Source organism: Hordeum vulgare, chromosome 3H (assembly GCF_904849725.1).
Source record: "Hordeum vulgare subsp. vulgare chromosome 3H, MorexV3_pseudomolecules_assembly, whole genome shotgun sequence".
Taxonomy (NCBI): Eukaryota; Viridiplantae; Streptophyta; class Magnoliopsida; order Poales; family Poaceae; genus Hordeum; species Hordeum vulgare.
This window is the reverse complement of record NC_058520.1, coordinates 307470480-307542568: the sequence shown is the minus strand read 5'-3', so window position 1 is coordinate 307542568 and position 72089 is coordinate 307470480. Positions and strand designations below refer to the sequence as shown.

General features: G+C 44.2%; 1 long non-coding RNA gene across 1 annotated transcript; it reads left to right on the top strand.

Moving 5' to 3' along the window:
- Positions 1–37582: 37582 nt before the first annotated feature.
- Positions 37583–40629, top strand: LOC123439898. Its single transcript, XR_006630209.1, has 2 exons — positions 37583–37834; positions 40274–40629. It is a non-coding gene; the product is annotated as an uncharacterized LOC123439898 (long non-coding RNA).
- Positions 40630–72089: the final 31460 nt, after the last annotated feature.

Sequence of the window (72089 nt, the reverse complement as noted above, 5' to 3'; positions counted from 1 at the left end):
CATTTGTCGGAAGCACGGGGTTCTTAATTTTGCCTTCCTCTTCCAGAGCTCATTGCTTCCATCGGTTCACCAAGGAAACAACATGCTCCCTGCAGTAGCATGGTATGTACTGCAAAAAAATTAAAATGCTTCAATCAGTAAGAAGGAATTCTTCAATCAGTTAAAATGTAGGGTTTTCCTGACTCCTAAAAAATGATTGACGCAGTAGTCTAGCATTTGGTAAAAGGTGTGCCTTGAAAAACACAATCATTTCGTTGATTATGCAAGTCTAGTTCTTCTGTGAGAATCGTAACATGGTATTAATTTATATGCATGTCGTGCCAAAACTTATCTACTTACAGTACATGTCTCCTAACACAGCGGTAGGTGAAGTGTTATTGTAGTACATCAAAAGCCTGTTTCTATTCCAGCACAATTGATGTTCTTACAGGTTCTGCAACTCATAATTCTACTGCAAAAAATATATAGATGATGTATAAGAAGTTACATATGAACTTTTGTATACACGAAATTATCAACACAAGCATGTTAGAGTAAAGTGATGTTTACATGCGAAGACCTGAAAAATCCATGTGCAACTTGATTATTGTCAGTTCATTTCGTGCAGCAATTATAACAAGAAACTAGTGTTTACTTCATTGCCAATGCAAAAATGTATGCCTATCTACTTATGTAAGTACCATTGCGAAATAGATTTTTTCCTCAAAACTTATCTAAGTAATTATGTATGGTATTAGCGACTTGCATTGTATTACACACAACTGTATCTAATAATACGATAGCCAGTTGCGTCCAGAGGCTTAGATCTCCTTTCTAATTCCGGCACCTTCCCCAACTGATGATCCATAAGTGTCATCCACGCCCACACAACCGCTCTCACCACACCATTGTCAGTAAGGAATACAGTGCAACACCTCATCCACTTTCCCCTTTAACCTCCGCTCACACCGTTTTTAGCTACACAACTACTGAATTTTCTCTAACCTTCACCTTTAACCTCCTACGTGTGAGATGTCGTACCTCACTATCAGTTGTAGAGCTTTCTCCTGCTCGAAGGAGGTCGTTGATGTCGGAAATTAACGGAGTGGAATCCTTCGTCCTGGCATCTAGCGGATCTGTATGAGATCACCACAAAATTTTAATCATAATAGCATAGATCTATCGATTTGCAGCACGGAGAAACAAAAATCTCCAAGATGGAACAACGCATACCAATAAATTTTTGCGGAAATGGAGATATAATGTACGAATCGTAGAATTAGTTTGAGGACCGAAAGAGAAGAGAGAGCGAGAGAGAAAAAGTTAGTGTGGTACAGCTGGTTAGTGATACGTCCATTTTGCATCATGCTTTCATGTTGATATTTATTGCTTTTGGGGCTGTTATATTACTTGTGGTACCATATTTATGCCATTTCTCTCTTATTTTGCAAGGTTTATTTGAAGAGGGAGAATTCAGGCAGCTGGAATTCTGGACTAGAAAAGGAGCAAATCCTAGTCCACTATTCTGCACATCTCCAAATGCCTTGAAAAGTTACGTGGATTTTTGGGAGTATATAAAAAATACTAGGCGAAAGAACTACCACAGGGGGGCCGTGAGGGCGCCACAAGCCCTGATACCACCACCCCCCTAGTGGCGGAGTGGGGGCTTGTGGGCTCCCTGACGGCCCACTAGCCCCCCCTCTTTTTCTATATGAAGCATCTTGGTCTAGAAAAAATCAGACGAGAGCTTTTTCGTGGTTTCGCCGCCGCCACGAGGCGGAACTTGAGCAGATCCAATCTAGAGCTCCGACAGGACAATCCTGTCGGGGAAACTTCCCTCTCAGAGGGGGAAATCGTCGCCGTCGTCATCACCAACACTCCTCTCGTTGGAGGGGAGGCATCTTCATCAACATCTTCATCAGCACCATCTCCTCTCCAATCCCTAGTTCATCTCTTGTAACCAATCTTCGTCTCGCAACTCCGATTGGTACTTGTAAGGTTGCTAGTAGTGTTGGTTACTCTTTGTAGTTAATGCTAGTTGGATTACTTGGTGGAAGAGTTTATGTTCATATCCTTGACGCTATTCATTACACCTCTCATCATGATGATGATTATGTTTTGTGAGTAGTTACTTTTGTTCCTGCGGACATGGGATAAGTCATGTTAATAATAATCATGTGAATTTGATACTCGTTCGGTATTTTGATATGATGTATGTTGTTTTTCCTCTAGTGGTGTTATGTCAACGTCGACTACATAACACTTCACCATATTTGGGCCTAGAGGAAGGCATTGGGAAGTAGTAAGTAGATGATGGGTTGCTGGAGTGACAAAAGCTTAAACCCCAGTCTATGCGTTGCTTCGTGAGGGGCTGATTTGGATCCACTAGTTTAATGCTATGGTTAGACTTTGTCTTAATTCTTCTTTTGTAGTTGCGGATGCTTGCGAGAGAGGTTAATCATAAGTTGGATGCTTGTCCAAGTAAGGACAGTACCCAAGCGCCAGTCCACCCACATATCAAACTATCAAAGTAACAAACGCGAATCATATGAACATGATGAAACTAGCATGACAGAAATTCCTGTGTGTCCTCGGGAGCGTTTTTCCTCCTATAAGACTTTGTTCAAGGTTGTCCCTTGATACAAAAGGGATTGGGCCACTTGATGCACCGCTGCTACTACTTGTTACTTGTTACTTTTTGCTTGCTACGTTTCACCTCGCTACACAATCACTTGTTACCGCTACTTTCAGTGCTTGCAGTTATTACCTTGCTGAAATCCGTTTATCAGAGCCTTCTACTCCTTGTTGGGTTCGACACTCTTACTTATCGAAAGGACTACGATTGATCCCCTATACTTGTGGGTCATCAAGACTCTTTTCTGGCGCCTTTGCCGGGGAGTGAAGCGCCTTTGGTAAGTGGAAATTGGTAAGGAAACATTTATATACTGTGCTGAAATTTATTGTCACTTGTCACTATGGAAATTGTTCCTTTGAGGAGTTTGTTCGGGGTATCTTCACCACGAACGGAAGCAGGAGGAGTTGTTCCTCACCCTGAGTTACCTACTGAAAATATCTTTTATGAAATTCCTTCGGGTATGCTTGAGAAACTGCTGGCTAATCCTTCCATAGGAGATGGATCTTCACATCTAGACTTGCATCTAATCTATGTAGATGAAGTTTGTGGTTTATTTAAGCTTGCAGGTTTGCCCGAGGATGCGGTAAAGAAGACAGTACTTCCTTTATCTTTGAAGGATAAGGTGTTGACATGGTATAGGCTATGTGATGATACTGGGTCATGGGGCTTCAATCGGTTGAAATTGGAATTTCATCAAAAGTTCTATCCTATGCATTTAGTACATCGTGATCGGAACTTTATTTATAACTTTTGTCCTCGTGACAGGGAAAGCATAGATCAAGCTTGGGGGAGGCTTAAATCAATGCTATATTCATGCCCCAATCATGAGCTCTCGAGAGAAATCATCACTCAAAACTTTTATGCTCGACTTTCTCATGAAGATCGTACCATGCTTGACACTTCTTGTACCGGTTCTTTTATGAAGAAGGATATTGATCACAAGTGGAATTTATTGGGGAGAATCAAATGTAACTATGAAGATTGGGAGCCGGAGTAAGGTAAGGAGTCAGGTATGAATTTCTAGTTTGATTGCGTTAAATCTTTTGTTGAGACAAACACTTCTAGAGATTTTAGCGCTAAGTATGGATTTGACTCTGAGATAGTAGCTTCTCTATGTGAATCTTTTGCTACTCATGTTGATCTTCCCAAAGAGAAGTGGTTTAAATATCATCCTCCTATAGAAAGCAACATAGCCAAAACCAATCTAGTTGAGGAAAAAGTCATTGCTTTTAGTGATCCTGTTGTTCCTTGTGCTTATAGTGAGAAACCACCATACCCTGCTAGGATAAAGGATTATTCTAAAGCTCCAACTATGATACGTAGGGGTTACATAAGACCACATGCACCCCCTGAAGATATTAGAGTTGAACCTAGTGTTGCTATTATCAAAGATCTCTTAGCCGAAGACATAGATGGGCATGTTATAAAATTCTGTGAGGACTCCGCTAGAATTGCTAAACCTCATGCGAAAGACAAACACGATCATGTAGTTGGCCTGCCCGTTGTTTCTGTTAAGATAGAAGATCACTGTTACCATAGTTTATGTAATATGGGAGCTAGTGTTAGTGCAATACCCCGTTCTCTATATGATGAAATCAAAGATGAGATTGCACCTGCTGAGTTAGAACCCATTGATGTCACTATTACGCTAGCTTATAGAGACACTATCTACCCTCTGGGAATTGTGAGAGACGTAGAAGTCCTGTGTGGTAAGATGAAGTACCCTACTGATTTCCTCGTCCTTGGTACTGCCCCAGATAGCTTTTGTCCCATCATATTCGGTAGACCCTTTCTCAACACTGTCAATGCTCACATTGATTGCATTAAGCAGACTGTCACAGTAAGTTTCGAGGGTGTGTCTCATGAATTTAACTTCTCCAAGTTTGGAAGACAACCCCATGAAAGAGAGTCGTCTGGTAGAGATGAAATTATTGCTCTTGCCTCTATTTCCGTACCTCCTATGGATCCTTTAGAGAAATATATTCTTGAGCATGAAAATGATATGCATATGGAGGAGAGTGATGAGATAGATAAAATTGTCTTAGAACAATATCCTATTCTCAAGAATAATCTGCCTGTTGAACTGCTTGGGGATCCTCCCCCATCAAAGGGTGATCTTGTGTTCGAGCTTAAACAGTTGCCTGATACTCTTAAGTATGCCTATCATGATGAGAAGGAGATATATCATATCATTATTAGTGCTCTCCTCTCAGAGCACGAAGAGAAGAAGTTATTAAAAACTCTCAGAAAGCACCGCGCTGCTATTGGATATACTCTTGATGATCTTAAGGGTATTAGTCCTACTCTATGTCAGCACAAGATTAAAACCGATCCTGACTTTAAACCAGTTGCTGATCATCAAAGGAGATTAAATCCTAAGAGGAAAGATGTTGTTAGAAAAGAAATATTAAAGCTTCTGGAAGCAGGAACCATTTATCCTGTTGCCCACAGTGATTGGGTAAGTCCAGTACATTGCGTACCTAAGAAGGGAGGTATCACCATAGTTCCTAATGGTAAGGATGAACTAATCCCACAAAGGATTATTACCGGCTATAGAATGTGATAGACTTCCAGAAACTGAACAAGGCAACCAGGAAAGATCATTATCCTTTGCCGTTTATCGACCAAATGCTAGAAAGGCTATCAAAACACACACACTTCTTCTTTCTAGACAGTTATTCAGGTTTCTCGCAAATACCTGTTGCACAATCTGATCAAGAGAAAACCACTTTCACCTTCCCTTTCGGTACCTTTGCCTATAGTTGTATGCCTCTTGGCTTATGTAACGCACCTGCCACCTTTCGAAGATGTATGATGGCTATATTCTCTGACTTTTGTGAAAAGATTGTCGAGGTTTTCATGGATGACTTCTCTGTTTACGGGTCTTCCTTTGATGATTGCCTCAGCAACCTTGATAGAGTCTTATAGAGATGCAAAGAAACCAACCTCGTCTTGAATTTGGAGAAGTGCCACATTATGGTTAATGAAGGTGTCGTCTTAGGACACAAAATCTCTGAAAGAGGCATTGAAGTTGATAAGGCTAAGGTTGATGCAATTGATAAAATGCCTTGCCCCACAGATATCAGAGGTATATGAAGTTTCATAGGTCATGCTGGTTTCTATAGAAGGTTCACTAAAGACTTCTCTAAGATTTCTAGGCCTCTTACCAACCTCTTGCAGAAGGATGTTCCTTTTTTTTATGAGGATTGTGAGGAAGCCATCAAAATACTTAAGAAGGCTTTGATAACCGCACCTATTGTTCAACCACCTGACTGGAACTTGCCCTTTCAGATCATGTGTGACGCTAGTGATTACGTTGTTGGTGCTGTTCTAGGACAAAGAGTTGACAAGAAGTTGAATGTCATTCACTACACTAGTAAAACTCTAGACAGTGCCCAAAGAAACTATGCCACTATGGAAAAGGAGTTTTTAGCAGTCGTGTTTGCATGTGAAAAGTTCAGATCTTACTTAGTTGACTCCAAAGTCACTATTCACTCTGGTCATGCTGCTATTAAGTACCTCATGGAGAAGAAGGACGTTAAGCCTAGGCTAATCAGATGGGTTCTCCTGCTACAGGAATTTGATTTGCATGTTGTTGATCGAAAGGGTGCTGATAACCCTGTAGCAGATAACTTGTCTAGGCTAGAGAATGTCCTTGATGACCCACTACCCATTGATGATAGCTTTCCTGATGAGCAATTAAATGTCATCCACACTTCACATAGTGCACCGTGGTATGCAGATTATGCAAACTATATCGTAGCCAAATACATACCACCCAGTTTCACCTATCAGCAAAAGAAGAAATTATTCTTTGATTTGAGACATTACTTTTGGGATGATCCTCACCTTTATAAGGAAGGAGTAGATGGTGTTATTAGACGTTGTGTGCCTGAACATGAACACGGACAGATCTTGTAGAAGTGTCATTCCAAAGCCTACGGAGGACACCACGCTGGAGATAGAACTTCCCATAAGGTATTGCAATCAGGTTTCTATTGGCCCACTCTCTTCAAGGATGCACGTAAGTTTGTCTTGTCTTGTGACGAATGCCAAAGAATAGGGAACATCAGTAAGCGTCAGGAAATGCCTATGAACTATTTACTCGTCATTGAACCATTTGATGTCTGGGGCTTTGATTATATCGGACCCTTCCCGAGTTCCAATGGGTACACTCACATCTTAGTTGCTGTGGATTATGTTACTAAGTGGGTAGAAGCTATCCCCACTAAAAATGCTGATCACCACACCTCTATTAAGATGCTTAAAGAAGTCATATTCCCAAGATTTGGAGTCCCTAGATCCTTGATGACTGATGGCGGTTCACACTTCATTCATGGTGTTTTTCGCAAGATGCTAGCCAAGTATGATGTCAACCATAGAGTTGCATCTCCTTATCATCCTTAGTCTAGTGGTCAAGTGGAGTTGAGTAATAGCGAGATCAAGTTGATCCTACAAAAGACCGTCAATAGATCTCGAAAGAACTGGTCTAGCAAACTTGACGATGCACTATGGGCTTATAGGACTGCTTATAAGAATCTCATGGGCATGTCGCCGTATAAAATGGTTTACGGTAAAGCCTGTCATTTACCTCTTGAGATGGAACACAAAGCTTATTGCGCAATCAAAGAGCTCAACTTTGATTTCAAACTTGCCGGTGAGAAGCGGTTGTTTGATATCAGCTCGTTAGATGAATGGAGAACCCAGGCATACGAGAATGCCATGTTTTTCAAGGAAAAGGTTAAGAGATGGCACGACAAACGAATACAGAAACGAGAGTTCAATGTAGGTGATCATGTCTTGCTATACAATTCTCGTTTGAGATTCTTTGCAGGCAAGCTTCTCTCTAAATGGGAAGGTCCCTATGTTATCGAGGAAGTATATCGTTCCGGTGCCATCAAAATCAATAACACGGAAGGAAATTTTCCTAGAGTGGTAAATGGGCAAAGAATCAAGCATTACATCTCTGGTACTCCCATAAATGTTGAGACCAATATCATCAATGTCATAACTCCAGAGGAGTAAATAAGGGATGTTTATCAGCCTGTTTCAGACCTTGAAAACGTAGATGTATCTGTTTCGGTAAGGAATTGGTCTTCGATGCTTTTCCAATAGGAAATTTCCTCTGTTTTGGAATTTTTGAAAAATTAGAAAAATAAAAAGTAGTCCGGAGAGTGAACGAGGCGGCTACATGCCCTGCCACCGCCCCCTACACCCCTAGTGGCGGAGGGCAAGCTTGTGGGCACCTTGTGTGCCTCCCGGACTCCGTTTTCTTGTGGAGGACTCCTTCTGGCCTAGAAAAAATCAATATATAATCTGCCACAGGTTTTGATCTCCGTATCGCGTAGTTTTCCTCTGTTTTTGTATCGAGCCTATTTCTGTGACAGATCTAGATCATCATGACTTCCCCAAACGCTCCTAAGGACAAGATCTTCGAGAAGGTCATCAATCCCTACCTCACGGAAGTGCTGAAACACCCTCAATCTATCAAGATGAGCGAGGGGATGTTGCACATCCGTGATGTTGAGGGGCCTAAGAAGACCGGAAGCATGGAGACGAGGCTCGAAGCAATGGAGCAACAAGTCTTCAAGTGCCAAGGGATGGTGGAGCGTGGACTCAACGCCAACCACACGATGATCACGGGGTTCACTAGCAATCACAAGATGGATGCCATTGATATTGGGAAACACCTCTCCAGGCTCTATGACAGGGTTGATCAACTTCAGGGCCAGATTTATGACCTGCAGAACCAAAACTGTGAGTATGAGTACAGATTTAAATCAATAAGGTTGGCTACAGATTTGAGGATTCTGGCGACTCGTTCATCCTGCCATGATGGAGCACCTATGCCTTGGAAGACGGAGGATCAGACTACTCCAACAACTCCACCACTATCACCACCGAAGGAAGGCAACTAAGCATTGGTATGGGCAAACCCCTTGGCTTCTGCCAAGCTCGGGGGAGTTGCCCTGGTATCGTATCACCTTTATATCTTTTGCTTTTACCTTTGTTTATTTCTTTCCTTTTCAGTTTTTATTTCTTCTCTTAGACGAATAAGTCTTTAGTGGTTAGTTTGATTCTTTTGCTTTTGTCTCTCTCCCGATGTATTCGGGCTTACGAGCTATATAATAAAGAGTGTCTTAGTCAAGGACTTTGCTTTGTGCCATGATCAAAAGTATGAAAAGAACGATAGCATGAAAGATCATGAGACGATCTTATGGAAAGTGATGACTTCACGTATGACACTTATGATGATTGAAACTTGTTGAGTATAAATCAACATAGACCTCAGTCATTTTTGCAATTAATAAGAAGTAATAAGTAAAGAGAGGTTCACATATAAATATATCATCTTAGACACTTTTTACAATTGTGAGCACTGACCAAACTATTACATGCTTAGGAGTAGATGTTGGACAAGGAAGACAACATAATGAATTGTGTTTGCTTGGTTCCAAACAATGTTATATGATTAGAGATCCCTTAGCATGTGACGATTGCTTCCACCTCATATTAGCCAAAACTCCCGCACCAAGTAGAGATACTACTTGTGCATCCATAAACCTCCAACCAGTTTTGCCATGAGAGTCCACCATACCTACCTATGGATTGAATAAGATCCTTCAAGTAAGTTGTCATCAGTGCAAGCAATAAAAATTGCTCTCTAATATGCATGATCTATTAGTGTGTGGAAAGTAAACTTTGTACGAACCTGTGATGAGGAAGACATAAAAGCGACAGACTACATAATAAAGTTCTTTATCACAGGAGGCAATATAAAGTGACGTTCCTCCACACTAAGAGGACACACATTCAAACCTCAAAAGTGCATGACAACCTCTGCTTCCCTCTGCGAAGGGCCCATCTTGTACGTTTACTTTTTGCCCTTGTAAGAGTCATGGTGATCATCACCAATTCCCTATTTTTACCTTTGTCTTGGCTACCGTCACATGCTTGGGAAAGATCTATATTCATATATCAACTTGGAGTTGAGTACTTATGCTTTATTGTTGTTGACTTTACCTTTGAGGTAAATGGTTGGGAGGCAAAACTATAAGCCCCTATCTTCCTCTATGTCCAGCTGAAACTTTGACACCATGAGTACCACGTGAGTTGTAACAGTTGTGGAAAACAAAAGAGATGATTGAGTATGTGGGTTTGCCTTACAAAGTCTTATTTGACTCTTTCTGATGTTGTGATAAATTGCAATTGCTTCAATGACTATGGTTTATTGTTGGTTACTTCTTGGTAAGGTTTTTGCTTCATGCATTGCATTTGTGAAGGAATTGTTAATTTCCCATAAGAATCTTTATGATGTATTGATGTCCTATGTGTGATCATGATGCCCTCATGTTCGTATTATGTTTTATCGACACCTTCGTCCCTCAACATGTGGACATGTTTATGGAACTTGGTTTTCGCTTGAGGACAAGCGAGGTCTAAGCTTGGGGGAGTTGATACGTCCATTTTGCATCATGCCTTCATGTTGATATTTATTGCTTTTTGGGCTGTTATATTACTTGTGGTACCATATTTATGCCTTTTCTCTCTTATTTTGCAAGGTTTATTCGAAGAGGGAGAATTCAGGCAGCTGGAATTCTGGACTGGAAAAGGAGGAAATCCTAGTCCACTATTCTACACGTCTCCAAATGCCCTGAAAAGTTACATGGATTTTTTTGGGATTATATAAAAAATATTGGGCGAAAGAACTACCAGAGGGGGGCTGCCAGGGTGCCACAAGCCCTGACACCGCCACCCCCTGTTGGTGGATTGGGGGCTTGTGGGCTCCCTTATGGCCCACTAGCCCCCCTCTTTTGCTATATGAAGCGTCTTGGTCCATAAAAATCAGACGGGAGCTTTTTCGTGGTTTCACCGCCGCCACGAGGCGGAACTTGAGCAGATCCAATCTAGAGCTCCGGCAGGACGATCCTGCCGGGGAAACTTCCCTCTCGGAGGGGGAAATCGTCACCATCGTCATCACTAACACTCCTCTCGTGGGAGGGGAGGCATCTTCATCAACATCTTCATCAGCACTATCTCCTCTCCAATCCCTAGTTCATCTCTTGTAACCAATCTTCGTCTCGCAACTCCGATTGGTACTTGTAAGGTTGCTAGTAGTGTTGATTACTCTTTGTAGTTGATGCTAGTTGGATTACTTGGTGGAAGAGTTTATGTCCAGATCCTTGATGCTATTCATTACACCTCTGTTCATGATTATGATTATGTTTTGTGAGTAGTTACTTTTGTTCCTAAGGACATGGGATAAGTCATGTTAATAATAGTCATGTGAATTTGATATTCGTTCGGTATTTTGATATGTTGTATGTTGTTTTTCCTCTAGTGGTGTTATGTGAACGTCGACTACATAACACTTCACCATACTTGGGCATAGAGGAAGGCATTGGGAAGTAGTAAGTAGATGATGGGTTGCTGGAGTGACAGAAGCTTAAACCCTAGTCTATGCGTTGCTTCGTGAGGGGCTAATTTGGATCCACTAGTTTAATGCTATGGTTAGACTTTGTCTTAATTCTTCTTTTGTAGTTTCGGATGCTTGCGAGCGAGGTTAATCATTAGTGGGATGCTTGTACAAGTAAGGGCAGTACCCAAGCGTCGGTACACTCACATATCAAACTATCAAAGTAACGAACGTGAATCATTTGAACATGATGAAACTAGCATGACAGAAATTCCCGTGTGTCCTCGGGAGCGTTTTTCCTCCTATAAGACTTTGTTCGGGCTTGTCCCTTGCGACAAAAGGGATTGGGCCACTTGCTGCACCGTTGCTACTACTTATTACTTGTTACTTTTTTCTTTTTACGTTTCACCTCGCTACACAATCACTTGTTACCGCTACTTTCAGTGCTTGCAGTTATTATCTTGCTGAAATCCGTTTATCATAGCCTTCTGCTCCTCGTTGGGTTCGACACTCTTACTTATCGAAAGGACTACGATTGATCCCCTATACTTGTGGGTCATCAGTTAGTCGGATATTCTTTTTGCAGCGGAGAGATGGTTGTACTTGGGTGCACCAAAGCAAATGGTGAGGTTTTAGATTCCCACGTTCAAAGCTTCCGTTGCCTGAAGAATCACGATCGTGCCTTTGTGCTTCGAAATATTCTGGTTGGACGTTCACTTAAACATTCACGGTTTTATAATCCAAGGGGGCACGTGAATTGAAAATGTTTTAATTGACCGGTAGAGTATGAGAGGGTCCATTAACGCCCTAGTTAAGGCACGAGCCTACATGATTCACATGCAAGATGTTCCATTTGTTTCCTTAAATTTTTCAAGTGACGACAGATTCAATGAGAGAGCTAGGGGCACGGATCTAACTCTGGGTAAAGCACGTTCGTGCGCGTGGGAATGAGATATTTTGTATAACGACAAGTTCAATGACACGAGGCATGGACTACATAGGCACGGTATTGTGTCTCTGTTCACTCTATCCTTTCACTATATTTTGAGTGTCGTAGGCATAGGCTTGAAGCCATGAGAGACGTGGAAGCACGGACCAACACCATATTCGCCCAAATGCTACAGTGCATCAAAGTTAGATGCTAAATCAGTGATATTTAGCATGCTCAACCCTTCTTTCTTATTTTGTTAAGACATACATGGTTGCACAAACACGTAGTGAACATCACAAGACAAAACACAGTATTGATGTCATAATTATTGTTGCTACTAAACACAACATAGTCTGACAAGTTTACACAAGACCTCTATGCTTTACATAGTAATTAGAAGATGACAACTGCATCTCCCAGGTCTTGATTTCAGCATTCGCAAATGAAGGATTTGACAATTCCAAACACTCGACACATGTGTTTGCTAAATCCAGATGCAGATGCTCGCAACTTGTTGTTAGTTCAAGACTAGAACACCTAGAAGTCCTTTTGTGCATCTGAAGCACCTTTACTTGCTGTTTGTAAAATTTAACCGTGAAATCTTTGTGCAAGCAAAACTTGAGCTTGATAGTTTGTAGTATGCTTGCATTCTCAATAAACAATCTCACAAACTCAATGTTTGCCATTGTGTCTTCATATTCTTCAAGTGTTATTGTCTTCAAATAAATACCATGATTCTTCAAAAAGACATGATGCTTTTGGCACCATTCATTTGTTAAACCTCTCTCATGCCATCCTGTTTCCTAGATATACACGGAGACTGAAAAATGGTTAATGTCTGGAAAGCACCTAAGATACCGCTAAAAATGTTCACTTCCTATTCAAACACAAAATAAAAAATATATATAAAGAGAAACTAAAATTGTTATTGTGTTACGACTATGTATGGGGAAGCCCATGGGATACCATACATGTGAAAGCTATAGAATACTATGTATGGTACTGTGGTACGGGTTGTCATCGTGTGTTAGATGATCACCTCGACAAATGGGTTCTTCAAGCATCTGAAGCATCGCAACAATCCAAGAACCTCATCTAGATTAAAACATGTCTGCGAGATACATAAGGTCTTGATGGAATCCATCACTCCTGGTATGTTGTGTATGCACAGACCCTTCATTTGATCATAGTAGATTACGTTATTAATTTGTGTTCCTAAAAGTCAATGCAGCACAATATAATGTGGAATACCAGTACCTGAATAACTGTAGAACCAAAGACGATCTTCGATTCATCACATAGATCTGAATTTTTCCCAAGGTGTCCAATTTAGGCGCATAAACAATAGTTATTTGCAACCATGTATCTATAGAATTGTGGAGCAATCTTTGAAGTGAATGCACATCCTCAATGTTGAGCTTTCCTCTGTAACAACGAATGGCAATGCTGATAAGATTAGGTGAATTTATTCACAGGCAGCGGAATTCCTTGTTGAAAACAACTAGCAGGTATTGCACGGCAGGGCAATAGGAGTGGATCATGTTGTATAATGAAACATCCGATATGTAAATTTCCACCAACGATAGTCTCTTGATTACTGGGAGGTGAATCATTTCTACTAGATTGTCTATTAGTTTGCAGAGGGTCAATGTGAGCGTGCGGAGGGAGGAGTAGAACCTCGAGATGGACATCGATGCTGAGGGCATATATGAAGGGAATCGTCATGGTTGGTTGATGGCCAGATGCATGAATTTTGGGAACACATGGTAAACCTCAATCACTTGGATGTTGTCAAGTTTTGAGGATTGGAGCAACTCAACGACAACACTGGGTTCGGACTCGAGGTAGCTCATCGGGATGCAGAGGCGGTGAACGGACCCCTCATGGCCCGAAATAATGGCTCTAGCAAGGATAACATCATCAGCGACAGATTCTAATCTGCAGTCGTTACCGAGAGGCTGGAATTGAGTTCTGACCTAAGTGAACTGCGCAACCTCCTTGCTGGTTAGAATGCAGATAATTTCACACCTGAGAGACATGAGAGACCGGGATATCACGACAGTCAAGGTTCATCAGAGCGGGATATCACGACAGTCGAGGTTCATCAGAGCGGTCCACCATAGATTTCGCCACCGAGAGGCCATGGCTTTGGTTCGGATGCCGTCCTTGAGAGGCAGACGGTAATGATCTCGCCAAGGATGGCGTCTCGGAGGTCCTTGATGCAGTCCTTAGAAGATCCACCTTATTGTTAATGAGATCCACCTTCTTGTTGCTGAAATCCACCTTCTTGTTGCTCAGATCCACCTATGTACTCGAACAACATGATCCTAGGGAGCGTACACTCTCCCCTCCTGTTCTTGCACCTAGTGGAAGGACACTCCGCCCTCCTCGTCGGCAGATGTACAACGTTCCTCCATGGTGGCACGAACCTCCTCTTCTTGCTGCTGGAGGCAGCAGATTCCATCTCCGGTGCAGTGTTCGCGGCGCCTCCGTTGAAGCTCTTGTGTGGTGGATCTATACAAAGTTTTAGGGTTTCATGATATCTCCCTTCTCTTTTCGAAGTATCGTATGTATACATAAAACTATTAAATGAGACTAGTTTCGACGCAATGAATTGACGGCTGGATGAGACATGGTTGCAAAGAAGCAGAGTGTGTTGATAACCCCCACCTCGGGGCCCATAAAGGCTTCACTGTGGTGCCCGTATGGGCTTCACACCCGTGCGGATGTAAGTTCACAACCATGCCAACATAAGTTCACACCCATGCCTGTAGGAGCTTGTAACCCGTGTGTATACAGGCTTCCCCACCATTCATGTATAGGCTTCAATACTGTGGGCGTAGAGGCTTCACTCTCATGTCTATAGTGCCTTAACTCCCATGCCTATACAGGCTTTAAAACTCTCTAACAGGGGGTTCGGACGCATGCCACTGCTACCGCACGTTTGTATATGCACAACGTGTTGATACCAGTGCATCAAGAACCCCACGTGCGTGCATGTAGAGGCTTCACCCACGTCACTTCAGAGGATTTACACCCATGCATGTATGGGTTCAATACAATGGCTAGGGAGTATTCATACCCGTGTCTCTAAAAGCTTCACCCCCGTGGCTGTGGAGGTTTTCCTCCCGTGACCGTGCCTGTAGGAGCCTTAATGTCGTGGTTGTGATGGCTTCAAACCCGTGACTGTAGAGGCTACAATGCCATGGACGTGTAGGTTGTGGTCCCGTGGCTGTGGAGCCTGTCATCCCGTGCATGTAGGGGCTTCAGTACTATAGCGTGGAAAGTTCACTGTTTTGCCTGTAGAGGTTTCACTCCTGTGGCTATAGGGGTGGTACACCCATGCTGGTAGGGGCCTCACTCCCGTGTCTCTAGAGGCTTCAATTCTGTGCCTGTGGTGGCTTCCCAGTTGTTCGTATGAAGGCTTCACTCCGTGCCTACGAAGTCTTCCCACGTGTGCTTGTACGGGCTACAATACCTTCGCTATAGAGGCTTCACTTTCGTATCTCGTGCCTGTAGAGGCCTCAAACCTATAGTTGTGGAGGCTGTCCTATCGTGCATGTAAGTGCTTCCCTCCCGTGTCTATAGAACCTTCAATCCCGTGGTTGTACGGTCTCAATACCGTGGCACTTGAGGCTTCCAACAAGTGCCTCTAGGAACTTCAATCCCGTGGCTTCGGAGTCTTTCCTCCTGTGCCTGTAGGGGCTACAATACTGTGGCTATGGACGCTTGATTGTCGTGTCTCATGCCTGTAGAGGCCTCACACCCGTGGCTGTGGAGGCTTTCATCCCGTGCTTGTAGGTGCTTCCCTCACGTGTCTATAGAGCCTTCAAACCTGTGGATGTACAGTCTCAATACCGTGGCTCTATAGGCTTCCAGCCAGTGCCTCTAGTGGCATCACTCCCGTGGCTATATAGGTTGTCCTCTCGTGCCTGTAGGGGCTCCAGTACCATGGTTTTGGAGGCTTTACTCTCGTGTCTCCTGCCTGTAGAGGCATCACTCCTGTGGCTATGGAGGCTTTCCTCCCGTGCCTCTAGGTGCTTCCCCCCTGTCTATACAACCTTAAATCCCGTGGTGGTACAGTCTCAATACCGTGGCTCTAGAGGCTTCCAGCCAGTGCCTCTAGCGGCTTCACTCTCGTGGCTATAGAGGTTGTCCTCCCGTGCCTGTAGTGTCTTCAATACCGTGGCTCTGGAAGCTTCACTCTCCTCCGCCGTGCCTATAGGGGCTCCAATACCGTGGCTCTAGAGGCTTTCATTCCATGTCTCCTACCTGTAGAGGCATCACTCCCGTGGCTGTGGAGGCTTTCCTCTCGTGCCTCTAGGTGCCCCCCATGTCTATACAACCTTAAATGCCGTGGCTGTATGGTCTCAATACCGTGGCTCTGGAGGCTTCCATCCAGTGCCTCTAGTGGCTTCACTCCCGTGGCTATAGAGGTTGTCCTCCCGTGCCTATAGGGTCTTCAATACCGTGGCTCTAGAGGCTTCACTCTCCTCCGTCGTGCCTGTAGGGGCTCCAATACCGTGGCTCTGGAGGCTCTCATCCCGTGCGTGTAGGTGCTTACCTCCAGTGTCTATACAGCCTTCACTCCCGTGGTTGTATGTTCTCAATACCGTGGGTCTGAAGGCTTCGATCCCGTGCTTCTAATGGCTTCACTCACGAGGCTCTAGAGGTTGTCCTCCCGTGCCCGTAGGGACTTCAATACCGTGTCTCTAGAGGCTTTACTCTCGTGTCTCGTGCCTGTAGAGGCTTCACTCCCGTGGTTGTGCAGGCTTTCATCATGTTCCTATAGGTGCTTCCCTCCCATGGCAATAGAGCCTTCAATCCCATGGTTGTACGTTCTCAATACCGTGCACCATTAGGCTTCCAATCAATGCCTCTATGGGCTTTACTCGCGTGCTTATACAGTCTATCCTCCCGTGCCCGTAGGGCATCCAATACCGTGGCGAGTTTGGAGGCTTTACTCTCGTGTCTCGTGCTTGTAGAGATTTCAATCTCGTGGCTGTGGAGGCTTTCATCCCGTGCCTGTAGGCGCTTCCCTCCCATGGCTATAGAGCCTTCAATCCCGTGGTTGTACGGTCTCAATACCGTGCCTGTGTAGGCTTCCAATCCGTGCTTCTATGGGCTTTACTCCCGTGGCTATACAGGCTATCCTCCCGTGCGTGTAGGGCCTCCAATACTGTGGCTCTGGAGGCTTTACTCTTGTGTCTCCTGCCTGTAGAGGCTTCACTCTCGTGGCTGTGAAGGCTTTCCTCCCATGCCTGTGCTTCCCTCCCGTGGCTATAGAGCCTTTAATCCTGTGGTTGTACGGTCTAAATACCGTGCATCTAATGTCTTTACTGTCGTGGCTATATAGGTGTCCTCCTGTGCGTGTAGGGCCTTCAATACCGTGGCTCTGGAGGCTTTACTCTCGTGTATCGTGCCTTTGAACATTGTGAATGCTTTATTGTCGTGCCTATAGGGGCTTCACTCCCGTGTCTGTACTGGCTTCAGTCGAGTGCCAGTTAGGGGCTTCACTCCCGTGTGTGTTCACTCAAATACCTGCTAAAGGTAGAAACGGAGATGCCGCCTTCGACCAGTGGCTTTAGTCCGCTGATACCTGTTAGGAGCTTCAGTCACGTGGTTAGAGGCTGCACTCCCGTGGCTATAGTGATTTAAAAAATATTTAACTTGGTATTCGGAAGCATGCCACTTTTCTGTATGCAGAGTGTGTGGATACTAGTGCCTTGGGAAACCTCACTACCGCGTGTCTGTAGGGCCTTAAATCACGTGGCTATAGGGGCTTCATAACCGTGCCCGTAGAAGCTTCAATCTCGTGTGTGTAGGGGTTGCACAACTGTGGCTGTAGGGGCCTCACTCCCGTGTCTATAGAGGCATCCACCCCGTGCCTTTAGGAGCTGCACAACCGGACCTACAGACTCTAAAACTCTCTAACTAAGTATTCCGACGCATGCCGCTACTACCACACTTTTGTGTATGCACAGGGCGTTGATACAACTGCCTAGACAACCCCACATGCGTGACTGTAGAGGCCTCACTACGTGCCTGTAGAGGAATGAGTCGTGTGCCTAAAGAGGATTAACACTCGTGGCTGTAGAGGTTGTACTGTCATGTGTGACACTAGTGGCAGTAGAGTGAGGCCTCCACACAACAGCATACACTACACTGTCATGCCTATATAGGCTTCGCTGTTTAAACCATGGGTGTGTTGGTCGTGCAGCGTGCAACCTCCTAGACATACAGCCTATGAGTGGACAAAGACATGTGTATGAATTTTCTAGACACATGGTTCATGAGTCTCTGGAGGCATGTGTGTGAATCTTTTAGAGGAAGATTCTTGTAGAGAGTAGTAGGATCAAACCATCAACAGAGCCAAGTGTGTGAATTTTCTAGACTAAGGATTCACGAGTCTTCGTATACATATACAGATGGACATGGACTTTGTACACATGCTTTCAAATACACGTTTACAAGTTTAGATTGGGGAAAACAACTAATTAAGGTGACAGTTTCACCGTGCATTTTTACAAGTATTGCTCTTCATCCTTATGTAAAAGCTTTAGAATCTCTTGACCCATTGCATCAGGTTTGACTTCATTTACTTCACTGAGAAGTAGCATGTATAGTGTTTCCACCTTCCAGATTTCCAGATCATCCTACGAAAATTCACCAAGAATAATTAAATAATATGTATCTTGGCACTAGTGCGTAAGTAAAAGAATTTCCAGTTTTTTATATAATCCTAGCACTGTGAGGGAAAACTTACATCAAAATGATCTATGTCTTCGACGAATTTAATGCCATTGTACACCACTACAAGCTTCAAAGCAACATATGTTGATTCACCCTTGTCAACCATTGGCATCTCTTCCACAAAATTTACTTGTCAATTACCCTTCTGCTTGGTTCCCATATCTCTGTGATGTACCACGTCGAGAACTAATTTAAATCTAGGTACCTGCAAGAAGAGTTTTTTTTTGGGGGGGGGGGGGGTTGTAGAAAACAACAAGTGGAAATTTTAGAATTGGATATTTTTGTATTTAGGATACTTACAACTTTCAATTTGTGTTTGTGCTAGGCATCAGAGTCTCTATTCCTTTTACTCTTTCTTGCATAAAAAACGTCAAGCAGCTTACCTGCTTCATGATCGGTCAATCTGCTAAAGTCTAGATTTTTTCTTCCTCTATTTCTTTGCGAGGTACTTTAATAGGATCTATGACATGGAATTTATTCGTGTATTTGTCAAGCATATATACGGTGTAATGGCTATGCTTCTCCATTATTAATAATATCTGCGAACACATAAGTTTTTTTGCTATTTAATGCTATATGAATGAATTTGATGAAACAACATATTTTGCTTGCGTATTGGAGAGAAGGCTTTTACCATATTTGTTGTTAAGAGCTTATTCAGTTTTTGTTCGCTTAGGTACAGGGGAATCAATTGTTTCTTCTCTTTATCCAATTCCCCTTTAAACTTAGCAACGCCTAGATTGTGATTATTTATTTTTAGTAGATGCTGCACCAAAAAGAAATAAATTGTTATCGATAGGAAACTTGCAAATTTACAATGATGTGCATGCTTTTTTAAATTTTACCTCTGAAAAATACGGGCCTAATATTATTCTGTCTTCATCACTATCTTGTGAAGGTTGTCTGCTATCCCAGATATGTGCTATTTGGTTGAGCACCCTCTTTTCAAGGCGAGGTCTAAGGAGTTCTAGTGTTGGTCCAAATGCCGCCTTCAGTTGCGCTCCAGTTAAAATTGTTTCTCACTGTCCATGCCTCTGCTTATATAGATTATTGCTGTGAGAAGGGAAAAAAAGAATTATTGATGTGGGGCGGACTATGAAAAGTATCTTGAGGTATTTTTATGCATGCATGAGTAAACAAGTCACTTATTGAATTCGTTTTGCCATCTGTAGCTCATGATTAGTTGCAGGAGCTTGACTGCATCATCCGTGTGCTCAAAGCATGGTGGTTCATGCTTTGGATACGTCACGTTGTTTCGTTCTTTTCCCTTCTTTTTTCTCCTTGTCTTTATCAAAGCATCTAAAAATTAATGGTCATTGTTTCTATGCTAGAAAATATATGTCAAACTGTATGGTCATAGCTTGTAAGCGTGCGCTACTCCAGTAAAGTCATCTCACCTTCCTAGCTAGAAAAAAGATTTGAATTCATTGGATTGAATTCTTTAATTGATGTAGGCAGCTGGTCCCACTTTATTTGATTACTTTTACCGAATATCACTGTGTATAGGAACTCTGGTTTCCATTCGTCATTCACCTTACTATGTTGCAGTCATGATATCCAAATACTTACTACTTTCATGGAAACATTGATGCTGAAAATAATTTAAAAAATCTAATGTTAACTTACATGCAGTTCGTCATCTTACTTCGCTAGTGATTGGTCGTTCTAGTATATTGCAAATTGGACCATGAATTGTCCGCATTGTGTATCCCTTTGTTTCGGTGTGCAAACTCTTTTCGGCCTCGTTGCCAATTGTCCCCAATTTGGCTCGCCGTGGGCTTTTAGTGTTGCTTCTCCGTAATGCCTCCTCAGCAGTACATACATCCTTTCAACCTGTAAAAGACAACCTGGAAATTCTTCATTAATTTCACAGACGATTTTTTGAATACCGACGTCTTCGTGCCCTGCTTAATTATGAGTTAGCAGATAAGGTTTGTGACATAATATTTACTGTAAACAGTAAGACATAATATTTACTATAAACAGTATGACATTATACATGAGATATACAATGCCTTTGGTAGACAATAAGGTACTATGCGAGCATTTTGAAAGCATTGTCATTTTAATGCAGCATGTCATTGGAATTAGGGTACACCAGAAAAGAGATGTTACTTAGAATCACGGTAACAGTTACCTTGTTTCACTGTTGGATCAACAACATTACCTATTTTCTCTTGGTCATTTTCTACGAAGTCCTTCGCACCATCCATTTCTACATGTAAAACAAACGTGTTGTGAGGTACCTACTTGGATTTGACAGCAAATTAGGTGCACATGATGTGGAAAAAAATAATATAATTTGTATAGGCATGGTTTGTTTGATGCTTGAAGTACGAAATTTTTACACATGGAGCACGGATTTTGACAATCAGGTGACGTAATTTCAAATCTTTAAGATGCAGGTATGTAAACAATCGTGGCTAATTATTCTCCCACGCTACTTGTACTTGTCAGTTAAGTTTAGACAAAGTATTCTAAAACAGATTTAGTGCGGTTGCTAGGGTTTTCTATTTGGCGGAAATAGACACTACAAGCGAATTCGTGCAACATGGGCTGAAATGCAGAAATGTTTACCTTGGATTTCGCGTGTGGGACTCCTCAAATCCATCCGCTTGGTCTGTCCCTGCTCTTCCTTGTTATCTTCGCCGCTGTTTTTTTTACCGTAGTTCTTCCTGAGCGGTCGCCGCCAGCGGGGCGGGATCTTGTGGCGGGCACCTTTCAAGTGCTTCGTGTCACAGTGGAGGGCGGTTACCCACGAGGTTATGGCCAGTTTTTGAACTCGCCGTGCTTGACATGGAGACGAGAGAGCGTGCGAGAGGGGAAGTGTTTGAGATTTTCAATTCGGGGAAGGAGAAGCAAGGCAGTAGTAGGGAGAGCGAGGGAACCGATGGAACGGTCCTGAAAATTGCATCAAGATTGGTAAGGAATCGGTTTATTTTTTGTTTAGTATTAACCGTCAAGGAGCGTGACGCTATAATCACGGGCGTGTCACACCACACTACATGCATGGATTCCAAAATAGACATTTAGGTAGCCACTATGTGAAAAACGGATGTGTGGACACAAGAGTCACATGAGAGTCAAAAGAGAGTGATGGATTGGTAGGCACAAGAGTCATGGGACAGTCACGTGGTAATAGACATTTAGATACCCGTCCACACGACGAAACACGCGCTCCGACCTATGACCCCCCTTCAAGATGTATATGAATGCTAACCAAGATGAAGGCGAGCTAGTGTCGCGCCGCCGGAGACGCCGTCTGCACGCGGGCACGACAAAACATGCATGCACGAAGAAACACACACTCCAACCTATAACCCCCCTTCAAGATGTACATGAATGCTAACCGAGCCGAAGGCGAGCTAGTGGCGCGCCGCCGGAGGCACCGTGTGCACGCGGGCATGACGAAACATGGCTTTTAATATTGATGAGCAGTGCCTCTAAATATTCATGGAACATGCCTCTAAAGATTCATGATCCGTGCCTCTAAAGATTCATGGTCTGTGCCTCTTCTCATCGCACAACAGGTCCCCATTTTATTATTTCCTTGTATCATAAGTGTGCCTCTAAAGATTTATGAACCGTGCCTCTATTTATTCATGGGGCGTGCCTCTAAAGAGTTTTATTATCTAAAGGTCGGATCAGGGCTGTGAAAGTTGAATGTTTAAAGTTGTACACACGAGTTGAAAGTTGACATTTGATCGTGTTGGAAGCTCCCACCCGTAACTTCCCCTCAAATCTCAATTTCCCGGACATATAATGGGAAAAAAGGGAAACTGGGAAACACGAAACATGGCTGAACTAAAAACAATAAAAGTTCAAGGGGTTAGTTGAAAAAAGTTTGACACCGGGAACCTAAAATAGAAACCGGAAATGGAAACGGAAAACCAGGAATATTCGTGGGTGTGCTCCGCGTGTGACACTTGTCGCGCGCGTGGCACACGCGAAACGTTCCTTCGCTTCGCGCGGAGCGCACGCTCGCCAACTAGTTGATATCCATATTGTTTTGTCGATATCTCCATGCTCTGGAGGAATTTGAAGGTGATTCCAATTGGGATGGAAAGCACATAAAACCTACTTTTCAACCCAAAACGAATCATCCAATTCGGTATCCGGATATAAAAGTTGAAGACGTTTTGGTACAGGTATGTCTGTGCAGTCTCAATCTGAGTCCAGAACGTGAAAGACTTGGTCTCTATCTTCTCTTGTGCTAAAAGAGACGTGAGAGAACTTCTTGAACAGTAACTAATTATTTCCTTTGACATGAGAGGACCTCTTGAATAGCACCCAATCATAACCTATTCCCTTGTCATCAGACATGGTTCATAGAAGTGTTTGGTCATTCTGCATTTAGGCATAAAATAAAAACAGGTGAAGTATTTTTGTTCTGGATAACATAAATAAATTAATGCATGACTTTTATCAGAAATCACCTCAAATAAATACGCATATGCAATGATTGTAATAATATCCAAGGTAGTCATGTCCTCATCAACGGGGGTAGATAAGACTACCCGAGTCGTCCTTCTCCCTCTCAACAAAACCCTAGCACCCCCAGCCTCGATTCCCTTCTCCCTCTTGCCCCCCCCCCCCCCCCCCCCCCGCCGATCTGGAGAGGCGCCCGACGCGGCCGTCGCCACTCGCGGTTGACCCGGCGGCCATCATCGCCCCCACTGGCTAGAAGCTCGTCCTAGATCTCAGCGCACTACTGATTTGTCCTCCCCAACCATAGGTTCGAGTAGGGCGCAACTCAGTCACGAGCATCGACCTCACCTTCGCCCCAGCATCCACATGTCGTTGACGGTCCCTGCTACTCTGGCGATCCCCGACCATGTCGAACCCGTCCATGACCTTCCTGGGTGAGCCTCTGCCCCTTTCCCCCCTTCCCCCTTCTTCCTAACGTCATGGTCGCCACCCCTAACACACCCGGAGCTCAGCTCTGTGCATGCTCGCGAGCCTCTGGCAGGTGTTTGGAAGGGGGATTCAGTAAACTGACCTTGGCCAGCAAGCAGAAAAAGTCCGCTCGCACATAGGCCCCACCCCGCTCGCGCTCCCGCCTCGCCCCATGTTGTTCGCTGCCTTCCGTTGCCGCTGTGTTGTACTGCTGTTGCGTCCTGATGACCGCCGGCACCACCGTAGGTCGTGCCCGCCGCTGCCTGCTCCTGGCCTTGGCCGCCAGTGCCCCTGTGCTCGGGCAAGACCAGCCAGAGAGGCCGCGTGGCTCTCTTCAAGATGGGGTCGGACGTGTTAATTAGTCGGGCTAATCCCCCACTAAGATGATCACCCCCACTTTCGTGTTAAAAAACAAGAACAAAAAACAATGGAAATAAATTTTTATTAATTAATTAGTTAAATAATTATATAATTAACTTAATTAACCCTATCAGATTTGACCCATGCCTATAATAAGGGGGGCCACCCCTATGTTGACCAGTCAATTTTGACTGGTCAACTAGGACCCGATGGACCCATGTGGTAGTCTCCGTGGTACACTGTTGTGTACCTAAACCTGGGCTAACCTAGAAATTAGCCTATTTATAAATATATGTATATATATATATATATATATATTACAGAATAACATTAAAACTTTGAAAATTCATATAAATAATCTGTAATCCGGATGAAAATAATTTATACATGAAAGTTTATCAGAAAAATGAGACGAACCCGGATACGCTATCTGTTCATATGTCACGCGTCTCTATTATAGCGAACGTGGAAGTTTTACATAAGTTTCTCCTGTTCGGTAGTAGCCACACACGTGGAAAATATCATTAGATATTTTCCCGATCCATCTGTAATGTTCACTGCCGCGTTAGTGCATGCCTAGCCCTGCATATTGCCATGTCATGCTTAGTCTTGCATCTGTATTTATATTTACTCTTTCTTGACCCCTCTTCTTACCGGTAGACCCCGATACTGACGCTGCTGTCGGGTACGACTACCCTCCTGACGACCAGCCCTTTGCCGCAGAGCAACAAGGCAAAAAAAACCCTTGATCATAGCCTATTCTTTCTCCCTCATGCTTGCTTTCGAATTTTTGTACTGTTGTACTTAGCTCCAATATCTGATGCATAGCCCGTTTTCGATAAACTGCTACTTTATTCTAGTGCACCTTAAACTGTTAGTATAGGAGGAGGAGTCATACCCTTTGGCCCTTAGTCCAGTTGCCCCTGCTTTTTCCTCAAGTTTCGATCATCTGATCGACGAGCCATGACCCGCCACTTCACTCACACCCCCCTTAGTTGTACGATGCTGCAGAGCTACTATCGAGTACCGATGGTGACACCTCGTTACGTACTCCGATGTTAGCATTGTACTGTAGTTGACCGGCAGTGGTTTTCGTATGGTGATTCCTCCTTCACCACCTCCGATAATGACTCTGTCGTACAACCCATCAAGCATGGTCCACCGAGGGTGATTCCTCCTTGACCACCTTGATGGTTACATCATTCAGAATAGATCGAGGGTGATACCTCAGATCCCTCTAATGTTACAACCACACAGTTACTTGACTGTGCTACTAGGAACATGAATGGTGTGTTGCGGGTGGATTCCCGCATGGATGTGTCATTGAGTTAATTAAAATGCAAAGTATTTGGGTATTTGATCTGGGTTGGTCAAAGACCTTTTCGCACTAACCGTCTACGTGGGAAGAGTTATGGGTTCTCGACGTCGTAGTATCAGTCGAAGCTCTTCAGGTGTCTTCAATGGAGCGTTGTGCGCCTGAGTTGCCCGGATAAGGATCGTTCTTGGGTAACAGGTGCTAGGACTGACATCACCCGCCCTCGCATCGTGCAGGAGTGCAAAGGGTGATGGGCCCATGACCCCTGCGCGCTTAGGATTTAGACCGGCGGGCTGGCCTCTCTCTTAACCCTAGGTGGGGCTGCGACGTGTTGATGTTCCGAGGCCGGGCATGACCCAGGAAAGTGTGTCTGGATAGAGTTTATGAAGCGTGACGGGAAACTTGGTGCAACCGTGTAGGGAAGAAATTTAACTATTCGAATAGCCGTGTCCAGGATTACAGGACGACTTGGACTTGTGCCCCGATCTGAAACAACTACAACTGTTACTTAACTGGAATCTTTGCTCTGAGATTGCTTCCTCACAAGGGAGTCTAGGAAGAATCTCTGGGCGTGACCTTAATTTAATATTTCTGTAAAAATATGACTATTAATTGTGTTATGTATTGTACTCTCGTCTATTGCTGCAAGACGCTGAAGATGTTAGTCACTACTGGAATCCAGTTCTTTGCCGTCAGCCATGTCTTTGCCGTCTGCTGGCTGATGGCAAAGAATCTCTTTGCCGTCAGTTGACACAAGGCGGACGACAAAGGGCTGACAGATGGCAAAAATACTATTTGCCATGTGTCGGCCCTTTGTCGTCTGCCAGCGTACGGCAAAGGGACCAAGGGCAGACGGCAAAGAGCACGGGTGGGTGCCCGACGGAAGGCTAGTTTTGCCGTGTGTCGGCCTTTGCCGTCTGCCGTTGGGGCCTTTGCCGTCGGGGGGCGGACGGCAAAGGGGCCGACCGTGTAACGGCCGTCTTCTCCCCCTCGCGCTCACTATCTCTCTCTTCCCCCCACAGTACTCTCTCTCTCCCCCTCGCGCTCACTGTCACTCGCCCCCGCCGCCGCACCGCCTCGCTCCCACCGGCGACCCCATCCCCGCGGCGCTCCCCTCCCCGCGGCGACCCCCTCCCGGCGGCCACCCCGGCCCCTTCCCGCGGCCACCCCCTCCCCGCGGCCACGCCCCTCCCCGCGGCAACCCCTCCCTGCGGCCACCCCCTCCCCGCGGACACACCCCTCCCGGCGACCCCTCCCTGCAGCCACCCCCTCCCCGTGGCCACAACCCTCCCGGCGGCCACACCCCTCCCTGCGTCCACCCCCTCCCCGCGGCCACACCCCTCCCGCGGCAACTTCCCTGGTGAGTTCAATTTTTTTTTCTTTCTTTTTTTCATTTCAGTGCATCTGACAATGAAGTTTCCTTGTACCTGACTCTAGATAGCTTTAGACGATGAATCCATGAACCATGGGAGTCCAATTGGATCTGAGGTTGATGTACATTTTCTGATCAGAACAAGAGATGATTCAGTCTCCTAGCTAGGCCTTTTTCTTTCTTCCCACTAACCTTAATTAAATCATATGAAAGCAAAAGTGATTAATCCAAGATGATGTGCTGTCCATTAATTTAGTAATCTGCTGCCACAAGATACATACATGCCACTTGCCGTGTTGATGACAGGTGGGCCCGGCCCCGCCTTGTCATGGATGCAACATTTGGAAAATAGAAAATTCCGGTGGCACATATAAGAAATGAAAGTTATCCCGAGATATATGCATCGGTTGCTTCTTTGTGCTTTTGCAATGGTGGTCTCTTCTTTCAAGGAGGAAAACAAAAATCTAAAAAAACACTAGATTCTAGATAGTTTCCATTTCTAGTAACGGGGGTTAATAGAAAGTTAGAGTTATGGAGGCCGAATGAGGTCACAAGGGATATACAAGAAGAAGAAGAAAAAGAGGAGAGAGGAGAAGAAGAAAGAAAAGGACCCCGACCCCCGACCCCCCGCCCACGACCCCAGACGCCCGACGCCACCAACCCCCGAGGCCCGATGCCACCAACCCCCGACCCTCGACCCCCGACCACCGACCCCACTAACACCCGACTCCCGACCCGTGACACCCGACACCCGACTCTCGACCCCCGACGCCCGACGCCACCAACCCTCGACGCCCAATGCCACCAACCCCCGACCCTCGACCCCCGACCCCTGACGCCACTCACACCCGACTCCCGACCCCCGACCCCCAACGCCCGACACCACTGACCCCCGACCCCCAACTCCCGACGCCCGACACCACTGACCCCCAACCCCCGACCTCCAACCCCCGACTCCCGACCCCGACCCCCGACCCCCGACGCCACTGACCCTCGACCCCCGACCCCCTAACCCCGACCCCCGACGCCACTAACCCCCAACCCCGGGCCCCCGAAACCTCTTTGGCCTCTTGTTGATCGAAAAGACCCCAACCCCCGATGCTAGTGACCCTCGACCCCCGATGACACTGACCCCCGACCATCGATGCATTTAACCCGACTCCCGACCACCGACACCCGACATCACCGACCCTCGATGGCACTGACTCCCGACGCCACTAAGCCCCGACCCCCAACACCTCTTCTGCCTTCTGTTGAGCGAGAAGGTGCTTTTCGGCCTTCTAGAGGCCCACGGGGTCATAATTTTGTAAATTATGAGTTAGGTCAAATATTTTCCGATTATGTTAATTATAAAAACATCGTATTTGTGTTGATCGTGTGAATTTCAATGTGCAGTTGTTCGACGACCTCCGCCCTTGCGTTTGTTGGTGAGCACAAATGACTTCTCCTCCTACCCCCTTAATTTGCTCTGTCCCGGTCTTCGTGCCGATGAAACTTGCTAGCTATAGGTTTCTTCAATCATGAGTATGCGTGACCAGTATGCGTCTCCCGTTTGAAAGGGCGACATCTATAAATATGCATGTCTTTGCATATTTATAACCGCCATCCTTTCGAATTGTCCAACACTATCCATGGACAGGCCGAGTATGTGTAGATTGGGTTTGTTTTCCCGTAAGCTGTGCTCCGAATCTGATGCGGAATTTCGTCAGTGCCTCCCCTGTTGTTCTTCGGGTACACATCCTCTCTGCTTATTGCCCAGACGTGTATCAGGAGAACAGCGGGGAGGTGCTGCCGAAATTCTGCGTCGCATCTGGAGCAGAGCATGGGAAAACGAACCCAGTCTACACATACTCGGGTGGGATTAGGACCTATCTTTACCTATTAGCGTGTAGGTTGCATGGACGTAATAAAACTGACAAACTTGATTAGCGTATGAATATAGATGATGAATTATATATTTATTTCTTGTGCCCCCATAGGTAGCTAGGCAACATGAGTGATCGTGCTTGGATGTACACTGGTCACCCTAGTCAGAAAGACATGACCCATGAATGGTTAACAAAAACCAGGGGGTTTGTGACAGCTGCATTTGCAAATGGCCAGCATAAAACATGGTGCCCCTGTCCCAACTGCGACTACTGGAAAAAGCAGACAGAGTTTGAAATGGGTAAACACGTGCAGAAGTGGGGTTTTACGCCTAATTATACGGTGTGGACTTTTCATGGTGAGTCTGACCAACATGCCAGAGCTGAGGTGATTTGTCATCGCACCGACGAGCATGGTACCGGGATTGAAGACATTGTGCAATACTTTGATGATGCTCGTGATTCGGACAATGAGATGGAGGAATCTGCAAAGGCCTTCTATGAAATGCTGGAGTCTTCAAAACGTCCTCTCCACGAGCAGACTGAGCTTTGTCAGCTGGATGCCATCGCGCAAGTAATGGCTCTGAAGGCTCAATTCAACCTAGGCAGAGAATGCTACGAGGCGATGATGACCATATTTGGACGCTTTCTACCCAAAGGCCATGTACTGCCTGCAAAACTGTACCAATCAGAGAAAATCCTCCGTGTACTTAAGATGCCCTATGAGAAGATACATGCCTGTGAGAATGGATGTGCCTTATTTAGGCTTGAGTATGCGGCCTTGAACTATTGCCCCATTTGCAATTCTTCCAGGTATGTTGTGGTAGACAACGGCATGGGTGAGAAGAATCAGACCAAAATCCCCATTAGTGTTCTTCGATATCTGCCAATCATACCAAGACTTCAACATCTTTTCATGGTCGAAGAGACGGCCAGACAGATGACATGGCACAAATTGGGCAAAAGAACCGAACTAGATGCGGATGGGAACAAGATGCTGGTACACACTTCAGATGGTTTTGCGTGGAGGCACTTCGATGCATTACATAAGGATAAATCGGAAGATCCAAGGCAACCTAGAGTTGCCATCAGCATGGATGGGTTCAATGTGTATGGTAGACGACAGCACAATACAGTTGTTGGCATGTATTTGTCATTCCACTAAATTTGCCACCCGGAGAGATTATGAAAAGAAAGAACATTTTCCTGACGTTGATAATTCCAGGGCCCAACTATCCGGGGAAGAATATGAATGTGTACATGCAGCCGCTTAAGGATGAGTTACAAGAAGCCTGGGATAATGGGATGGAGACCTACGACATGGCTACCAAAACAAAATTCAAAATGCATGTGTGGTACATGTACTCGACGCATGATTATCCGGCGTTTGCGCTATTCGCTGGCTGGTGTGTGCATGGAAGGTTCCCGTGCACCACATCCAAGGCAGCTCTTCAGTTCCGTTGGCTGCAGGCTGGTCGCAAGTATTCTTGCTTCGACATGCATAGACAATTCCTGGATCCTGACCATAAGTTCAGAAAAGACAAGAAGAATTTCATCAAAGGTAGAGTTGTCAAAAACACTACACCAGCTACATTGATAGGCCAACAGACCCTATGGGATACTTCAAAGACCATAAATTTCTCGAGCCTCATCCTTTGCGTCCAGGATACTTCAAAGGGTATAATACGGAACACGCCTGGACTCAGAAGTCATGCTTATGGGATCTCCCTTACTTCAAACACCTCCTTTGCCCACACAACATTGACGTGATGCACACTGAAAAGAATATTGCGGAGGCCATTTTTGGTACATTGTTCGGCATAGAGGGGAAGTCAAAAGATAATCCTAAGGCTAGAATCGACCTGGAGGCTCTAAACTTGCGACAACGGAAAGGAATGCAAAGCATAGAGAAGCCAACGGCATGGTTCAATCTTGTAAGGCCAGCTATGAGGGAAATGCTATTGTGGGTGAAAATGCGGTTGATGTTCCCCGATGGGTATGCTGCGAATCTAAAGAGGGGAGCGAGTCTTGAGAAATTGAAAATATTTGGGCTCAAGAGTCATGATTGGCACATATGGATTGAACGGGTAATGCTAGTGATGTTGCGTGGCTTTATCCCTGAGGATGAATGGCTAGTATTGGCAGAGCTGAGCTATTTCTTCCATTCTCTTTGTGCGAAAGAACTATCGCCTGGCGTGCTAGATGAAATGGAAGAGTTGGCACGGGAGTTGATCTGCAAATTAGAAAAGATCTTTCCACCAGGCTTCTTTAATCCAATGCAACATTTGATTTTGCATCTCCCAACCGAGGCAAGAATGGGGGTCCGTTCAAAATCGATGGTGCTACTCAACTGAGAGGATGCAGAAGACGCTTCGAGCTAAGTGTAAAAATAAACGTAGAATTGAGGCATTCATTACTGAGGAGGCGGCAAACTTCGTGACAACACACTACGAAGCCAAAAATCGTCATTTGCATAACCCGAAGCCTCGGTACAAATATGGCGATCGAGAAAAAGTTCGGTCCAACCTTAGCCTATTCAACGGTAAGCTCGCACCATCCGGTGCTTCGAAAGGGAAATCGTTGGATGTCGAAGAATGGCGGACCATTTCATTGTATATCTTCACCAACCTAACAGAAGTGCGTTCGTACATCGAGTAAGTTCTCTGTAATTTATTGTTTCACAACTTCTAATTGCTTTGAACTACTCTTATTCCCGGATATTTGATATAGTCGATACGTCGCCGAATTCTCGGATGGAGCGGTCATCGAAAAGGATTCCGTCGAAGAGTATGAGCTTCTCGCAAAGCGTGGAGGCGACTATCCTGGTTTCATCTCTTGGTTCAAACAAAGGGTAATTAATTACCATTAAGGGCCCATTTGATTTATTGGTCTAATTTGCAGCTAATGCATCCATTCTTTCGTATTAAACTTGTAGGCTGATGCAGAGTCTATGGACGCCGAGTTGAGACAAGTCGCTAATGGTTTTGACTATAAGGTTCGTTCATTTGACAAATACAACATCAACAGGTATCACTTTTGTACCTTTGGCAAAGAGCTATCTATGCCCGACCTAAAGACTACAAATTGTTCTGTCTCTGCTATCGGCGAAGGAGACACCGAGTATTATGGAAGAGTTGAAGCAATTTATGAACTTCTATTCTATGGTGAAAACCCACCGACCGTCGTAGTCTTCAAATTTCATTGGTTTGAGTCGGGGGAGACTAGAAACACTCATGAACATATAGGACTAGTCGAAATCAACCAAAACACCCACTTAGATGTTCCCGATGTCTATATTACGGCTCAACAGACGACACAAGTTTTCTATCTACTGCGGGCCTGCCAAACTGATCCAAATCTCAAAGGTTGGGATGTCGTTTATGAAGTGCCACCACATTTTAGACCACCTACCCTCAATGAAGAGGATTACGAACCTCACATTAACCCAGACACATATGGAGGACAATTCTTCCAAGAAACACGTATGTCCAAGAAACATTTCAAGAGCCGCTCTACTTCACCCCAGAACATTGAAGTAGACAGCGACAGTGAATCCGTCTTAACCCATGAACCCAAACAGGAAGAGCTGGAATAAGAAGAGGTTACTGCTGCGGATGACCTCTCACTTCTTGACCGATTACATAATGGTGGCCTTCCACATGTTCTTCGTGATAGTGATGATGATGATGCATTTATTGATGATAGTGATGATCATGATGCATTTATTGACCCCGAAGCATATATAGACGAGGACGATTGTTATTAGTTCATGTCAGGTATTCAACTATTATACCATATATAAATTTTGAGTTCATGTTAGGTATTCAATTTTTATTAGTCATGTTGGTATTTATGACGATGATACACTTAAATTATATACATTTTATTACTCCTGTTGGTATCTATGTTGTACTAATTTCATTTACTCTTTGTCATGACAGGTGTTGAAAGATGGTGGCTGCTTCTTCGTCGGCGGGTGATGGGATGGGTACTTCCATTCCTGCCTCGCCTCTTCGGAGAGTGTTGCTCTCTACTATGCAAGGAGCGCCCCCCGTGAGAGGAGGTCGACCCCCCGCGAAGCTGAGAGGCACTAAAGGTACACGTTGTATTCATGTTGGTATTTATGTTGTACTCATGTTGTATGCATATTGGTATTTATATACATTTTATTACTCATGTTGGTATTTATATGCTTTTGCGATTTCCCTTCCTCCGTCAACCCCTATGGATGACTACATACAAATTTCGTTCATATTTTCTTTCAAGTTACTCTTGTTATTACAAGGTACATCAAATTATGTTACCGGGTATTCGTTCTTCCTCAGTTGCTCATGTCTTCTACAAAGTCCTTTGAATTACTATTAGATCTTCCGAAATTATGAGTAGCGTATTGCTATTGACCTTCATCACCTGCTTGCATTATGGTTAATTCCATGTGTATGACGACCATCATTTGAATCCTTTATGATTGTCCTTTGGTCTTATTGATTTTACCTATGTGTGGATGCACACAGATCATCAGTTGACCTCCCAAATTATTTGTCCGGCTCAGACGTCTTTCCAAACTGGAGCTGGTTCTCGACAAATAACTTTGATTAATTGGCCATCCGAGTCCATTCAACTTACTTGTATTTGATCGGAGCATGTGATTCTGATACACGAATCTGGAAATCATAATTCCTTCGGTAGTTAAGTATCGATATTTTTTAGATGTTCTAAAATCCGATGCCATGCGTTCTATCTTCCTCTCGTTGAGTACCAATACTCACATCAGGTTCTTTGTGGAATGCCATACCCATTATTGGGTTATCATCCGACGACATCCTTTACATTCAAAGTTCTTGTGATATTTTCCCCTGATACTTGAGGCCATCGGTAAATTATGTCTTCTCCCTTTGATAGGTTCTATCCTATGCTTTTGTCAGCCATGCTCTGTTGTCAAGCATGTGTTAATTACTCTTGAAGTTTGTGGTATATGTTCCTAGGATGCCCCGATGGGTTGAACCTATGCCTTACCAAATCCGTATGATCCCAAGAGTTTTCAGAGTCTTACTGTTCTGGTGTTTTACCAGATAATCTCTCCAAGCTACAACTTCGTCGAAGGCGAGGAGTAAATGGCACGTGATGCATTGATGAAGTGGGAGTCGACCTTGAACTTTGTGTTCATGCCCATGGAAACGATGTTAATCCTATCATAGAAGTTTCTCATATTAATAATCATTCATTGTATGATTTGATCTTGTATATGTGATTTGGTACTTTGCAACCGTGGTTCCTACCATGATTGATACTCTTCGAATTCCATACGTACGCAAGTTAAGACACTTGTCTTCTTCAGATCAATACATCGGTCGAAGCTTTAATATTGATCTACCTCCGAGTATTATCCCTTGTAGCTCGAGAATATCATGGAGCTATATAACTTCTTGTGAGCTCCCCATCAACTATGATATATTCGTTGATTCCAGTTTCCTCGTGTTTTGAGTTGTTGGACACTCAAGGACACCGATAACTGAATCGAGTATGCATTGCGATTCAACAACTCTTAGTAACCTTCTTTGCCTATGAGTTTGTACTCGATCATGTCTTTTCAAGCTCTTAAGGTACATCATCATCGTCATGCTAATGATTGACCATGCTATCTATGTCCTCCATCCCTGGAACACATTCCCAATAGTATGCTAAGCTTATATCAAGCTTTCAACGTCATGTTGGGTGTCCTGATAGGAAATTTCGATTTTGAGCTAGCACTCTTATTTGTGGTTCCGACAACCTTATGCTTCTTCATTCCTTTGCTTGATGTCATCGCTAAACAATTACATCTTCATGAAACTTCCCGAAAAATGTGTCATGATCATCATCAGCATTCTGGGCTATCCCAGGATATCAATCGAATTCATGATGAGAAATACCATCCTTGTCCCTTGATGATTTCTGTAACCATCGACAAACCTTTTTTCCTTCCCTCCAACACAAACGTGTTCATGTTTTGTGTTGTCCCTTAAGTTCCTTGCTATTCGCCTTATGCTATCTTCAACCTTGGGATATTACCATCTTTTATGTCAAGAATGATGCACCTCTTAAGAATTCTTCATATGATGTTACTTCTCGCCATCACCATTCATTGTTGGTCCTCGTCTTGTTTCTAACCGGATTACAAACAAGTGAACTCTGATGTGCGGTTCCAATACTTCTGGCAACCCTATTGCTATGAAGTTAATGATTGATAGTTTTATTCTTGGTGGGTTGGTTGTTGAGTCACCATTCTAGCTTTGGTCGGGCTACTCTTTCTGTATTTCCGAGTGGAATCTTCAACCAATGTTTAATTGTTGTTGTTCCCTCAAGCATACGTCATTATTTCATTTGAGTTGACAAATGCTATCTCCTTGATCTTATAATTTTAGAAATTCAACCCTATCAAAATCACTAAGGGATTCTTGCTGAGCCCAGCGGCCACACCCTAAACTTCTCCATGTTCCATGATGGAGCTCTTGAAAGCATTATCTTTATGCCTAGCTCATGAAGAATATGTTTGATAGGAGAAATGGTTTCCCAAAGTTTACATGCATTCTTGGTGCCGTGAATATGGAAAAGTTTTATGTCGATTCCTCTCGGGTCATCCCAAATCATTCACGCGTGTGTGAGGTGTTATATGTTTTGAAGATTTGCTATCCTCAATTCATATAACTTTCTTAGCAGGCCAAGCCACTAACTGATTTGATCAAGAAAAAAGGTTCCTTCATAAGAGCTAATCCAGGCTTACACAAGGACCTTGATATCCTCGATGATGGTTCCCAAATTAGAACTCGGTTGCATTTTGTTGTCAGAATTTCATGTGGGCACGAATGTCTTGACATTGTGTTCATGTGTCTTACAATTCAACTCATTATTCAAGACTTGCTTCCATAGTTCATATCCTGAGAATCTTGCATCATCATCTCGTGAATTTTATTGCCCCCTTTTATTCTCACCATCTTGAGCCTGAGGTATCTTGACACCAATCAGATCTGAATCTCGAGCAGATGTGATTGTTGTGACATTTCACAATAATTATAACTTTGGTCTTATGTAACCAGGTACTGTGATGTCTTGTCTAGCACACCTGGCCGGAGGACCTATCGTTATAATATCTTGTTTAGCAAGGTTAGCCATTCTCCCCTAAGGAAATTGTAAGACTGTTTTTATAAGTTGTTCCTGATGGATCCCTTGTGTACCACAAATCCAACCTTTATCTAATGACCATGTTGAGGCTACCTCGAAGCACGAATGTGGTACTTCATTTGTCAACAAGAACATTGGAAGCGCAATGCTAAATTTTTCCCGATCAACTATCCAAACCGTATGGTATGGGTAAACATCATGATTCCCGTTCCCTTTTATCAAAATAGTTATGTAGTAGATGAACTATCATGTATACCATACTCTATTTTTCCTCGGGGATGGTATACTCTAATACTTGTGTGTGTGAACACATTTTCCTTTCGATTGGTCTGTTTAACCTTCGTGTAATCTAACTTATCTGAGCAGTGGTAGTTCCCTGCTTAGGTAAAACCTCGGTGTACAACTCTGTCAGTAAGACCCTTTTACTATTGTGGATAACATTCTGGTAGCCACCAATGGACGAGAATTTTGACTATTGGTCCGCCTCGTTCCAGCGAGCAGCAAAATGGTTCTATTCGTCCCCCGCCCTTGGTGCCGACGTTGTTGCCAACATAACTGACAAGCTATCCTCTGACATGTCTTGCTACGAAGACCGTGCAAGATGTCACCGCTCGGCCTACTCTCAACTCACATGGTAGTCCCATAATGCAAAGTTCCACATGATCGAAACCTGACTCTCCTATACATCTTTGACTTCAGAGTATCCTTTACACTTATCTTTGTATGAAATTTTTGAGCCACCGTCCAATGGGGCGATATATTCTTGTACCAGACGCAATATTTATTTTGTTGCTCTAAACTCCCCTTCCATATCTATTTAGGCATAAAACGATTTCCTAATCGTTTGAAACCTCTGTAGCATCATGTTGTATTCCCAATGAATTTTGTGAGTTACGATTTGAGGAATAATTCGTGTCGTCTTCTTTGAGTTTGTCGTTAGGTGCCCAACTTTGTGAGGCTATGTTCTTTCAAAAATTCCCTAGTATCGCATTCGTAGGGCGATGAAGATCCCGAAGGAAGATAGACAAATTCATCAGGATGACGTAAGTCAGAGAATTGAAGACTTCAACAAAAAGGATAAATTTCTTCGGGAAGAGCAACCAAGACAAGAAGAGTCATTATATCTTCGTAACCAAATGTTTCCCCTTACCTCTACCTCTTAATTCTCGGAACGAGAATTTATTTTAGTGGTGGAGAGTTGTGACACCCCGGTAGTTAAGCTACAATAACCAGACAACAATGGTACCACGTCATCAAGTTTAACAAGTTAATTTTCCACTTGACAAAAATCATAGCCATTTTCAAATTGAATATAAAGTCAAACAAATAATTTCTTCAAACTATAAAAGAAAAATCTTTGTTGGGCTGCAAATATTCTTGAAGTATTTGTCTAATTGAAACCAACATTTTTGCGAGTACCTAAGTGCCTCATAACAATTAAAACCAAGGCCAAAACCATATTTTAAAAGCTTTTTAAATTATATAAATTCCCAAACCACCTGAAATAAAAATCAAACTTTTTGTGGCAGTGTCTAAAAATGTAATGTAATGATGGACCTAATGCCATAATTTTACAACAGTATTTTAGTAACTAAAATACATATATAAAAAAAATAAAACAGAAAGGAAAATAAACATACACCCCTGGCTGTGCCTCAGCCCAAGTGACCAGCACAGCTGCCAGCGTACCGGCCCATCCCAGCTAGCCCTGGTCGTCCCCCACCTCGCTACAGTGGGGTGACCGAGGGGAGCGCGTACGCGCATGTCGCTGTCGGACCACCTCAACGCTATAGGGACACGAGGGTGGATAAGACCACCCCAGCCGTCCCTCTCTCTCTCTCCCCGAAACCATAGCGCCCGCGGCTCGATTCCCTCCCCCCCCCCCCCCCCCCCCGTCAATCTGGAGAGCCGCCCGACGCGGTCGTCGCCGCTCGTGGTTGACCCGGCGGCCACCGTCGCCCCCGCTGGCAAGAAGCTTGTCCAGGAGCTCGGCGCACTGCTGATCCGTCCTCCCCAACCACACGTTCGAGCTGGGCGCATCTACATCATGGGCATCAACCTCACCTTTTCCCCGGCCGCCACACGTAGTTACCGGTCCCTACTATTCCGGCCATCCCCGACCACGTCGGACCCGTCCATGACCTTCCCTCGGTGAGCCTGTGCCCCTTTTCCTAGTTCCGCATTCTTCCTAACGTCGTGGTCGCCTCCCCCCATCGCGTCTGGAGCTCTCCTCCCGTGGATTCTCGCGAGCCTCTGGCTGTGCTCCGCTCGTGCACATGCCCTGCCCCCATGTTGTTCGCTGCCTTCTGTCGCCGTTGCGTTCTGCTGCTGCTGTGACCTGATGGTCGCTCGCACTATCGTAGGCCATGCCCGCTGCTGCCTGCTCCTAGCCTAGGCCGCTGGTGCCCCTGTGGCCGGGCATGCCGAGCCAGAGAGGCTGCTTGGCTCTCTTCGAGATGGGGTCAGCCGTGTTAATTAGTGGGGCTAATCCCCCACTAAGATGATCACCCCGAGTTTCGTGTTAAAAAAACAAGCACAAAAAACGGAAATAAAATTATATTAATTAATTAGTTAAAGGATTAGTTAATTAACTTAATTAACCCTATAAGATTTCACGTGTTCCCATGACAAGGGGGCCCCACCCCTATGTTGACCAGTCAATTTTGAGTGGTCAACTAGGACCCCATGGACCCACGTGTTAGTCTATGTGGTACACTGTTGTGTACCCAGAGATGGGTAAACCTAGCAATTACACTTTATATATATAAAACAATCCGTAATCCGGATGGAAATAATTTATACATGAAAGTTGATCATAAAAAAGAGACAAACCCGGATACGCTATCCGTTCGTCTATCACGCGTCTCTATCATAGAGAACGTGGAACTTCTCCATCCATTTCGCCTATCCGGTAGTAACCAGTGACCCAAGAAATATCGTCACATATTTTCCCGATCCGTCTATAACGTTTAATGCCGCGTTAGTGCATGCCTAGCCCTGCATATTGCCATGTCATGCTTAGTGTTACATCTGTGTTTATATTTACTGTTTCTTTCCCCCTCTTCTTACCGTTAGACCCCGAGATAGACACTACTACCGGGTACGACTACCCTCCTGACGGCCAACCCTTTGCCGCAGAGCAACAAGGCAAGCAAAACCCCTTCGATCATTCCTATTTCCCCTATTCTTTCTCCCTCATGCTTGCATTAGAATTTTGATACTCTTGTAGTTAGCTCCTATATCTGATGTATAGCCTGTTTTTGATAAACTACTATTTTATTCTAGTGCACCTTAAAACTGTTTAGTATAGGAGGATCAGTCACCGCCTATATCCCTATGTCCAGTTGCCCCTGGTTTTTCCTCAAGTCTTGATCATCTGATAGACGAGCCATGAGCCGTCACAACACTCACACCCTCCTTAGTTGTAAGGCGCTGCAGAGCTACTATCGAGTACCGAGGGTGACACCTCGTTACGTACTCTGATGTTAGCGTTGTAGTGTAGTTGATCGGCGGTGGTTCTCGGTGGGTGATTCCTCCTTCACCACCTCCAATAACGACGCTGCCATACAACCCATCAAGTGTGGTCCATCGAGGGTGATTCCTCCCTGAACACCTTAATGGTTACATTGTTCGGAATCCATCAAGGGTGATACCTCGGATCCCTCTAATGTGACAACCACACAGTTACTTCACTGTGCTACTGGGAACATGAATGGTGTGTTGCGGGTGGATTCCCACGTGGATGTGTCGATGAGTTAATTAAAATGCAAAGGATTTGGGAATTTGATCTGGGTTGGTCGGAGACCTTTTTGCACTAACCGTCTACATGGGAGGAGTTATGGGTTCTCGACATCGTATTATCAGCGAAAGTTCTTCAGTCTTCAGCAATGGAGCAGCGCGCGAGCGAGTTGCCCGGATAAGCATCATTCTTGTATAAGAGGTGCTAGGATTGACATCGGCCGGACTCGCATAGTGCAAGACCGCAAAGGGTGATGGGCCCATGACCCGTGCGCACTTAGAATTATACTGGCGGGGTGGCCTCTCTGTTGACCCTAGGTGGGGCTGCGACGTGTTGATGTTCCGTGGCCGGGAATGACCCAGGAAAATGTGTCCAGCCAGAGTTTATCAAGCGTGACGGGGAACTTGGTGCACCCCTGTAGGTAAGAAATTTAACTAACGAATAGTCGTGTTCATGGTTATAGGACGACTTGGAGTTGTGCCCCGATCTTATACAACTACAACTATTACTTAAGTAGAATGTTTGCTCCGGGATTTCTTCCTCACAAGGAGTTGAGGAAGAATCTCTGGGCGTGACCTTAATTTAATATTGCCGCAAGAACATGACTATAAATTGTGTTACTTGCTCTACTCTCGTCTATTGCTGCAAGACGCTGAACATGCTAGTCTTCGATAGGACTAGGCCTTCTCTCTCTATTCTCACATCACTACAGTCAGTCCACATATGACCCCTTCCTTTGATACTGATGCATAACTTAGCATAGTTCCGATGTCAGTCTTGTGAGTACTTTGGATGACTACTCACCATTGCTTTATTCCCCCTTTTCCCCTTGATTTGATTACTGCGACAAGACGATGCAACCCAGGAGGTGGCATATCCCGTCGTCGACGACTTCTACCCCGACGGTGCCTACTACTATGTGGAGGCCGCTGAAGACCAGGAGTAGTTTAGGAGGTTCCCATGCTGGAGTCCTCGCCTTGTTCGATCCCTGTATATTTTGTGCCAACCTTCTCTAAGGCATTATCATGTTTCATGTGTTTACTTTATATTTGTTGCTTCCGCTGACTCGTGTGTTTATCGGGCTTCTGTATTCTAGCCCTCGAGGCCCTTGGCTTTTAATATGAAGCGTGTATGTTTTTATTTGTGTTTAGAGTTGTGCTGTGATATCTTCCAGTGAATTATTGAGCTTGGTCGTACACATTTGCAAGTATGATTAGCGTATGATCAAATCGAGGGCGTCATAGAGATCTCTTGTTAGTATTGGAGAGTTGTAACAACCCGAGGCCGACGCTCCAGAAGACTCCCCTTTTATTCTATTGTCGTCGCGTTATTATTTTGTTTGTCGCATTCATCATTGCATCATGCGCATCATCTACATTGCATCGTCACTCCGTTGTCGACAGTTTTCAAAACCTGCATCCATTATTAGTTGCCAGTTCTCTATGTTTTTTTCCTTGACCGTTTTCGAGACCAACCACACACGAATGCGCCGGGGCATCATTTTTAAATATTATTTTAAAGGTGTGTATAGAATATTCCCGGATTGGGTTGAAACTTGGTGTGCGGCCGCGGCCTGCCATTTCCGTAGAAGGCCCTCCTGGGCTCAAAGGGTGCCGCCGCCAGCCTGCGCAACCACCTCCCGCGCTGTCCGAGCTCCCCTGTGGAGAGCTCCGCTCCGGCTGGTTCCCTCCCAGCATCCCCACGCCATCCCTACTGGTCGCCGGAGTCGGCGAGCAGCCCGCCGGACCTCCTCCTCCCTCATTCCTTTCCTATGATGTTGCATCACGTCACCACGCCCACTCTCTCCTTCGTAGATCCCAAGCCACCAAGGTCGCCGACCCCCGATTTGCGTTGTCCGTCTCCTCTAGCCGCAGTCGGAGAGTCGGCGCTGCCGGAATTGGTCGCCATCGTCGGCGAGCCACCGGATCTCGCCGCCCCAGCAAGCCCCCGCACCACTGCCGGATCTGAGCCGCCGGCGCCCTGCCTCCTGATCCAGTCGGGATAGGGGATGAGCAAAAGCGTCACCGCTCCTGGGACGCCACCTCCCGTTGGGCGCGCCAGGCCCAGTCGCTCCGGCGGCCCAGCGTCAGCCGAGGCCAGCATTCGGCTTAGCCTTCCTCTCTAGCTGGCCCAAGAATCCGAGGTGAGAACCCCGACCACCCCCTCTATTTTTTGCCCGAGCACGTGTTTTCTATACAGCGCCACCAGTTCGACCCGTGTTTGTTTTTATTTCAACCCACGATTTTAATTATTTATGTATTAGTGCATATATTAAAACGTCTATACCTTTTAAACCGTGTGACGGATCAGAACAAGTTATATATGAAAAATGTGTAGAATTTCTTTAGATTAATATTTTCCAACTTGCATGCATATTTTAAACTCTTTGACCTGCTGTCTACATAGAATTGTGTGCTATTATATTAAGACGTATTATTCCATAGCTATTTAAGCATGCATCTGAATTGATCAAGCTTAGTATGTAAAATGTTCATGTTGTTTGCAATGCATTTGCATGCATGGTAAAATTAGTCATCTCACTGTTTGATGTAGTTTTATTTCTATGTCGGGTTTATGTCGGGTTTATGTCATATTCTCGCATATATGTGGTGGCACTAGTTTTATTTCAAAACCTGCATATTATATATGTTTTTAGGGTAGAAAAATCCATATAATTTAATTGTGCATTTAGTTTTATCTTTTGAGCAAGTTAGAATCCTTGATATTTTGCCATGTTGCCCTTTTGTTTATTTTCTGTGATTTAATCCGTGCATGATATGAATTACTAGTGAACATGAGTTATGCCCTTGGACATGCATGTTAGCCCCTGGTAATTTTAGTTGCTATAGAAATCCATGTTTAGGTGTTGTTTTCTTGTTGCCAACATGCTAGAAAATAGTGCTGATTTGAGATGCTGAAATATTTCTTAGTTTGGAATCCCTAAAATTTTGTTGCTCTCCTGCGATGAGATTTGCTAGTGATCTACAACCCCTTTGTGGTTTGTGCAATGGAGTTATTTGTAGTGATTAAGATTCTCTAGCATGCTGAAATTTTCATGTCATTCTATGCCCTATAGCATATAGTTTTACTGCTGCCAATATGCCTTCTGGTTGAAAACTGCATTGTCAAAACTATTATTTTCACTATGTCTGAAACTATGTGCAACATGCCATTTTGTGAGTTCTTTCCCTTGTGATCCATGCTTCCATGCTAGTTGTATTTAGTAGGGTGATGTTGTTCAACTTGCCCACTACTGCCACATGTCTTGTTTGAGCATTTTAGAATTATGTAGCTTGTTGTTTTGGGGTGTAGAAAATGCCATGTTGGTGTTTTTCGCAGATTGTAGCTATTTCTTGTTTTGGTTGTAATTGTTGAACCGTTGCTCCGTTTGGAAGGTGTCATATATGAAACTTGCTTAGAATCTCATGTACTGCCATTATATCTTGTTACCTTCATTGTTTGAAATGCTTGTGGCTGTCATTTGCATACATATGGCATTCATGGTATCATATCTTGCGGTGACCATATATTTTGAATCGTAGCTCCGTTTACAGTGATCTCTATATGCAAAACGACTAGAATTACGTGTAGAGTCACGTGAACCTATTTATTCTGCTGTTTAACAAACATTAAAACATGTTAGTTCAGATATGGACAGATTTCTTAATTAACATATGGGTTCATTTCGAAGATGCTACAAGTTGTTTCCGACCTCATTTAAAATGCCAAGATAGGTAGTTTATTTGTGCTTCACCTCGTGCCATGTTTAAACAACATTTAATATTGCCGTGTACCTAAACAGGAGTGAACTAAATAATTCATATGTGGAGTTTCGTCAATATGCAACTCGTTGCATATTGAGCCTCACTTAATGTGTAGTGTTTGATTGTGTGAATTGTCATGCCATGCCTTGCATAATTGAAATGGACATGCATCATATTTGGTCGTGCAACATATCGTGCATGTACCGTGGTGAATATCGTGTGCTGATTCTTGATTCCAGTTTTCTTCGTCTCAATAGAGTTACGCAAGTGTGAAGGAATGTGAGGATCCGTTCGACTATGTCGGTTCGTCTGCTTCACGGATTCGTTCTTCTTCCAAGCGGCATCTCAGGCAAGATGACCATTTCCCTAGATACCATTACTATTGATGCCATGCTAGTTGTCTCGTTTATTTCATTCTGTGTCGTTGCCTACCACCTATTAAATGTCAGCCTCTCAACATTGCCAAGAAAACCCTCAACCTTACTACAACCTAGCAAACCACTGATTGGCAATGTTACCGCTTTCTTAACCATTGGATAGCGTTGGTAGTTGCAGGAGCAGTTGCTTCGATGTGATAACATGGGTTCTTGTTATATCACCATATTAATGCTATTTAAAGTAATGCACCTATACACTTGGTAAAAGGTGGAAGGCTCAGCCTTTCTAGCCTGGTGTTTTGTTCCACCTTTGCCGACTTAGTTTCGGCTACAGGTGTTATATTCCATAACTGAGCGCTCCTAATACAACCGGGGTTGTTATGGGGACACCCTTCATAATTCTTTTTATATTAAGAATGGTCTCGCAAGGCCCATCTTTGGTACTACATTTGCATAATAACCTTATAAAATTGCATAGGGACTTTCTAAACCTCGTGGGTAATTAATCAACCCCCGGGGCAGTGCTCCGCATGAGTGTTGGTCCAAACCGGGCGATGTCTGGGTCCCCCTGGTCATCCGGGGTTTCAGCCAACCCGACGTCTTACCCATCCGTTCGTGCCCTCATAACGAGATATGCGGCTCCTATAGGGTATGTCGGCACGCCGGGCGGCCTTGCTGGATTGGTTTTACGTTTTACGAAATATCTTGTGCATTGGGATTCCGGTGATGCTTTGGGCTATCTCAGAGTTGAGGCTTTCCATAAAGGAATCCAAGGAGATCATGAGTTTCGTGATTGAGGCTTTCTATCCAGCTTGTGTTGTTTTGCGATGGACTAGTTGGAGCACCCGAGCAGGGTTAAATCTTTTGGAAAGCCTTGCCTGCGTTTATGTGGCAACGTGGAGACTTGGTTTAACATCCGGTGCTAGACGACCTGAAGTAAACTTAATTAAAACATGCCAACTATGTGCGTAACCGTGAATGTCTCTTCTCATGAGTTCTGTATCCGGAAGAGGATATGGCGGGGTTATGTTTGCCTTAAGTAGGTGTTCAGGATCATTCATTTGATCGTTAGTAGTTAACGTCCTCTATGTGTAGATCATCCCTGTATTGTTCTTGTACTCGTAAGTTAGCCACCTCAAATAAATGCTTAGTCGCTTGCTGCAACCTATCCAATTGACCATACGCCACCCATTAAGTAGGTACTCATGAGGATGTTCCTTTCATTGATTGTGTAAAAGCCTTTGAAACACTTAAGAAAGCCTCAACTTCTGCACCAGTTGTTCAAAAACCTGATTGGAACTTGCATCTTGAAATTTTCTGGGATGCTAGTGATTATGTTGTTGGTTCTATTCTAGGACAAAGAGTTGATAAGAAATTAAATGTTCTCCATTATGCTAGTAAAAATCTAGACATTTCCCAGAGAAATTATGCTACGAGTGAAAAAGAATTCTTAGTAGTTGTATTTGCTTGTGATAAATTCAGATCTTATATTTTTGACTCTCCAGTAATTGTTCACACTGATCATGCTGCTATTAAATATCTTATGGAAAATAAAGATTGTTAGCCTAGACTTATTAAGTGGTTCTTTTTCTACAAGAATTTGATTTGCACACCATTGATAGGAAAGGAGTAGAGAACCCCTTAGTTGATAACTTGTCTAGTTTAGAAAATGTTCTTGATGACCCACTACCTATTGATGATAACTTTCTTGATGAACAAATAGCTGTGGTCCATGTTTCTCATAACACATCGTGGTCTGCTAATTATGGTAATTATATTGTTGCTAATTCATACCACCTAGTTTCAACTATCAACAAAAGTAAAAATATTCTTCCTTGATTAAAGACATTTCTTTTGGTATGACCCACATCTTTATAAATAGGGAGTAGATGGTATTATTAGATGTTGTATACTAAGAATGGATAGTAACGAATCCTTTGTAAGTTTCACTCCGAGGCTAATGGAGGGCGCCATGCATGAGATAGAACTGCACACAAGGTACTAGTGTCTGGATTTTATTGGCTTACTCTTTTCAAAGATGCTCGTATGTTTGTCCTTTCTTGTGATGAATGTAAAAGAATTTGTAAAATTAGTAAATGTTGGGAAATTACTATGAATTATTGCCTTGGTATTGAACCATTTAATGTTTGGGGATTTAATTACATGGGACCTTTTCCTTCCTCTAATGGGCATACACATATTTTGGTTGCTATTAATTTTGTCACTAAATGGGTAGAAGCTATTCCAACCATAGTGCTGATCATAACACCTCTATTAAAATGCTTAAGGAAGTTATTTTCTGACCTTTTGGAGTCCCTGGATACTTAATGACTGATGGTGGTTCAAACTTTATTCATGGTGCTTTTCATAATTTGCTTGCTAGATATGATGTTAACCATAGAATTGCATCTTCCTATCATCCTCAGTCTAGTGGTCAAGTAGAATTAACCAATAGAGAAATGAAATCAATATTGCAAAAGACTATCAATAGGTCCCTAAAGAATTGGTCTAAGAAATTAGATGATGCATCGTGGGCCTACAAAGCAGCTTATGAAAATCCGGTGGGCATGTCTCCTTACAAAATGGTTTATCGGAAAGAAGGTCTTTTACCTCTTTTGTTATAACATGGAGCTTGTTCGGCAATTAAATAACTCAACTATGATTCCAAACTTGCTGGTGAAAGGAGGTTATATGTTATTACTTCATTAGATGAATGGAGAACCCAAACCTATGGAAATGCCGAACTATTCAAAGGAAAAGTTAAAAGATGGCATGACAAGAGAGTCCAAAACCGAGAATTCAAAGTTGGTGAATATGATCTATTGTACAATTCTAGTCTTAGAGTTTTTGCAGGAGAACTTCTCTCCAAATGGGAAGGACCATATATCTTCCAAGAAGTTTATTAGTTTGGATCTGTTAAGATCAATAATCCCGAAGGCACCCGAAGTGGTCAATGGACAAAGAATAAAGCACTATATTTCAGGTACACCAATTAATGTTTAAACAAATATTATCCGAACCATGACACGGGAGGAGAACATTAGGGTGACCTTCCAGAATACTCGAGAACCGTTAAAAGGAAGAGGTATGTGATACGGTAAGTAAATGGACTCAGAAAAATCTGAAAAAATATTTTCCGCCAGTTTTGGAATATTAGGAAAATTAGGAAATTGAGAAACACATGGGAAAGCAACCCAGGTGTCCACTAGACATGAGGGTACACCAGGCCCCCCTGGCATGGCCTGATGTCTAGTGGGCCCCTCAAACACCTTCCGCACTCTGTTTTCTTGTGGGACACGTATTTCCTTGTATAAAAATTCTCTCTATATATTTTTCCGATGATTTGACCCCTGTACCACGGAGAAATCCTCTATTCTTGTTTTGTGTTGTTTTTCTAACAGATCAAGATTACCATGGCCTCATCAAGCTCCTCAGAGGACAAGTTTGAAGCTACCTCTTCATCTACCCCACCACCTTGATCTTCACCACCAAAAAAGGAGACTTGAATACATGGATATGTGCACTCCCCTTGGCTTGTGCCAAGCTTGGGGGAGGTGCCCCGGTATCGTATCACCATCACTCTTACTTATCTCATCCATCTTAGTTTGGTCTTTAGCTATTTCATGATTTAGTCAAATAAAAGTTTAGTTCAATCTTTTTCTTCTAAGTGCTAGTTTTGTGATCTATCTATCTATCTATGTAATCGAGTGAGAGTTATATAATAAATTTCATTTGAGTTTTGCTTATTTACTTTCTTCTTGCAATCAAAATTAAGGAAAATAATGAAAAGATTATATGCCAATCTTATACTCCCTCCGTCCCAAAATAAGTGTCTCAACTTTATACTAGCTCTAGTACAAAGTTATACTAAGCTTGAGATAGTTATTTTGGGACGGAGGAAATAGTAAGTACTGACATCACATAAGGAAAAGTATAAGTGGTAAAATTTGTTGAAGGTTGACAAACATGGCATTGGTCGGTGATTCAACACATGAAAAGATTAATAAGGGAAGATAAGATTTACACGCAAATACACTATCCTTGGTATCTTCTATGATTTTGAGCCCCCATTATTTATAATATGCCAAAATTGTTGATATTGGACAAGCAAGACAATGGAATGACTTATACTTGTTCACGTTTACATAGAAGTTATATTGTTATAGATCCTCTAACATGTGGTACTTTCCTAATACCTTTGCTAGCCAAAACTCTGCACTAAGTAGAGATATTACTTGTGCATGACTAACCTTAAACCCAAATCCATGTTTCAAGAGTCCACCATACCTACATACGGATTGAGTAAGATCCTTCAAGTAAGTTGTCATCGGTGCACAAAGCAATAAAAATTGCTTCTAAACATGTTTGATGATTTAGTGTAAGGGAAATTAATTATTTTACAAACTTGTGATGGCGATAATAAAAGCGACGGACTGCAAAATAATGGTTGACATCACAGGGGGCAATATAACGTTACGTTCCTTTGCACTAAGAGATTTAGCATACAACCAGAAAGCGCATGACAACCTCTGCTTCCCTCTGCGAAGGGCCTATCTTTTACCTTTATGTATTTACTTTTGTGCAAGAGTCAATGTATTTTCCGCTACTTCCTTTATATTCTCTTTGGCAAGCATCATGTGGTGGGGAAAGATCTAAACATATATATCGAGATGAATGTGAGTGGTCATGATTTATTATTGTCGACATCACCCTTGAGGTGAATATGTTGGGGGGCAACACTATAAGCCCCTATCTGGCTATGTGTCTGGTTGAAACCTTTTTTCTCATATTTATGCAGTGAGTGTTAGTAATAATAGAAGGCTAAATGATGGTTTAGTGTGTAGACTTGCTTAAAAGCTCTGATATGTGACCCTTCCTGAAAGTATGATGAATTGTGTTGCAAAGTTTACTGAAAACATAGTTTGTTAGTTTTCAATAGAGTTTATGCTTCTTACTTCAATGTTGTGATGAATTGCTACTTGTTTATAAGAAGCCTTTATCATAAAAGTTATATGATGAAAATGTTGTGATAAAGTATTTTATAAAGTTTTATTTTCCGTTATAATATTGAGCATGATGTTGCCATGTCCGTATTTTGTTTTTATCGACACCTCTCTATCAATCCATGTGGTCATGATTTTCATTATCAGCTTTCGCTTGAGGTCAAGCCTAGTCTAAGCTTGGGGAAGTGGATACGTCCATTTTGCATCATGTTTTGTTATAGTTTTATGCACTTTGCCACTTGGTGGAGCAATTCTAATGACTTCTCTCATAATATGCAAGGTTTGCGTCAAGTGGGGGAATGCTGGAAGATGGAATTCTGGACCTGAAAAAGCTACGTCACACATACCTATTCTACACATCTCCAATGGGGCTGAAAATTTACGTAGAATTATTACAGCGGAGAAGTATCGCAGCGGGGCTACCATACACCCACTAGACACCCGGGTGCACGAGCCCCCCCTGGCGCGGCCTGATGTCTAGTGGGCCACATGGCCCACCTCTGGCAATCATCTTGTGGTATAAAATCCCTTTTACCCTGAAAAAAATGAAGAGAAGGACTTTCGGGACGAAGCACCACCGTCTCGAGGCGGAAGCTGGGCAGGAGCACTTTTGCCCTTTGTCGTGGGAACGAGCCTGACAATAGAGGCGAGGGGTACGTAAGGAGAGGGCAAAGTCCTAGCTACGACAAGTTTGTACACACGATGTATGAGTTCAGGCCCCTCTTATGGAGGTAACAACCCTACGTCTCAGTGCTCTGGAGCTCTTGTCGTGTGGAATTGTTGTGTTACGCGGGGTGCGAACCCTTGTGCCAGAGGGGAGGGGTGGCTTATATAGAGTGAGCTACCCCTCATCAAGGCCACACAACCAAGGGTTCGATTAATAGAGATAAAGGAGTATGCTAGTGGTAACATACGTAATAAATGTTACTTATGACGACCAGTCGAATGCCCGCTCGTTGGCCTACTTGGAGTGGTTTCTGAACTTCTGCGGTTGACTCGCTTCTAGTTCTTCCGAGTGAAAGTCTTCTGTCGAGTGGAGGGAGAAAGTCTCCGAGTGGATATTCTACCGAGTGACGCATGTACCATCGCGAGTCAGTTGGAGCCTTCCTTGAAATCTTTAAGTTCTTAATGTTGTGTCCTTGGCTAGGACATGTAGGTCAGGTCTATGACCCTGCCCTAGGTATGTATCCCCATCATGAGCCCCCGAATGGATCGGGGTCCGAGTGGGAAAGGGGTAGATGCAAATTCCAATAATTCATGCAAAATCCGAATGCACATCAAGGCTTGGCTGAAGTGTGCGTCGATTGAAGTCTTTGTCGTTCACCCTGATCGATTCTATCTTGAAATGCATGCCAGTGAATTTGAAAGTGAAAACTGCTCCGAGTGATCAACATGATGTTTTGATGTGATGGTCACTTCGTATGGTCCGGATTTTACGAAATTCAAAAATTTGGTAAGCACGCGTCGCGCTATGATGACGCAATTGTTGGGTAACGTAGCATAAATTCAAAATTTTCCTACGCATATTCAGATCTTCCTATGGAGAGACAAGCAACGAGAGAAGGGTAAGAGCATCTTCATACCTTTGAAGATCGCTAAGCGGAAGCGTTGCTAGAACGCGGTTGATGGAGTCGTACTCGCAGCGATTCCGATCTAGTGCCGAACTACGGCACCTCTGCGTTCAACACACGTGCAGCCCGGTGATGTCTCCCGCACCTTGATCCAGCAAGGAGGAGGGAGAGGTTGGGGAAGAACTCCAGCAACACGACGGCATGGTGTCGATGGAGAGACGAGGTCTCCCGGCAGGGCTTCGCCAAGCACCGGCAGAGAGGAGGAGGGAGAGGAGTAGGGTTGCGCCGAGCGAGAGGAAAAACCGTGCGTCTCAATTGCCAAAATTGCCCGATATATATAGGGAAGGGGAGAGGGGGTGCGGCAGCCCCCCCAGATGGGAGGTGCGGCGGCCAGAGGGGGAGGAGGGGGGTGGCGCACCAACTGATGGGCCTTAGGCCCACCTGGCTTAGGGTTTGCCCCCCCTTTTCTCTCCCCTGCGCATTGGGCTGAGTGGGGAGGCGCACCAGCCCATCTAGGGCTGGTTCCCACCTCTACTTGGCCCACCTTATCTCCCGGGGTCGGTGCCCCCCTTCGATGGTCCCCGAAGCCACCTCCGGTGGTCCCGGTGGTCCCGGTACGTTACCGGTGACGCCCGAAACACTTCCGGTGTCCGAAACCATCCGTCCTATATATCAATCTTTACCTCCGGACCATTCCGTAGCTCCTTGTGACGTCCGGGATCTCATCCGGGACTCCGAACAACTTTTGGTAACCTCGTATAACAATTCCCTATAACCCTAGCGTCATCGAACCTTAAGTGTGTAGACCCTACGGGTTCGGGAGACAGGCAGACATGACCGAGACACCTCTCTAGCCAATAACCATCAGCGGGGTCTGGATACCCATGGTGGCTCCCACTTGCTCCACGATGATCTCATCGGATGAACCATGATGTCAAGGATTCAATCAATCCCGTATACGATTCCCTTTGTCTGTCGGTATAGAACTTGCCCGAGATTCGATCGTCGGTATACCTATACCTTGTTCAATCTCGTTACTGGTAAGTCTCTTTACTCGTTCCGTAGCACGTCATCGTGTGACTAACTCCTTAGTCACATTGAGCTCATGATGATGTTCTACCGAGTGGGCCCAGAGATACCTCTCCGTCACACGGAGTGACAAATCCCGATCTCGATTCGTACCAACCCAACATACACTTTCGGAGGTACCCGTAGTGCACCTTTATAGTCACCCAGTTACGTTGTGACGTTTGATACACCCAAAGCACTCCTATGGTATCCGGGAGTTGCACAATCTCACGGTCGAAGGAAAAGATACTTGACATTGTCAAAGCTTTAGCATACGAACAATACGATCTAGTGCTAGGCTTAGGATTGGGTCTTGTCCATCACATCATTCTCCCAATGTTGTGATCCCGTTATCAATGACATCCAATGTCCATGATCAGGAAACCATGATCATCTATTGAGTAACGAGCTAGCCAACTAGAGGCTTGCTAGGGACACATTGTGATCTATTTATCCAGACATGTATTACTGTTTCCTGTTAATACAATTATAGCATGAACAATAGACGATTATCATGAACACGGAAATATGATAATAACCATTTTATTATTGCCTCTAGGGCATATTTCCAACAGTCTCCCACTTGCACTAGAGTCAATAATCTAGTTACATTGTGATGTATCGAACACCCATAGCATTATGGTGTTGATCATGTTTTTCTCGTGGAAGAGGTTTAGTCAACGGGTCTGCAATATTCAGATCCGTGTGTACTTTACAAATATCTATCACTCCACTCTGGCCATGGTACTGAATGGAGTTGTAGCGGTGTTTGATGTGCTTCATCTTCCGGTGAAACCTGGGCTCCTTGGCTATGGCAATGGCTTGTTATCACAGAAGAGTGTATAGGACCCGACGCGCTTGGAACCACTCCAAGGTCGGTGATGAGCTCCTTCATCCAAATTCCTTCATGAGCCGCTTCTGAAGCAGCTATGTACTCCGCCTCACATGTAGATGCTGCCACGACTTCTTGCTTGCTGCTGCACCAGCTCACTGCCCCACCATTGAACACATATACGTATCCGGTATGTGGCTTTGAGTCATCCGGATCTGTGTCGATGCTAGCGTCGACGTAACCCTTTACGACGAGCTCTTCGTCACCTCCATAAACGAGAAACATTTCTTAGTCCTTTTCAGGTACTTAAGGACATTCTTGACCGCTGTCCAGTGTTCCATACCTGGATCACTTTGGTACCTCCCTACCAAACTTATGGCAAGGTTTATATCAGGTCTGGTACACAGCATGGCATACATTAGAGAGCCCACGGCTGAAGCGTAGGGGACAGAACTCATCTTCTCTCTATCTGCTGCCGTGGTCGGCGACTGAGTCTTACTCAATCTCATACCTTGCAAAACTGGCAAGAACCCTTTCTTTGAGTTTTCCATATTGAACTTCTTCAATATCTTGTCAAGGTATGTACTTTGCGAAAGACCTATGAGGCATCTTGATCTATCTCTATAGATCTTGATGCCTAATATGTATGCAGCTTCTCCAAGGTCCTTCATTGAAAAACTCTTGTTCAAATAGGCCTTTATGCTCTCCAACATCTCTATATTATTCCCCATCAATAATATGTCATCCACATACAGTATGAGGAAAGCTACAGAGCTCCCACTCACTTTCTTGTACAGACAGGCTTCTCCGTAAACCTGTATGAACCCAAACGCTTTAATCACCTCATTAAAGCGAATGTTCCAACTCCGAGATGCTTGCACCAGCCCATAGATGGAGCGCCGGAGCTTGCACACTTTGTTAGCACCCTTAGGGTCGACAAAACCATCTGGTTGCATCATATACAACTCTTCCTTAAGGTTTCCGTTAAGGAACGCTGTTTTGACGTCCATTTGCCAAATTTCATAATCATAAAAGGCGGCAATTGCTAACATGATTCAGACTGATTTCAGCTTTGCTACGGGAGAGAAAGTCTCTTCGTAGTCAATTCCTTGAATTTGTCGAAAACCCTTTGCGACAAGTCGAGCTTTGTAAACGGTTACATTACCGTTTGCATCAGTCTTCTTCTCTAAGATCCATTTATTTTCTATGGCTCGCCGGTCATCGGGCAAGTCCACCAAAGTCCATACTTTGTTCTCATACATGGATCCTATCTCGGATTTCATAGCCTCAAGCCATTTGTTGGAATCCGGGCCCGCCATCGCTTTTTCATAGTTCGAAGGTTCACCGTTGTCTAACAACATGATTTCCATCACAGGGTTGCCGTACCACTCTGGTGCGGAGCGTGCCCTTGTGGACCTTCGCGGTTCAGTAGTAACTTGATCCGAAGCTTCATGATCATCATCATTAACTTCCTCTTCAGTCGGTGTAGGCGCCACAGGAACAACTTCCCGCGCTGCGCTACTATCCTGTTCGAGAGGGGGTGCAATTACCTCATCAAGTTCTACCTTCCTCCCACTTACTTCTTTCGGGAGAAACTCTTTCTCTAGAAAGGATCCGTTCTTGGCAACAAAGGTTTTACCTTCGGATCTAAGATAGAAGGTATACCCAATAGTTTCCTTAGGGTATCCTATGAATACGCATTTCTCCGCTTTGGGTTCGAGCTTTTCTGGTTGAAGTTTCTTCACATAAGCATCGCAGCCCCAAACTTTAAGAAACGACAACTTAGGTTTCCTGCCAAACCATAGTTCATACGGTGTCGTCTCAACGGATTTAGACGGTGCCCTGTTTAAAGTGAATGCTGCAGTTTCTAATGTGTATCCCCAAAATGATGGCGGTAAGTCGGTGAGAGACATCATAGATCGCACCATATCTAATAAAGTGCGATTACGACGTTCAGACACTCCGTTGCGCTACGGTGTGCCAGGCGGCGTGAGTTGTGAAACGATTCCACACTTCCTTAGGTGTGTGCCAAACTCGTGACTTAAATATTCTCCTCCATGATCAGATCGCAGACATTTAATTTTTCTGTCACGTTGATTCTCAACCTCACTCTGAAATTCCTTGAACTTTTCAAACGTCTCAGATTTGTGCTTCATCAAGTAGATATACCCATACCTACTCAAATCATCGGTGAGAGTGAGAACATAACGATAACCACCTCGAGCTTCAACGTTCATTGGACCACACACATCAGTATGTATTATTTCCAATAAGTCGGTTGCTCTCTCCATTATTCCTGAGAATGGAGTCTTAGTCATCTTGCCCATGAGGCACGGTTCGCATGTGTCAAATGATTCAAAGTCAAGAGACTCTAATAGTCCATCAGTATGGAGCTTCTTCATGCGCTTAACGCCGATATGATCAAGGCGGCAGTGCCACAAGTATGTGGGATTATCATTATCAACTTTGCATCTTTTGGTACTCACACTATGAATATGTGTAACATCACGATCGAGATTCATCAAGAATAAACCATTCACCAGCGGAGCATGACCATAAAACGTATCACTCATATAAATAGAACAACCATTATTCTTTGACTTAAATGAGTAGCCGTCTCGCATTAAGCAAGACCCTGATACAATGTTCATTCTTAAAGCTGGTACTAAATAACAATTATTAAGGTTTAAAACTAATCCCGACGGTAGATGTAGAGGTAGCGTGCCGACGGTGATCACATCGACCTTTGAACCATTCGCGACGCGCATCGTCACCTCGTCCTTGGCCAGTCTCCGCTTATTCCGCAGTTCCTGCTTTGAGTTGCAAATGTGAGCAACATCACCGGTATCAAATACCCAGGAGCTACTACGAGCGCTGGTAAGGTACACATCAATAACATGTATATCACATATACCTTTAACATTGCCGGCCTTCTTGTCGGCTAAGTATTTGGGGCAGTTCCGCTTCCAGTGAACCTTTCCTTTGCAATAGAAGCACTCAGTCTCAGGCTTGGGTCCGTTCTTTTTCTTCTTCCCGACATCTGGCTTACCGGGCGCGGCAACAGCTTTGCCGTCTTTCTTGAAGTTCTTCTTACCCTTGCCTTTCTTGAAACTAGTGGTCTTGTTGACCATCAACACTTGATGCTCTTTCTTGATTTCTACTTCTGCAGACTTGAGCATCAAGTACAACTAGGGAATGGTCTTCTCCATCCCTTGCATGTTGTAGTTAAGCACAAAGCCTTTGTAGCTTGGTGGGAGAGACTCGAGGATTCTGTTAATTATAGCATCATCCGGAAGTTCGACTCCAAGTGAAGTCAGACGACCATGTAACCCAGACATTTTGTGTATGTGCTCACTGACAGAACTGTTCTCCTCCATCTTACAGCTAAAGAACTTGTCAGAGACTTCATATCTCTCGACACGGGCATGAGCTTGAAAAACTAGCTTCAGCTCCTGGAACATCTAATATGCCCCGTGTTGCTCAAAACTCCTTTGGAGCCCCGTTTCTAAACTGTATAACATGCCACACCTAACCAGAGAGTAGTCATCACTCCGCGTTTGCCACACGTTCAGAATGTCCTAGGTTGCTGCGGGAGCGGGAGGGTCACCTAGCGGCGCATCAAGGACATAAACCTTTTTAGTTGCTTCAAGGATGAGCTTCAAGTTGCGAACCCAGTCCGCATAGTTGCTACCATCATCTTTCAGCTTGTTTTTCTCTAGGAATGCGTTGAAATTGAGGTTGAAGTTGGACATCTACAATGTTTATAAAGACAATTTTTAGACTAAGTTCATGACAATAAAGTTCATTTAATCAAATTAAGTATGAACTCCCACTTAAATCGACATCCCTCTAGTCATCTAAGTGATACATGATCCATGTTGACTAACCCGTGTCCGATCATCACGTGAGACGGACTAGTCACCATGGTGAGCAACTCCATGCTGATCGTATTCAACCATACGACTAATGTTCGACCTTTCGGTGTCTTGTATTCGAGGTCATGTCTGTACATGCTAAGCTCATCGAGTCAACTTAGGTGTTTCGCGTGTGTAAATCTGGCTTACACCCGTTGTATGCGAACGTTAGAATCTATCAGACCCGATCATCACGTGGTGCTTCGAGACAACGAACCTTCGCAACGGTGCACACTTAGGGGAATACGTTCTCGAAATTTTAAGAGGGATCATCTTATTATGCTACCGTCGTTTTAAGCAATAAGATGTAAAACATGATAAACATCACAATGCAATCATATAGTGACATGATATGGCCATTATCATCTTGGCCCTTTCGATCTCCATCTTCAGGCATCGCATAATCATCATCGTCACCAGCGTGACACCATGATCTCCATCATCATGATCTCCATCATCGTGTCTCCATGAAGTCGTCACGCCAACTACTACTATCACTACTACTATAGCTAACCGTTAGCAATGAAGTAAAAGTAGTAAGCACATGGCGTTTGCATCTCATACAATAAATTAAGACAACTCCTATGGCTCCTGCCGGTTGTCATACTCATCGACATGCAAGTCGTGAAACCTATTACAATAACATGATCATCTCATACATCATACATGCAACATCACAACTTTGGCCATATCACATCACATGTCAAACCCTGCAAAAACAAGTTAGACGTCCTCTAATTGTTGTTGCAAGTTTTACGTGGCTGATTTGGGTTTCTAGCAAGAATGCCTTCTTACCTACGTGAAAGCCACAATGATGATATGCCAAAGCTATTTACCCTTCATAAGGACCCTTTTCATCAAATCCAATCCGACTAGAGTAGGAGAGACAAACACCCGCTAGCCACCTTTATGCACGGTGTGCATGTCTGTCGGTGGAACCAGTCTCACGTAAGCGTACGTGTAAAGTCGGTCCGGGCCACTTCATCCCACAATACCACCGGAAGAGAATAAGACTAGTAATGGCAAGCAAATTGACAAATCATCGCCCACAACTTTTGTGTTCTACTCGTGCATAGAATCTACGCATAGAAAACCTGGCTCTGATACCATTGTTGGGTAACGTAGCATAAATTCAAAATTTTCCTACGCATATTCAGATCTTCCTATGGAGAGACCAGCAACGAGAGAGGGGTAAAAGCATCTTCATACCTTTGAAGATCGCTAAGCGGAAGCGTTGCTAGAACGCGGTTGATGGAGTCGTATTCGCAGCGATTCCGATCTAGTGCTGAACTACGGCACCTCCGCGTTCAACACACGTGCAGCCTGGTGACGTCTCCCGCACCTTGATCCAGCAAGGAGGAGGGAGAGGTTGGGGAAGAACTCCAGCAACACGACGGCGTGGTGTTGATGGAGAGACGAGGTCTCCCGGCAGGGCTTCGCCAAGCACCGGCAGAGAGGAGAAGGGAGAGGAGCAGGGCTGCGCCGAGAGAGAGGAAAAACCGTGCGTCTCAATGGCCAAAAGTGCCTGATATATATAGGGGAAGGGGAGAGGGGGTGCCACCCCTAGGGTTCCCACCCTAGGGGGTGCGGCAGCCACCCCAGATGGGAGGTGCGGCGGCCAGAGGGGGAGGAGGGGGGTGGCGCACCAACTGGTGGGCCTTAGGCCCACCTAGCTTAGGGTTTGCCCCCCCCTTTTCTCTCCCCTGCGCATTGGGCTGAGTGGGGAGGCGCACCAGCCCATCTAGGGGCTGGTTCCCACCTCTACTTGGCCCACCTTATCTCCCGGGGTTGTTGCCCCCCTTCGGTGGTCCCCGGGGCCACCTCCGGTGGTCCCGGTGGTCCCGGTACGTTACCGGTGACGCCCGAAACACTTCCGGTGTCCGAAACCATCCGTCCTATATATCAATCTTTACCTCCGGACCATTCCGTAGCTCCTCGTGACGTCCGGGATCTCATCCGGGACTCCAAACAACTTTCGGTAACCTCGTATAACAATTCCCTATAACCCTAGCGTCATCGAACCTTAAGTGTGCAGACCCTACGGGTTCGGGAGACAGGCAGACATGACCGAGACACCTCTCTGGCCAATAACCATCAGCGGGGTCTGGATACCCATGGTGGCTCCCACTTGCTCCACGATGATCTCATCGGATGAACCACGATGTCAAGGATTCAATCAATCCCGTATACGATTCCCTTTGTCTATCGGTATAGAACTTGCCCGAGATTCGATCGTCGGTATACCTATACCTTGTTCAATCTCGTTACTGGTAAGTCTCTTTACTCGTTCCGTAGCACGTCATCGTGTGACTAACTCCTTAGTCACATTGAGCTCATGATGATGTTCTACCGAGTGGGCCCAGAGATACCTCTCCGTCACACGGAGTGACAAATCCCGATCTCGATTCGTACCAACCCAACAGACACTTTCGGAGGTACCCGTAGTGCACCTTTATAGTCACCCAGTTACTGTGTGACGTTTGATACACCCAAAGCACTCCTACGGTATCCGGGAGTTGCACAATCTCATGGTCGAAGGAAAAGATACTTGACATTGGAAAAGCTTTAGCATACGAACAATACGATCTAGTGCTAGGCTTAGGATTGGGTCTTGTCCATCACATCATTCTCCCAATGATGTGATCCCGTTATCAATGACATCCAATGTCCATGATCAGGAAACCATGATCATCTATTGACTAACGAGCTAGCCAACTAGAGGCTTGCTAGGGACACATTGTGATCTATTTATCCACACATGTATTACTGTTTCCCGTTAATACAATTATAGCATGAACAATAGACGATTATCATGAACACGGAAATATGATAATAACCATTTTATTATTGCCTCTAGGGCATATTTCCAACAGCAATGACCGGGGCAAGTGGGAGCACGACGTCTCGATTAGCGTGCCGTCCTTATCGCCACATATCACGTTTCCTGTGTTATCGGGATATATAGAGATCTGGCGGGCCCATAGGTCAGCGACTCACTCGGGCGGCTATGACATTGGCCGGTGCTAGGGTAGGAACAATGCTCCTCCTCAATTCCCCTCCTTTTCTCCATCACCTCTGTCTCACGAGTGCCGCTTAGATCCATCTCTACCACCACCGCTGAGATGACGAAGGGGAAGACATGGAAGCATGGGAGGGCCAAGTAAGGTGCTAATGCCAAGAAGCCGTCAGGCGCTCGATCTGGGGTGCCGTCGGGATGGATCCAGGGGAATTTCCTCCCATCAACCGTCAAGGAGGTGGACGTCCTGAACCTTATCAAGGACGGGTTGATAGGCGTAGAATCATGGAGGTTGTCGGAGGGGGATGTCGAGACGGGGCTGCGCGAAGGTGAGAGTGTCCATCTCCTCACCCATGTCGAGCGAGGTTTTTCTTTGCCTCCTCACATATTCATCCACAGATTCTTAAACTTTTTCGATGCTCAACTCCACCACCTTCCTCCAAATGCTATTGCATACCTTGTTGCGTTCATAACGTTGTGCGAATTTTTCTTGGGTTGTTCTCCTCGTTGGGGACTGTTCAAACATATCTCCATCGTATGTTCTCAGTCAGTAAAGAAAGCCAATCCTAGAGATAGTAGAACCAACATCATCCAGCTGTGTGGTGACTTGGGGATCCATAAAAGGAGTAAGAGTGCGTTTCTGCAAATGACTCTTCCTGAATCCATCCGAGGTTGGCAATCAACTTTGTTTTATTGCAAAGATGTTGTAGCCCCAAATATGTGGACTCGTCTTCCCCCGTTCACTTTGGAGCGACCCACTGCTCCCACAACGCTGACTGTGTTAGAGGGGGAGAAGGTCGAGGTAGTAATTCTGGTGAATGCATTAGTCGATATGATCCATGGCGGGGTGACTAGGATGGACCTACTTGAGACATTTCTCAGTCGGTGTATCCAACCTCTTCAAGCAAGAGACCACACCATGTGGCATTACTTAGGTCCCGAGGACTCCACTTGGTCACACCCATAGGAGGTCTGCGAGGAAACCGTGGTGCAGTGGCTCAGAAGGATCACTGGGGCCTACGACAATCCGCTGGGAGCCAAATGGATCTTGCCCTTCTCTGGTGAGAATAAGCCACCGAACATGGTGAGTTATGCCCTTGCCGAATACTTTCATATCTATGTCGAGTGATTGAATCTCCAGTCGACTAACTTTGATACTTTTATATCTTGTAGGAGTTGACAAATATGTATTCACCTGTGCCAAACAGGGAGCAACTTGACGTGAAGTGAGTGAAGACGCAACACGAACAGTGATTATGCTGAGGACAGCGAGGACAGTGAAGACGACTCGAAGGAGAGTGAAGAAGAGATTCAGTCTCCTCCGCGTAATGAGTCTTGATCGAAGCATTGCCAAGACCCGGCGGCTACCCCACGCAAGACCCTGGTGTCCAGCACCAGAAATATGAAGCGTTACCAGGACACAACAACTGAGTCATTAGAGAAGGCTGCGAAAGAGCCCAAACCTCACGCTCCGAAACCTCGAAAGGCTTTGCCCTGAATGAGGATCGTTGTGCGTGTTTGATAACCCGCAAGTATAGGGGATCGCAACCGTTTTTGAGGGTAGATATTCAACCCAAATTTATCGATTCGACACAAGGGGAAGCCAAAGAATATTCTTGAGTGTTAGCAGTTGAGTTGTCAATTCAACCACACCTGAAAGACTTAGTATCTGCAACAAAGTTTCAGTGGCAAAGTAGTGTGATAGTAATGGTAGCAGCGGTAACAGTAGCAGTAGTGACAGGAGTAGCAGTAAAGTAACTTACCAAGGACCAGTATAGGAAAAGCTCGTAGGCATTGGATCAGTGATGGGTAATTATGTCGGATGACATTCATCATGTAACAGTTATAACATGGGGAGATATGTAACTAGATCCAGTTCGTCAATGTAATGTAGGCATGTATTCCGTATTTCGTCTTACGTGCTTATGGAAAAGAACTTGCATGACATGTTTTCTCCATCCCTCCCGTGGCAGCAGGGTCCTAATGGAAAGGAAGAGATATTAAGGTCTCCTTTTAATAGAGAACCAGAACAAAGCATTAGCACATAGTGAATACATGAACTCCTCATACTATGGTCATCTCCGGGAGTTGTTCCGGCTATTGTCACTCCGGGGTTGCCGGGTCATAACACATAGTAGGTGACTACAACTTGCAAGATAGGACCAAGAACACACATATATTGATGAAAACATAATAGGTTCAGATCTGAAATCATGGCACTCGGGCCCTAGTGACAAGCATTAAGCATAGCAAAGTATTAGCAACATCAATCTTAGAACATAGTGGATACTAGGGATCAAACCCCATCAAAACTAACTCGATTACATGATAGATCTCATCCAACCCATCACCGTCCAGCAAGCCTATGATGAGATTACTCACGAACGATGGAGAGCATCATGGAATCAGCGATGAAGGATGGTTGTTTATGACGACGGTGTCGATTTCTCCTCTCGGGAGCCCATAACGGACTCCAGATCTGCCCTCCAGAGGAAGAACAGGTGGTGGCGGAGGCTCCATGTCGTGAAACGCAATGAACTCTTCTCTCCTAATTTTTTCTGGGCGAGAGAGAATATATAGAGCTGGAGTTGGAGGTTGCGGATCCACGAGGGCCTCACAAACCTGCCAGGCGCGACATAGGGGGCGCGCCTCCTGGGGTTGTGCGCTACTAGCTCCGTGTCTCCAGGTAATTCTTGCGCCAGTATTTTTTATATATTCTACAAAAAATCCTCGTAAGTTTCCAGGTTATTCTGAGAACTTATATTTTTGTGCAAAAACAACACCATGGCAATTATGCTGAAAACAGCGTCAGTCCGGGTTAGTTCCATTCAAATCATGCAAATAAAGTCAAAAACAAGGGCAAAAGAGTTTGGAAAAGTAGATACGTTGGAGACATATCAACTCCCCCAAGCTTAAAGCCTTGCTTGTCCTCAAGAAATTTAGTTGACAAACTGAAAGAGACAAAAGAAGAACTTTTACGAACTCTGTTTGATCTTGTTGTTGTAATTATGTCTAACTCATATTCGGATTTTCAGCAAGATCATAAGCTAACCACATAAGCAATGACATTTAGGTCTCATGGTGTACTCATATCAATGTCATAATCAACTAGCGAGCAATAATAATAAGTTTCAAACATCAACACTTCAATCAAAACAAACATGAAAATAATATGAACAGATGGTATCTCGCTAGCCCTTTCTGAGACCGCAAAACATAAATGCAGAGCACCTTCAAAGACCAAGGGCTGGCTGAATATGGTAATTCATGGCAAAGAAGATCCAGTCACAGTCGTACTCAATATCAATTAATAGCAAAGCATAAAAATGACGGAGGTGCTCTCTAACTGGTGCTTTTTAATAAGAAGAGGATGACTCAACAGAAACGTAAATAGATAGGTCCTTCGCAGAGGGAAGCATTGATTTGCAGAGGTGCTAGAGCTCAAGCTTTTAAAGCAGAGATACATAATTTTGGGGTGGCATGCTTTCATTGTCAACGCGATGACCAAGAGTTTTCACCATCTTCCATGCTACACATATTATAGGCGGTTCCCAAACAGAAAAGTAAAGTTTTGACTCCCCCACCACCGATCGATCACACTCCATGACTAACCGAGTCCTCGGGTGCCATCCATACCAACAACAATCCAGGGGGAGTTTTGTTTGCAATTATATTTTCGATTTGAGCATGGAACTGGGCATTCCAATTACCGGCCCCTTTCTCGTGAGTTTTGTTTAATTGGCCCCTTTCCAATTAAACATGTATCGAGGATAACACGCCTAGCATGGAAGATACTGACCGCCCCTTGTCACCACATGAGCGGTTTAGGCATACAAAACAGATTATTACTTGATGATTTAGAGAGTGGCACGTGCAAATTTACTTGGAACGGCAGGTAGATACTGCATATAGGTAGGTATGGTGGACTCATATGGAACAACTTTGGGTTTATGGTAGTGGATGCACAAGCAGTATTGCCGCTTAGTACAAGTGAAGGTTAGCAAAAGACTGGGAAGCGACGAACTAGAGAGCGACAACATTCATCAATAAGGATTGAAATTAACCAACGTCGAGTGCAAGCATGAGTAGGACATAAATCACCATAAACATGAATATCTTAGAGGCTATGTTGATTTTGTTTCAACTACATGCGTAAACATGTGCCAAGTCAAGCCACTTGAATCATTCAAAGGAGGATACAATCCTATCATACTACATCATAATCATCTTGAAATTCATGTTGGCATCCAGGACAAACCATTATAAGCTCCTAGCTAATTAAGCATGGCATCAGAAACTCTGATCTCTAAGTTGGCATTGCAAACATGTTTATCTCATAACAATGCTGAATTAGGAACGATGAGCTAGTCATATTTACAAAAACAAAATAGGTCGAGTTCATACCAACTTTTCCAGGCTCAGTCACTTCATCATATATCGTCATTATTGCCTTTCACTTGCATGACCGAATGATGTGAATAATAATGAGAGTGTCCGTGCATTGGACTAAGCTGGAATCTGCAAGCAAACTCAGAGGAGAAGACAAAGTAATATGGCTCTTTGACGGATAAACAATAATGCATATGAGAGCCACTAAACATTTTAATCATGGTCTTCTACCTTGACCCAAAGAAAAATAAAACTATTTACACGGGAAAGCTCTCAACAAGCAAAAGAAGAATAGGAAATATTTTTGGGTTTTCGTTTTAAAAACTACTAAGCATGCTGGAAAGTAAACCTACAACTAATTTTTTGTTTTTCTCAATTTAGACAAACACACAAGAAGAAGCGAGAAAAAGAAATAAACTAGCATGGATGATATAATGGCAAGGTGTGAACACCAACTATCAAAGTGAATGTGTGAGCATGAATATAAAGTCGGTGAGAAACACGTACACCCCAAGCTTAGGCTTTTGGCCTAAGTTGGTCTACTCCCAAGGCTGGTCCAGGCGATATCCAAAATCATAATGGGGGCTGTACGGGAACGCAACAACTACCGCCTGAATAGCTGCCTCACAGAGGCGATCAACCTTCGCCTCCCTCTCATACTCCTCTGCCTCTCCTCTGGTTATTTAATTTCTCCATTTTACCTGAAAGTCAAAGAAGGCAGGAGCAGGAAGGGTAATATGGAAAACACACTGTCGGTTAAATATTAACCGGTATAGGAGGGATTCATTATCCCTCCCAAGGAACTGATAACGTATCATAGTGGCGCGATCAAGGAAGCCATATGGAGCGGGGGATCTCCTATGCGGATGGGTATTCCAAGAAAATTTGCTATGCGAGTGGCATAGATCCCACCAAATAAATCCCCTTCATTAGCGTTATTATTTAGCCTCCTCGCAATTATAGCTCCCATGTTGAAACTTCTATCACCCGTTACTGCGCTCTTAAGAATACTAAGGCCAAGTGCGCAGCGATGACAATGCTCAATCTTGCCGTTAATGCATCTACCTATGAAGAGGGCAAAATAATGTAAGGCAGGAAAATGAATGCTCCCCAAGGTAGCCTGCGTAATATCTCTAGTTTCTCCAACAGTTATACTAGAAATAAAATCTCTAACCGAAGACTTAGGAGGATCATTGGGACTACCCCAATCAGGTATCTTGAAAATTCTATTGAAATCCTCTAAATCCATGGTATACGATTTTTCATAAAGATCAAACAGTATGGATGTGTCACGGCCAACTAAAAATTTGAATCTACGAACAAAAGAAGCAGTGAGTAAAGTATACTGTTCACATTTATTGGAGAAGAATTCTTCGAGCCCGGCATTGTGATCAAACGTATCAAACTCGTCCTTGAAACCCGCATCAATCATGAATTCATCGGAAGGCCATTCACGTGGTTGTACCTGTGCGTTCCTCGGCTGATAAGGATCGGGCTCCCGAATTGCAAGACGGGGACCCCTTTTGCTTGAGGAAGCACCATGATAGTTTTTCCTGAACATCTTCTTTCTCTGAAATTTTTAGTGACTCAAAAGAAAAGTGAACAAGGCTCAACAAAACTCATAGCAACTACTCCTACAAGTGCCTAGAGGCCATATCATGCATCAAAACTACTTGAGACCAACTAAAATTAACATGCAAAGCTCAAGAACAGGTTCACCAAGACAGCAAAAATATGCAATGAATAAAGCACTAGAACAAAAACTAATTGGACCAATGGAGGAGTCACATACCAAGGAACAATTCCCCAAAACAGTTTGGTGAATGGGGCTTTGCACAAGGAGATCGAAAAATGCAGCAAGAAGAGCAAGAACACGGGTTTGAGCTGTGGAATGATTTTTCTGGAGGTAGAAGAAGGAGATGGGAGCTGGAATAAGTGGAGGGGGGCCACGCGGGACCCACAAGCCTGCCAGGCGTAGCCAGGGGGGTGCCTGCGCCTCCTAGGCTTGTGGCCCACTAGTGCATCCCCCTGACTACCTTCCTATCTCAGAAATTTTCAAATATTCCTCAAAAAATCATTTTGAATTTCAGGGCATTTGGAGAACTTTTATTTTCGGGTCACTTTTCTAAGGGACGAAGAAAGAAGAAAACAGGAAAATAAAGCTAAATTTATCATTTTTCTTCTAATCAACAGAAAGTAAAAGTTGGGAGCAGAAGGCTGTGACTCCCAGATTCATCCATCTCATGGTCATCAAAAGAAATCCGTCAATGAGGTTGATCAAGTCTCCTTGTCAAACTTTTTTCGAATCACATAAAACCAGAGAATTTTCGAATAATCACTAGGTTACCTCAACGGGGATGTGCATATCCCCAACAAGTAAATCATACTTCATCTTGATAGTAGGTATAGGGCATTCAAAGCCTCCAATAAGAATTGATGAAGATTTTTCAATAGCATTGATGCAATGAACTCGATATTGTTTCTTCGGAATGTACACCATATGCTCATTACCATTAACATGGAAAGTGACATTACCTTTGTTGCAATCAATAACAGCCCCTGCAGTGTTTAAAAAGGGTCTTCCAAGCATGACTGCCATGGCATCATCCTCGGGAATATCCAGAATAACAAAGTCTGTTAAGATAGTAACGTTAGCAACCACAACAGGCACATCCTCGCAAATGCCGATAGGAAAAGCAGTTGATTTGTCGGCCATTTGCAAAGACAATTCAGTAGGTGTCAACTTATCCAATTCGTGTCTATGATATAAAGAGAGAGGCATAACACTAACACCAGCTCCAAGATCGCATAAAGCAGTTCTAACATAATTTCCTTTAATGGAGCAAGGTATAGTGGGCACTCCGGGATCACCTAGTTTCTTAGGAGTCCCACCCTTGAAGGTGTAATTAGCGAGCATGGTGGAAATCTCAACCTCAGGTATCTTCCTTTTGTTAGTCACAATATCTTTCATGTACTTAGCATAAGGACACATTTTGAGCATATCTGTCAAACACATTTGCAAAAAGACATGTCTAATCATTTCAACAAAGCGCTCAAAATTCCCAACATCCTTTTTCTTGGATGGTTTGGGAGGAAAGGGCATGGGTTTCTGAACCCATGGTTCTGTTTCTTTACCATGCTTCCTAGCAATAAAGTTATTCTTATCATATCTCTTGCTCTTAGGTTGTGGGTTATCGAGATCAACAACAGGTTCAATCTCCACATCCTGATCATTACTAGGTTGAGCATCAACATGAACACCACTATCAATATTATCACTAGACTCATGTTCATCACCAAATTGTGTTTCGGCATCAGAAACAGAGACATCATTTGGATTCTCGGGTGTAACTGCAACAGGTTTGCTAGCATGCAAGTTCCTATCATCTTTCTTTTTCTTCCTATTACCAGGATGACTAGGTGCATCAGTGTTAACTCCTTGAGAATCTTGTTCAATTCTCTTAGGATGGACCTCAGGATACAAAGGTTCCTGAGTCATTCTACTACCTCTAGTGACAACTCTTACAGAATTGTCATTCAACTCATTGAGCAAGTCATTTTGAGCCTTAAGTACTTGTTCTACTTGAGTAGTGACCATAGAGGCATGTTTACTCAAAAGCTTAAGATCATTGATATTTCTATCCACACAAGAACTTATATGATCAATCGTACGAGCATTTTGTCTCAATTGTCTGCTAACAAAATCATTGAAACTTTGTTGTTTGGCAACGAAGTTATCAAATTCATCTAAGCATAAGCTAGCAGGTTTATCATAAGGAATATCACTCTCATTGAATCTACGAAGAGAATTTACCTCTACTACCTGTGTCGGGTTATCAAGACCATGTATTTCTTCGATAGGTGGTAGATTCTTAATATCTTCAGATTTAATACCTTTCTCTTGCATATATTTCTTGGATTCTTGCATATCTTGAGGACTCAGGAATAGAATACCTCTTTTCTTAAGAGTTGGCTTCGGAGGTGGTTCGGGAATAGTCCAAGCATTATCATTTCTCAAGATATTATTCAATAGAATTTGAGCTTGTTCCACAGTTCGTTCCCTGAAAACACAACCAGCACAACTATCTAGGTGGTCCCTAGAAGCATCGGTTAGTCCATTATAAAAGATATCAAGTATTTCATTTTTCTCAAGAGGGTGATCAGGCAAAGCATGCAGTAACTGGACAAGCCTCCCCCAAGCTTGTGGGAGACTCTCTTCTTCAACTTGCACAAAGTTATATATATCCTGCAAGGTAGCTGTTTTTTATGGGCAGGAAAATATTCCTCAAAGAAGTAGTATATCATATCCTGGGGACTACACACACAACCACGAGCAAGAGAAGTAAACCAAGTCTTAGCATCACCCTTTAGTGAGAAAGGATACAACTTAAGGATATAGTAATGGTGATTTTTTTCCTCATTCGTGAATAGTGTGGCTATATCATTCAGTTTAGTAAGATGTGCTACAACCGTTTTAGATTCATAACCATGAAAAGGATCAGATTCAACCAAAGTGATTAACTCAGGATCGACAGAGAATTCATAATCCTTATTAGTAACAAAGAAGTGCAAAGTAGCAAACTTAGGATCGTATCTCATTCTAGCATTCAGAGATTTTTCTTTCCACTTGCGTAATAAATTCTCAAGATCATAGCTATCCTTACAAGCAAGAAAGTCTTCAGCTACCTCTCCCTCCATAACATAACCCTTAGGTATATCAGGCAATACATATCTAGGAGAGCTAGGTCTAACAGGTGTAACAGCAGGTTCCACTTCAATAATTTCATCAGTTTCAGAAGTATCATCACATTCAGCAGTAACTCTAGCAATTTGTGCATCAAGAAATGCACCGAGTGGCAAATCATTATCAAGCAAATCATAATCATAAGCATCATGGATAGCAGAAGTAGCATCATAAAGCACAGGCGACATAACAGCATTACCAATAGGTGGTGGTGTCGCAAATTTACCCACAACTGAAGGTGAATCAAGTGCGGAGCTAGATGACAGTTCCTTACCTGTCCTCGTAGTTGAGGGAAAGACTTTAGTCTTTCTATCTCTCGGATTCCTCATAGTGATCAACAGACGTAAATGCCAAGTGAATCAGAGAATAGAGCTATGCTTCCCCGGCAACGGCGCCAGAAAAAGGTCTTGATAACCCACAAGTATAGGCGATCGCAACAGTTTTCGAGGGTAGAGTATTCAACCCAAATTTGTTGATTCGACACAAGGGGAAGCCAAATAATATTCTCGAGTGTTAGCAGTTGAGTTGTCAGTTCAACCACACGTGAAATATTTAGTATCTGCAGCAAAGTTTCAGTGGCAAAGTAGTGTGATAGTAACGGTAGCAGCGGTAACAGTAGCAGTAGTGACAATAGTAGCAGTAAAGTAACTTATCAAGGACGAGTATAGGAAAAGCTCATAGGCATCGGATGACATTCATCATGTAACAGTTATAACATGGGGAGATATGTAACTAGCTCGAGTTCGTCAATGTAATGTAGGCATGTATTCCGTATTTAGTCATACGTCCTTATGGAAAAGAACTTGCATGACATCTTTTGGACATGTCTCCCATGGCAGCGGTGTCCTAATGAAAACTAAGGGATATTAAGGTCTCCTTTTAATAGAGAACCGGAACAAAGCATTAGCACATAGTGAATACATGAAATCCTCATACTATGGTCATCTCCGGGAGTGTTTCCGGCTATTGTCACTCCGGGGTTGCCGGGTCATAACACATAGTAGGTGACTACAACTTGCAAGATAGGATCAAGAACACACATATATTGATGAAAACATAAGAGGTTCAGATCTGAAATCATGGCACTTGGGCCCTAGTGACAAGCATTAAGCATAGCAAAGTAGTAGCAACATCAATCTTAGAACATAGTGGATACTAGGGATCAAACCCCATCAAAACTAACGCGATTACATGATAGATCTCATCCAACCCATCACCATCCAGCAAGCCTACAATGAGATTACTCACGAACGATGAAGAGCATCATGGAATCAGCGATGAAGGATGGTTGTTGATGACGACGGCGTCGATTTCCCCTCTCCGGAGCCCAGAACGGACTCCAGATTTGACTTCTAGAGGAAGAACAGGTGGTGGCCGCGGCTCCGTGTCGTGTAACGTGATGAACTCTTATCTCCTAATTTTTTTGGGCGAGAGAGAATATATAGAGCTGGAGTTGGAGGCTGCGGAGCCACGAGGGCCTCACAAGCGTGTCAGGCGTGACCTAGGGGCGTGCGCCTCCTGGGCTTGTGGGCTCCTGGCTCCGTGTCTCCAGGTAATTCATGCGCCAGTATTTTTTATATATTCCACAAAATCCTCGTAAGTTTCCATGTAATTCCAAGAACTTTTATTTCTGCGCAAAAGCAACACCATGGCAATTCTGTTGAAAACAACGTCAGTTCGGGTTAGTTCCATTAAAATCATGCAAATAAGAGTCCAAAACAAGGGCAAAAGAGTTTGGAAAAGTAGATACATTGGAGATGTATCAGTGTTGCTTCAGCGTGAGTGTTTACTTCCTTTCTTTTGTTGTTGTGGAATTTCATGCCTTTGATGTACGAGTGGAATTTGCTTGTCACAGCTGCTACCTCGGTGATGTCACCTCCTGGAGACGAAAAGGATCACATGGGCGTGAATGCTGCACACGTGGTCAACTCCCAACGAGGTATAACAAATCTCCACTCTGTTCTTTTTTTTGGATAAAATTTATTGATTGGATAAACTAACATTGTCGATTGACAGCTACAGACGTCATCCACTTGGAAGACGTTGATGAACTGCATCGGTCGACCGCTGAATTGCCTTCCGAACTTGGTGACTCGTCCCGACCCAAAACTAGGCTTCATATTGCAATGTCGAATGCTCCTTCGGCGAGTTCAATCCTTGTGACTCCAGCGCAGATTGAACCACCTCCGGTAACTCTTGTGAACTCGCCTGTAGTGCTGACTCCTGCAATGCCTGCATTCGCTCTGCGCCGTGTCCCAGAAGACCAGACTGGAGCCGGTAAGGAGGCCATGATCCAGGCCGAGCAGATGATGTTCCAAACCAAGGAGGCGTATGAGGCCAACAAGTTGGCCTATGATGCCAACTCGACGCTTCGTGCTAATGTCCGAGTAAGTGGGATTGTAAGTTCATTTCTCATTGAATGTTTATTTCTGATTGAATTTTGTCCATCTTGACTCTACACCCACTTGGTGTTTTCTTTTGGCGCATACTTGCTTGAATCTGGTCTAGTGCGGGCACGCTGAGTGCACCCACTGGGTGTAGTCCCCGAGACCGCTGTCGAATGACGTTGACATCGGCTGGGGTCTTTGATTGGTTTTCGATAGTCGTTGACACTCCACAAGGCAGACCTACGCGAGTGATAATAAGTCCAGTGGGGGCACGCTGAGTGCACCCACTGGGTGGAGTCCCCAAGAACGTCGTCAAGTGCTTGCATCGGCAGGGGTTTGATTAAAACAATTTTATATATTTACTTTCTCTTTTTTTGACTCAGACAGGCCGGAGCTGGTCGAGTGGTGTCGTATCAGGTGGGGTCACGCTGAGTGCACCCACTGGGTGTAGTCCCAGAGACTACTGTCGATGGTGTATGATGGGAAGTAGTCTAAGAACTTGGACTGAGGGTCCTTTTTCATACTTGTAGTACTTTTATCACTTGGTCTGTCGAGTGAATGTTTTTCCTTAGTGTCTCCACCGCCGAGCTTTTGCCGTATGGACGAAAGGGTCTGGACCAGCAAGATTTATCCTACAGGTTTCATGGACATCATTTCCATCAACCATGATATGACGCTTGGCAGGGGTGTGGGGTTGGGCGGCTGGCTGCTATCTAATCGACTAAACTGCTCTTCTCCACTTGGGTGTGGAGAAATATTAGTGTCGACTGAACTACTTTTTGATGATTTCAGAAATCTTGTGAGATTGTGGTCAAGTTCATCGACTTGGAAAAGGAGAAGAACCAACTTCACCTGGACTTGGAGGTGACCACAAATGATCTGAACCTCTTGAAGCAGGCTATCAAAGACAAGGACAAAGCACTTGCTGATGCTAAGGGGACATGTGAGGCCGCAGAGAAGAAGTTCGCTGTAGCCAGCAAGTTGGTGGAGGAGAATGGCAAACTGAAGTAGGAACGAGCCGACTGGAACAAGAAGCTCGAACAAATGACAAAGAGGAGGAATGGCCTGGAGAACTACTTAGGCAACTTCAAAACAAGATGTTCGGCATGCTTACAGGTAACTTTTTTTTGTCGTTTCCCTTCTCATAGACTTCTGCGAGGACTTTTATAAGGAGAGGGAAGATATCGAGCCGAATCTGGACCCCACCAAGTCACTCGTTGGGGAAGAAGTGGCCATGAACATGTTTCGCCTCAACACTCATCTCAAAAAAGTTCAAGAATATGTCGCTCGACCGAGTGCTGCACTAGAGAGGATTGACAAGGAACTTTGGCCAGAAGACACTCTCCAGATTGACCTTGAGTGAATGATGAGCTGCCTTAACCAGATTCCAAGTCGAGTGCAGGAATGGAAGAAATCTGTTGCGTGCTATGGAGCTGATGTGGCTCTTTCACCTGCCCGGGTCCATTGCAAGGAGGCTAAGGAGGAAACACTGAAGGCGCTCCAGGTGGCTTCCATGAAAAAGCTTCAGTTCGAGAACTTCATGGAGACCTTCATCGACGCAACCACCCACATTGCTGATGGGATTGATCTAGACACCTTCGT